The 66,930-nt window shown below is 49.5% G+C and overlaps 1 protein-coding gene across 1 annotated transcript; it reads right to left on the bottom strand.

The window, feature by feature from the left end:
* Positions 1 to 24,719: 24,719 nt before the first annotated feature.
* Positions 24,720 to 64,188, bottom strand: LOC149347830 (uncharacterized). Its single transcript, XM_089587527.1, has 14 exons — positions 64,062 to 64,188; positions 62,349 to 62,403; positions 62,057 to 62,155; positions 60,678 to 60,783; positions 58,478 to 58,663; positions 56,815 to 56,866; positions 56,545 to 56,701; positions 50,314 to 50,414; positions 49,388 to 49,484; positions 43,553 to 43,761; positions 42,301 to 42,462; positions 36,616 to 36,958; positions 29,966 to 30,043; positions 24,720 to 24,975 (listed from the first exon to the last, which is right to left on the bottom strand). Exons 2-10 carry the CDS (start codon positions 62,371 to 62,373, stop codon positions 43,751 to 43,753), a joined length of 834 nt encoding a protein of 277 aa, XP_089443653.1. The 5' UTR covers positions 62,374 to 62,403; positions 64,062 to 64,188; the 3' UTR covers positions 24,720 to 24,975; positions 29,966 to 30,043; positions 36,616 to 36,958; positions 42,301 to 42,462; positions 43,553 to 43,750.
* Between the last annotated feature and the right edge of the window lie 2,742 nt (positions 64,189 to 66,930).

Raw genomic sequence — 66,930 nt, 5'->3', positions numbered from 1 at the left:
CTCTCAGATTGTGAGGCGAGCCCGCAGCTCATATATATAGGCAACAAAATCGCCCTGCGTTTTGGCGAACAAAACAACCTATTGTATGTGTTGCCTTACGACAACATGCTAATGGCAATCAGAAAAAAAAGCTAAAAATCAAGCTTTCACATTCAAATCAAGTCTTATACGCTTTCTAAATTTAAGAATTTACAGTGCCGGTCGTCATGGTCGCCTGAAGCACAGGCGACGATACGTGCTTACACCAAGAGGTTTAAGGCCCGAATACTGGTAATCCATGACGGCGCTTCGTGCCTCCTATGGTCATTCTGTACGGCGGCAGCAGCGCTCCTACCAGCAACACGTATAAAGGTGGAAGGGTTTAGGCATAGAAGAACCAAGCGCCCCATCTTATCGGCAATGGTGGTTGCATGCACATAGAAGCGAGAAGGCTGCTGACAGCAGCGCTAAGGCCGATGAAGAAAATCCCGGCTGAGTGGGTATAATCCTTCCTGGAATGTGCTGCACGGGTCCTGCAAACACAGCGGCTGCTCTGCGAAGCTTTCTATGCTGCCACCTATTCTGCGGCAACGGTTGTATACCGGCTCGCCATATATATACAACATTTGTGACGCGACCCCGTCTCCGCCACGAACACATTACTGAAGGTCAGTAACGGATTCTTCGCCGTCGATCGGAAGCTACGAGCGCGAGGCAGCGGCATCCACGCCTAAGCCTGTAACTCTAGAACCGCCAACTGAGAGGTCCTCATCGATTGGCTGGACGCAGAAAAGCGGAGGGACAGCTGCCTGGCGCCTGTTGACCCCCTATTTCCGGTTTCCTATCTTGGCTTAAACTCCTTGCCACGCCGGCAGCAGTGCTCCTGCTAGCAAGGCGTAGAAAGGTGCACGGGTCTTCGTCATTTGTCACGAGACCTCAGCCGTTTTTTTTTTTTTGGAGGAGAGGAAACGGCGAAGTAACTGTCGCATCTCGGTGAACATCTGACACTGGTTATCTGACAGGCAAGGACAGCAAAGGTTGCCTATACGCGTCCCCGTTCGTGGAAAAAATGCGCACATATTTCTGGGACGCTCCATGAAGAAACAGACTGCCATGTTAATCAGATTAAAAAATGTAATGTCGGGTTTGATGTCCGGGAGCGACACATGCACTATGAGGTATGATTAAGTACTACGGGACACGGGAGTCCATTTCGCCTCCATCAAAATGCGGTTGCCGCAAAAAAATGAAGTTGCCTCCTCAGTGGCATACAAACGGCAGCGAAAAAAAGCACACAGAAACAAGGGTGCGTCCAAAACACGAGCAGAAGTGCTATTCAAGAAAGTGAGAAAAAGGGGTTCCTGCAGAATAAAAAGAACGGCAAGCGGTTCACGTAAAATACGTGTTCAGGGTGGACCCCTGAACATATCCCTGCGGCAAAAGAATGGAGGAGCTATAATGAAGAGAAACAAATACCTGCCTCTGATTAATATCGGGTTAATAAATGCAATCAAAGTGCCCCTCCTGTGCATTCCTTTAACAAGCACTGACAGCCGACAGCATACGGCGTCTTCGGCATTGCGCCCGAATCGAAACCCAGCCGCCGTGGCAGGAACTGAACCTGCGTCGTGCTGCTCGGCAGTCGAAAAAATTACGAGGAACTTTAGCGGCTAAATTGGTGAAAGGCGATGAGTGCTGAGTTTTGCTACGCGATTGTTAACTTCACATTCTTTTGGTGCATTAATTAACTGCCAATTAATGACGCTTAATCTTTCCCTTTAGGAGTGGAACGCGACAGCGTGTTGTAGCGCTGCCAGAGAGTCCACGGATCGCCACCACCCGTTCGGCGCGATGCGTTGCCCTTTGAACAACGGCACCGTACAGGAAGGGAGGAAGTGGAGTGAAAGAAAAAAGAGAAAGAGGGGCCGTAATAAAGAAAATGAAAATTGTATTTGAGGAAAGGAAATTACGCAGTAGCTGTCTCATATTTCGGTGGACACCCGTCAAAATTCGCGCGCACTGATGTCACCCAGGACAGCAGCTTGGGCATGTTGGTTATTCATTCTTGATGGAACAGCGCAAAACATCGGGACAAGAGACAAGCGCTGACTTACAACTGGTTTTTATTTCGAAGAAACATTGCTTCTTATACCTTCTTCACCCTCTCAAAAAGCACATGCGTCGCAACCATATCGTTCAAGCGTCCACAAAAAAACATAAGACAAAAATCACAGATATTTATAATCACATTTTTAACATGTCAAATTCTTTCTTAGTCAAAGCAACAGACGGCGTGCTGACACAATCGTCGCGCAGACTCGCTATCGAAGCTGCCTCGATTATTTCCCGGACTAACTGGTCTTTGTGATTAGCCAAAGCTTTGCATTTTTGGAAAACCGGTGCACAACTAGTTGAAGGGCAATCTCTGCAATGGATTCCCAGGTTCCTGCAAGCTTGCTCGAAATTATTTTTGTGTTCTAGCAGCCTTTCATTCATGCACCTGCCAGTCTGCCCAATGTACTGTTTACCACAAGTCACTGGCAATGAATACACAAGACCTTCGGTGCACTCCACAAAGGGGGTTCGATGCTTTATCGTGCATCCCTGCTTCTTTTTGGTCGGATCGGAGTTGACTCGTCTGCACAGACTTTTGAGTTTATTAGGAGCAGTCATCACTACATTCACGCCAGCTTTTCGACCTATGCCTTTCAGGCGATGGGAAATATTGTGAAGATACGGAATTGCTACTACCGGCCTCCTTTCTTTCTGTTTCTGTGCATCATCTTGCTGCTCGGGCCTAGCCTGCATCAGGTGCTTTTTCATCTGCTTGGCAACAGATACCAGGCCGGTAGTAGCAATTCCGTATCTTCACAATATTTCCCATCGCCTGAAAGGCATAGGTCGAAAAGCTGGCGTGAATGTAGTGATGACTGCTCCTAATAAACTCAAAAGTCTGTGCAGACGAGTCAACTCCGATCCGACCAAAAAGAAGCAGGGATGCACGATAAAGCATCGAACCCCCTTTGTGGAGTGCATCGAAGGCCTTGTGTATTCATTGCCAGTGACTTGCGGTAAACAGTACATTGGGCAGACTGGCAGGTGCATGAATGAAAGGCTGCTAGAACACAAAAATAATTTCGAGCAAGCTTGCAGGAACCTGGGAATCCATTGCAGAGATTGCCCTTCAACTAGTTGTGCACCGGTTTTCCAAAAATGCAAAGCTTTGGCTAATCACAAAGATCAGTTCGTCCGGGAAATAATCGAGGCAGCTTCGATAGCGAGTCTGCGCGACGATTGTCAGCACGCCGTCTGTTGCTTTGACTAAGAAAGAATTTGACATGTTAAAAATGTGATTATAAATATCTGTGATTTTTGTCTTAAGTTTTTTTTTTGTGGACGCTTGAACGATATGGTTGCGACGCATGTGCTTTTTCAGAGGGTGAAGAAGGTATAAGAAGCAATGTTTCTTCGAAATAAAAACCAGTTGTAAGTCAGCGCTTGTCTCTTGTCCCGATGTTTTGCGCTGTTCCATCAAGACTGATGTCACGACCATTTCGACCAACCTGAAAAGCGGAGAAATTCGCTAACACGTCTTGGTCACGACAGTATGAGCCATTAAAGGCTTTCGCCTTAATGCGCAAAACAAAAAGCCACAGTGGTGGGTTTACCTACGCCAGTGAGTCACCAGTGTGGCATAGAGTGCGGCTCAAAGGCCTTGTGCGAGGTGGACTTGCTGAGTCCCGAGGCAGTCTTCTGGAACGCTACGCTCGGGAAGATCCTGTTTCGAGACTGAAGCAAAGAGCTTAGAAGAAGCAGGCAGTTTGGTTCGTATGTAGTTGCACATCGCCCAGAAATCGGGAAGCGGCTCCAGCACGCAAATGCTAATTCATTGGGAAAGCCTCGAACGTAGGCAGTACATCGACAGAACCGACATGGAACGCTTACAGTTTGCGATGGCAGAGCAGAGAACGCTTTCACTGCCGAACGTAGAACGCTACGACCGCTGCGAAGATGCCCAGAATCCCCATTACCGGCCGAAACCCTGTCTGCTTAAAACATTACCTGGCTACCCTCGCTGCCCTCGGAGACGCCATCGCTTCTCATTTTATAAGTGGTCCACAGGCCTCACATTATTCTATGACGTGTCGATCGTCAGGAGAGGCCGTCGCTGTGGAAACCAGCTGTCGGTCGCGACGCTAACTTCAAGGAGTCCCCTACTGAGCCTTTTCCTAAAGACCTTGCCTGGGGCATGGACACCGGGCACTCTGCATCGCTTGCACTGAACCCGGAGATACGTCGTGTTCGGCGCAAAGGGCACCTCACCAGAGCCACTCACGCAACGCACGCGCTCTTCCTTCTCTCCGCTCACTGGTCTCGTGCCCCCCTGGCATCGATATCTTCATTTGTCACGAGACGTCCGATATTTTTTTTTTTCAGGAAAGGAAACGGTGCAGTAACTGTCGCATCTCGGTGGACATCTGAACAGCGCCCTAACGAAAGGGATAAACGAGGGAGTGAGAGAGAAAGGTGGAAAGGGGTGCCGTAGTGAGGGGGGGGGGTTGCTCTGGAATAATTTCGACCACCTGGGGTTCTTTAATGTGCACGGACATCGCACAGTACACGGGCCTCTAGAATTTCGCCTTCATCGAAATTCAGCCGCCGCAGCCGAGATCATACCAGCGTCTTTCGGGTCAGCAGCCGAGCGCAAAAAACCACTGAGCCACCGCGGCACGTTAAAGTAACCGGAGTGTAAAACGTTGTCAACGCCAACACCAATGAACACAATAGATGCGGACGGCCCATGGCTTCAGCGCTGCTTTTCAGGCACAACCTTGTCAATGCCTGCCCACATTTCACTCCCATTACCCCACGCCCCTATAAGCACGATTCATGCGTCCAATGACACAGGGAGCCATTATACGCAATTCCTTACCTTAAAATGACCGGAGTGTAAAACATTGTCAACGCCAACGCCAATAAACACAACGAACGCCGACGCCTATGGCTTCAGCGCCGCGTTTCTGACACAACGTTGTCAATGCACACGCATGCAGTGCACACTTGTCACGACCGCCACTTAGCTTAAAGCACGGTTGAGGTGTCCACTGTTCCGAGAGGGCAGTTATGCGCCTTCCCTCTGGTTCAGGAGTCCACCAAGATGTGGGCACCTCGCCCTCACCTCATGCTACGTATATCCTGGCATAGCAGAGGTAAGCCGCTGCTAATTTTTTAAGCATGAAATGCTTTTAGCCCCCGTTGTCGGCAGTGTGGTGACGTCACGCCGAGACCGAGAGCCATCATCCGGGCACTGAAATCCAGTCATCCGGGCACTGAATTCCAGTCATCCGGGCGCTGAATTCCAGTCATCCGGGCGCTGAATTCCAGTCATCCGGGCTCTGAAACGAGAACATCCGGGCACCGTACGAGACTTAACGAGATTTAACGAGACTCTCTAAGCCCTCCTACACGACCGCCATGCAAGCGCCGGTTGGTCTCCAAAGTAGTCACAAAAAATAACTGCTGCCAGTGCCTTCTCAATGTTTATCAAGATATCAGTCGCTGTGCGTTTGATAATGCACGGAATTATAATTTCCGATTTCTAATAACGCGTGCAAAAAGCATATAAATGCCACGATACACTTCGTTGTCATACGTGATCTCTTAGGGGCTTCGCGCATCGAAGCAAAGCCGCGCAGGCGCACAGGGGCCCGGGGGAGAAGCGCTGCGTTCAAAGGGCAAGGCTGCGTTCAAAGGGCAAGGGTGGTGGCGTTCCTCCCTTCCATTACGGTGCGGTTCGGGTGTCCACCGAGATGGCAGAGAATTACTGCGCCATTTCCTTTAATCAAAAAACCTTGCGTTCAAATGGCAAGGCATCGCGCTGAACGGGTGGTGGCGTTCCTCCCTTCCTGTAAGGTGCGGTTCGGGTGTCCACTGAGATGACATTAGGAACGTAAACATTTCATGCTTACTCTACTCTCGGTTACGGGAGAGGCAGAGTTTTTTTTTAGGGAAGGAAACTGCGGGGTAACTAGCATCTCGCAGGACATCTGAACTGCGCTGTAACGAAAGGCATAAACGAGAGATGGTTGGTTAGGGAGAGAGAAAGGAAGAAATGTGTGCCGTAGTAAGGGGGGGGGGCGCTCCTGAATAATTTCGACCACCTGGCGATGTTTAACGTGCATTAAGATCGCACAGCACATGAGCGCCTCTTGCATTTTGCCTTCACCAAAACGCGGCCTCCTCGGCTGGGTTCGAACCCTGGAATTCCGGCTCAGTAGTCGAGCCCCCTCAGCCGCCGCGGTGGCTCAGTGGTTACGGCGCTGGGCTTCATTCCCGAAAGACGCGGGTTAGATCCTGGCCGCGGCGGTCGAATTTCGATGGAGGCGAAATTCTAGAAATCCGTGTACTGCGCGATGTAGTTCCCTAGTCAGATGCGAAGCATATTGTCGCCGAGTTGCATATCGAGCACGCCGCTTGGCTAGACGTTCTTCACGCTCTTCATCAGTCTCTGTAGCACGCCGCAACTTTTGCTTCTCATTCCAACGAGCAGCCCTGTCTCCAGGAGGCATCTCTATCCCGTGTACGCCTAGCAGAGGCAGGCGCACCCCCTTGTATACCGGCGCTCCAGCATCACGTGTTCACTACAGCGCACCTAGCGGCAAAAGCAGGAAACACATTGGTCGCGACGCCTCGCGCGACGGCGCGAACTGGGGCCTAGTTTCTCCTATGTCGTTACGTCACGCATCACGTGGTCCTCCTTGGTCGCGACGCCTCGCGCGACCTCGCGCGACGGTGCGAGCTGGGCCCCCGTTTTTCATCTGCTGTGACGTCACGCATCACGTGGTATGACATGGAGGTCACGAAAGGTCAATGGTAACGACAGCGCCGCGCTCGAGGAGCTGGGTTGGGCTATTTTAGTATGCTTCGCATAAAAAATTCAGGTGGAACTTTGACTGTCTAAAGTGCGTACAGGCAAAAGGTTGGTTGGTTTATTGGGGTTTAACGTCCCAAAGCAACTCAGGCTATGAGGGACGCCGTAGTGAAGGGCTCCAGAAATTTCTACCACCTGGGGTTCTTTAACGTGCACTGACAGAGAGTCCACGGAACGGAACGCCACCACCCGTTCGGCGCGATGCCTTGCCGGTTGGAAGCACCTCTGAACGCGACGCTTTTTGAGGAAAGGAATTGGTGCAGTAATTCTTTGTCATCTCGGCGGACACCCGCACAGCATAGGATGGGAGGAAGTGGGAGTGAAGGATGAAAGAGAAAGAGGGGACGGAAAATTATGTTTGAGGAAAGGAAATTACTCAGCAGCTGTCACATATCTCGGTGAACACCCGTCATCTGTTTGTGCAAGATGGAAAAAAGTGGGAGTGGTGGGTCACTCCAGGCACTGGATGTAGCGCCGGCGGACGGACGGGAGAATTGACCATTAAGGCTTTTGCCTTAATAGCGGCGGTTTAACTTCTGTTGAACCTGGTTAGAGAGCGAAAGCTATGGCGTATCGGGCAGCTAGACGTGCCTTGGCGTCAGTAACGTTAAGTGCGTTCCGGACATTGGATAGACAGCGCTGGATTGTCGCTTGTCTGCCACAACGTCGTTAGCGCTAACACATGGAGTCCCCATATACCTCTCACCACCGCCACGTACCTGACAGGGCTATTGAGGCGTCAATTGATCAGCGGAGCCCGCTATGCGTCCTTCCTTTCCAAATAAGTCATCCGAGTCTATAACGGTGTCAACGCCAACGCCAGTAACACAACGAACCCCGACGGCCTAGGGCTTCAGTGCCGCGTTCCTGCCACAGCGTTGTGAATGCCAACGCATGCAGCGCACATGTCACTACCGCCACGTAGCTTAAAAATTCAGGGGGCACTTTGGCTCTCTAAAGTGCTGCAAGGCGAAAGCGTTTCCTGGCGCACTGTTTGTTTTCATTTATTATTTTACATATTTTGTTTTCCCTCTTTTCTTGCTTTTATTGTTTTTATTTTTATTTCTTATTTTATTTTTTGTTTATTTTCCTATTTTTGTTTTTCTTTCCTTCACTTCATTCCTTTTATTTTATTTATGATACCCATGCATTCACTAGATGCGCCTTTATTCATGCTCGAACCTCAAGCCTTCGTGGCGGAGTGGTAGTCTCTCCGCTTAAAATGCCAAAGGCTCTGGTTCGATTCCCACCCTCGGCGCAGTTTCTTTTTAAGCAGTGACGCCGAAAGGCGGACAAATCTGCCGACACGGCTGCCGACATCGCTGCCGACGCGTCTGTCGCACCGCTGCCGACAGCGTCTGCTAACGACAGTGTGAGGCATTAAAGGCTTTCGCCTTAAAAGGCGATTGAGGTCACTGCTCTCCGAGGGGGCCAGTTATGCTCTTTTCCTTTCCTTTCGAAGCTGCCGTTCGTCATCGGTTTCGGCGCAGCCTCGGAGCGGCTGAACGTCGAGTAGTCGGAACGTGTAACAGGAAGTAGTAAAGATTTTGCTTGAAAAAAATTCCCGTGTCCGGATTAACGTCCCGAAGTAACACAACACACCCTCGTTGAGGTACACCGCACTGGTGGGTTTCAGAATAATTAGACTACCCGGTGCTCATAAGCGCTAAGAACGCTCAGCACACGGCCTCCATTACGTCTCCATCGAAATGCGTTCGAGGATTTTTCCAGTCGCCTCATCGGTGCCATCGAAATGCCAACGAAAAAAAGGCAATACGGGAACGCGGGTGTGTCTAAAACGCATGCTGAAGTAGCAAGCTAGATGGAGTTCCTGTAGAATAAAAAGAAAACCAAGCGGTTCGCAAAAAAAATCTCTGCCTCTCCCGTAACCGAGAGTAGAGTAAGCATGAAATGTTTACGGGCCTAATGTCATCTCGGTGGACACCCGAACCGCACCGTACAGGAAGGGAGGAACGCCACCACCCGTTCAGCGCGATGCCTTGTCATTTGAACGCAAGGTTTTTTGAGGAAAGGAAATGGCGCAGTAATTCTATGCCATCTCGGTGGACACCCGAACCGCACCGTAAAGGAAGGGAGGAACGCCACCACCCGTTCGGCACGATGCCTTGCCCTTTGAACGCAGCGCTTCTCCCCCGTATCACGTACGACAACGAAGTGCAACATGCAATTTATGTGGTTTTTGCACGCGTTATTAGAAATCGGAAATTATAATTCCGTGCGTTATCAAACCCACAGCTCCACTGATATCTTGATAAACATTGAGAAGGCACTGGCAGCAGTTATTTTTTGTCTCGTTTGGAGACCAACCAGCGCTTGCATGCCGGTCGCGTAGGAGGGCTTACGGAGTCTCGTTAAATCTCGCTAAGCCTCGTACGGTGCCCGGATGTTCTCGTTTCAGAGCCCGGATGACTGGAATTCAGTGCCCGGATGAGTGGATTTCAGTGCCCGGATGACTGGATTTCAGTGCCCGGATGACTGGAATTCAGTGCCCGGATGACTGGATTTCAGTGCCCGGATATCTGGATTTCAGTGCCCGGATGACTGGATTTCAGTGCCCGGATGATGGCTCTCGGTCTCGGCGTGACGTCACCACACTGCCGACAACGGGGGCTAAAAGCATTTCATGCTTAATATACGCGCTCAGGGTGTACGCCTGAACTAATCTGCGTGGAAGTGAAATTGAGGAGCGAGTGAAGAGAACCAGGAAGAGACACGGTTGCGGATTAATTTCGGGTAAATAAATGAATTAAATAGGCCCACCGGGGAACGACCACTGACAGCGTACAGCATGCGGCGTCTTTTGTATTCCACCTCAGTCGAAACGCGGCCGCCATAGCAGGAGTTATACCTGCGTCGTCGTGCTCAACAGTCGAACACGCAAACATAGCCTCTGCGGTGGGTTTACTTCAGCCAGTGAGTCACCTCTGTGGCTCGAAGGCCTTGTGCGAGGTAGACTTGGTGGGTCACGAGCCAGTCTTCTAGGACGCTACGCTCGAGACGAAGCCATTTCGAAGCTCACGTAAAGAGCTTGGAAGATGCAGGGAGTTAGGGTCGTATGAAGTTACATATCGCCTAGAAACCGGGAAGCGGCTCCAGCACGCACAGGCTAATTCATTGGGAAAGCCTCGAATGTAGATAGATAGTCCTTCGACAAAACCGACAGGGAACGCTTGCAGCTTCCGATGGCAGAGCAGAGAACGCTTCGACTGCCGAACGTAGAACGCGCCGAGCGCTGCGAAGATGCTCAGAATGCCCATTACCGGCCGAAACGTTGTCTGGTTTAAAAATTACCTCTCTACCCTCGCTCTCCTCGGAGACGCCATCGCTTCGCATTTATAAGTGCACCACATGCCTCACCTTATGCTATGACGTGTCGATCGCCCGGAGAGGCCGCCGCTGTGGAAAACAGCTGTCGTTCGCGATTGCTCCAAGAAAATTACAGAAGGACACCAAACCGCCGCCGATAACTTCAACGAGCCCCCTATTGAGCCTTTTCATGAATACTTTGTCCGGGGCATGGACACCGGACACTCTGCATCACTTGCACTAAACCCGGAGACACGTCGTGTTCGGCACAAAAGGCACATCAACAGAGCCACTCGCGTACACGGACGCGCTTTCCCTACTCTCCGCTCAATGGTCTCGTGCTTCCCCTGGCGTCGATATCTTCATTTGTCATGAGACCTCTCATTTTTATGCGAAGCATACTAAAGTAGCCCAACCCAGCTCCTCGAGCGCGGCGGAGTCGTTACCACTGACCTTTCGTGACCTCCATGTCATACCACGTGATGCGTGACGTCACAGCAGATGAAAAACGGGGGCCAAACTCGCGCCGTCGCGCGAGGCGTCGTGACCAAGGATGACCACGTGGTGCGTGACGTCACAACAGATGATGATGATGATGAAAACGTTTATTAAAGCCACAATGCCTTAGTTGAAGGGAAGGCTGATCGGGTCCCTAGTCCGGGACGCCGTTGGTGAAAGCCGCTGCCCGTGCTCTGGCGACGAGGGCTCGTTGTTCCTCGAGGTCCGAGCTGGACAGGGTCGCCTCCCAGCCCTCCCGCGTTGGCTGATTTATGACCTCAATGCTGTCATTTTGCTGACAAGCCCATACCATGTGGTCCAAGTTTGCCTTCTGGCCACAAAATTTGCACTGTGCTGAAAAGGACTCGGGCTCAATGGAGTGAAGCGTAGCTGGGTTATTGAAAGACAAAGTTTGTAGCCTGCGAAGGTGACATTCCTCTGATTTACTGAGACTCTTAGCGGGCCTCGGGAGTGGCTGCCTTTCAAGGCGCAAATGTTGCAATATTTCTGAATATGTCGTTAGCGGAGAGGGGGAGCCAGAATCAGGAAGGGAGGACGTAGAAGGATGCCGGGGAAGAAAAGCTCGGGCCGAAGCGTGTGCGTGCTCGTTTCCTTCAACTCCCTGGTGACCTGGTACCCATATTAATTCCTTCCGTTCAGATGAAGTCCTACACTGACTAAGAATTTTGCAGGCTAGCGGCGTGATTCTGCCACGCATATAGTTTCTATAAGCCGCCTGGGAATCTGTAACTATGTATTTAGATTCGGAGTGCGTTGCAGCTAGGGCTATCGCTACTTCCTCCATAGCCTGTGTGTCCCCGTTACGAACTGAAAGCCCGTCCACGACTTGCATTTGGTGCACCACGGAGATTGTTGATATTCCTTGTACAGGACCCGCAGCGTCCACGAAGAAGGCTCCTTCTTTTGTTGAATAGCACTCGTTCATCTTCTTGCTCCTCGCCACTCGTCTAGCATGATGATGCTCCGGGTGCATGTTTTTGGGAAGCGGAAGCGTAAGGAATTTGCTCTTCCACTCTTTAGGTATATCTTGTCTCCCAGCCACTTGCTGCGGAAAGCTAATGTTTAAATCTTCTAAGACCCTGCAGCCGGTCGTAGTTGTGGCCAGTCGCACTACCTAGCTTGTAAGATGGGCGCTAATCAATCAACTCATCAGCCGTGTTGTGTACCCCTACTTTTAGTAGACGCTCCGTAGAAGCTTTCATGGGTAGGCCGAGTGCCTTCTTATAAGCCGTTCGAATGATAACGTCCAGTTGGTTTAGATCGGTCTTCCTCAAACGAAGGTACGGGGCCACGTACACTATCCTGCAGATGACAAAGGCCTGTATTAGTCTAAGGGTATCCTGTTCTTGCATGGCGTTTTTCTTGCTTGTGATCCGAGATATCATACGGATGACTTCTTCGCACACCGTTCGGAGCTTGGTGATCACTGCTGCGTTCACACCCTTGTTGTTAATGAGCAGCCCCAAAATCCGTATTGTTTCCACCTCGGGAATAGGTGTATCATGGACCGAGATTTCCAGCGATGCAGTATCCCCCTTCCCTCGCAGGACGAGGAGCTCCGACTTGTCCGGGGAACAGCGCAGTCCGCATTCTTCAGCATACTTTTCAACCGTACTGGCAGCCTCTTGGAGGACCTCCTCCATCTGTCCCATGTTTCCCTCCGTTGTCCATATGGTTATGAGAAACGGGGGCCCAGCTCGCGCCGTCGCGCGAGGCGTCGCGACCAAGGAGGACCACGTGATGCGTGACGTAACGACATAGGAGAAACGGGGCCCCAGCTCGCGCCGTCGCGCGAGGCGTCGCGACCAATGTGTTTCCTGCTTCTGCCGCTAGGTGCGCTGTAGTGAACACGTGATGCTGGAGCGGCGGTATACAAGGGGGTGCGCCTGCCTCTGCTAGGCGTACACGGGATAGAGATGCCTCCTGGAGACAGGGCTGCTCGTTTGAATGAGAAGCAAAAGTTGCGGCGTGCTACAGAGACCGATGAAGAGCGTGAAGAACGTCCAGCCAAGCGGCGTGCTCGATATGCAACTCGGCGACAATATGCTTCGAATCTGACTAGGCTTAACCGAAGCTAAGCCTCAGCCATTTTTATTTAGGAAAGGAAACGGCGCAGTAACTGTCGCATCTCGGTGGAGATCTGAACTGCGCCCTAACGAAAGGGATAAACGAGGGAGTGACAAAGGAAGAAAAAGGCGCCGTAGTAAGTTGGAAGGGGGGGGGGGGCGCTCTGGAATAAGTTAGACCACCTGGGGTTCTTTAACGTGCACTGACTTCGCACAGTACACGGGCCTTTAGAATTTCGCCTTCATCGAAATTCAGCCGCCGCGGCCGGGATCGAACCCGCGTCTTTCGGGTCAGCAGCCGTCCACCATAACCACTGAGCCACCCCGGCGGGTTAAAGTAACCGGAGTGTAAAACGTTGTCAACGCCAACACCAATGAACACAATGAACGCCGACGGCCCATGGCTTCAGCGCTACTTTTCTGGCACAACCTTGTCAATGTCTGCAGCCCATATTTCACTCTCATTACCCCACGCCCCTATAAGCTCGATTCATGCATCCATTGACACAGGGAGCCATTATGCGTAATTCCTTACCTTAAAATGATCGGAGTGTAAGACGTCAACGCCAACGCCAATGAACACAACGAACGCCTATGGCTTCGGAGCCGGGTGTCTGGCACAACGTTATCAATGCGAACGCACGCAGCGCACACCTGTCACTACCGCCACTTAGCTTAAAGCATGGTTGAGGTGTCCACTGTTCAGAGAGGTCAGTTATGCGCCTTCCCTCTGGTTCAGGAGTCCACCGAGATGTGGACACCTCGCCCTCACCTCATGCTAATTATATCCTTGCATAGCAGAGCTAAGCCACTGCTAATTGTTTTGAGGGAAGGAAACTACGTGGTAACTAGCATCTCGGTGGACATCTGAACTGCGCCGTAACGAAAGGCATAAACAAGAGAGTGAGAGAGAAAGGAAGAAAGTTGTGCCTTAGTGACGGGGGGAGAGGGTTGTGGTCCGGAATAATTTCGACCACCTGGGGTTCTTTAACGTGCATTTATGTCGCACAGCACGTGAGCGCCTCTTGCATTTCGCCTTCACCAAAACGCAGCCACCGCGGCCGGGTTCGAACCATGTAACTCCGGCTGAGTAGTCGAGCGCCCTCAGCCGCCGCGGTGCCTCATTGGTTATGGCGCTGGGCTTCATTCCCGAAATACGCGGGTTATATCCCGGCCGCATGGGTCGAATTTCGGTGGAGGTGAAATTCTAGAAGGCCGTGTACTGCGCGATGTAGTCCCACGATAAAGAACCCCAGATGGTCGAATTCTCCGCAGCCCTTCACTACGGCGTCCCTCATAGCCTGAGGCACATTGCGGGGTAAAACCCTGCCATAAACGATACGGGAAGGAGGCCATGGACACGTGGTACATACGTACGACGTACTGATGCGAGTGACAGAGGGAAACAATTCAGGTCGCATTTTGACTGTCTAAAGCGTGTAGAGGCGAAAGGTTGGTTGCTTTTTTGGGGTTTAACGCGCAAAAGCAACTCAGGCTATGAGGGACGCTGTTGCGAAGGACTCCGGAAATATTGACCACCTGGAGTTAACGTGCACTGATATTGCACAGTACAGGGGCCTCTAGAATTTTGCCTCCATCAAAATTAGGCCTCCGCGGCCGGGATCGATAGGTTTTTCGCACCCCTTTGACTGCCTCCTTGGCACTGGTGACGTCACCTCTGGATGACATCAGAAAACATGTGTAATTTCTAAGTAATGGCAATTACTATTTAAAGGCTAATTGTTGTTTAATGATAAAATATGAATTAACTGCTAGTTAATTACTTAAGCTTCGCCTTTTGGAGTCGAACGCGCCAAGGTGTTGTAGCGCTGCCAGGGAGTCCACCGAACGGAACGACACCACCGGTTCGGCGCGATGCCTTGCCGGTTGGAAGCACCCCTAAACGCAATACTTTTTGAGGAAAGGAATTGGCGTAATAATTCTCGGTTGACACCCGCACCGCATAGGAAGGGAGGCAGTGGGCGTGAAAGATGAAACAGGGGACGGAAAATTGTATTTGAGGAAAAGAAATTACGCAGTAGCTGTCTCGCATATATCGGTGAATACCCGTCATCTGTTTGTACAGGGTGGGAGGAAGTGGGAGTGATGAGTCACCCCAGGCGCTGGATGTAACGCCGGCGGACGGACGGGAGAATTAACCATTAAAGGCTTTCGCCCTAATAGCTGCGGTTTAACTAATGTTGAACCCGGTTAGAGAGCGAAAGCTATGACGTATCCGGCAGTTAGACGCGCCTTGGCGTCAGTAACGTTAATTGCGTTCCGGACACTGGATAGAAAGCGCGCCCACCCTGCCACCCTGGCAGGTGGAAGTCAATAGCTCATAGCGAGTTTACTCACTGAATGAACGCTGCGGCCTATTCCTGCAATGCCACTTGTCTGCCACAGCGTCGTCAGTGCTAACGCATGGAGCCCACATCTACCTCTCACCACCGCCATGTACTTGAAAACGCTATTGCGGCGTCTATTGATCCAGGAAGCCAGCGATGCGTCCTTTCTTTCCAAAAAAGTCATGCGAGTCTATAATGTCAACGCCGACGCCAATAACACAACGAACGCCGATGGGCTAAGGCTTCGGTGCCGCGTTCCTGCCACAACGTTGTGAATGCCAACGCATGCGGCACACATCTCTCACTACCGCCACGTAGCTTAAAGCGCGACTGAGGTCACCACTCTACCAGGGGGCCAGTTTTGCTCCTTTCCTTTCGAAGCTCCCGTTCATCGGTTTCCGCGCAGCCTCGGAGCGGTTGAAGGTCTACTCGTCGGAGCGTGGAACAGGACGTAGTAAAGCTTACGTTTTAAAAAAACTGCCGTGTCCGGATTAACGTCCCGAAGGAACGCAACACACCCTCTTAGAGGTACACCGAACTGGAGGGTTTCGAAATAGACTACCCGGGGCTCATAAGCGCTAGGAACGCTCAGCACACGGGCGTCCATTTCGCCTCCATCGAAATGCGTTGGAGGATTTTTCCAGTCGCCTCCTCGGTGCCATCGAAATGTCAACGAAAAAAAAGGCAATACAGAAACGCGGGTGTGTGCACAACGCATGCTGAAGTAGCAAGCCAGATGGAGTTCCTGCAGAATAAAAAGAAAAGCAAGCCGTTCGCAAAAATATACGCGTTCAGGGTGGACGCCTGAACTAATCTGCGTGGAAATGAAATTGAGGAGTGAATGGAGAGAACCAGGAAGAACGGTTGCTGATTAATTTCGGGTTAATAAATGCATTTAACTAGGCCCACCGGGGAACGACCCCTCACAGCGTACAGCATACGGCGTCTTTTGTATTCCACCTCAGATGAATCGCGGCCGCCATGGCAGGGGTTTGTACCTGCGCCGTTCTGATCAACAGTCGAACACGCAAACGCAGCCACGGCAGTGGGTGTACTTCAGCCAGTGAGTCACCTCTGTGGCTCGAAGGCCTTGTGCGAGGTAGACTTGGTGTGTCACGAGCCAGTCTTCCAGGAGGCTACGCTGGGGACGAACCCGTTTCGGAAGAGCTTGGAAGACGCTGGCAGTTAGGTTCGTATGTACTTACATATCGCCTAGAAATCGAGAACCGGCTCGCACACGGAAAGGCTCGTTCATTGGCAAATACTCGAATGTAGATAGTCCATCGACAAAACTGACAGGGAACGATTGTAATTTGCGATTGTAATTGCCGAACGCAGTAGAACACTGTGACCGCTGCGAAAATGCCCAGAAGTCCCATTACCGGCTGAAAATTCCTGTTAGACTTCGCGTCAGAAACCTTAACTGGCCAAACAATTGCCCGACTACCATCCCTGCCCTCGGAGACGCACTATCCCTCCCTGTCCTCGGAGACGCAATGGCGTTGTAATGTATAAGTGGACTACATGCCTCACCTTATGCTATGATGTGTTGATCGCCCGGAGAGGCCGCCGCTGTGGAAACCAGCTGTCGGTCGCGATTGTTCCAGTAAAATGCCAGAGGGCCTCCAAAGCGCCGACGATAACTTCAAGGAGACCCCTACAGAGCTTTCTCATGAAGATCTATCTGGGGCATGGACACCCGGCACTCTGCGTCTCTTGCACTGATGCGGGAGACACGTCGTGTTTGGCGCAAGGTCACGTCACCAGAGCCACTCACGCTCATGCACGCGCTCTCCCTTCTCTCCGCTCACTGGTCTCGTGCTGCCCCTGGCGTCGATATCTTTGTCGTTAGCGTTGTTGTGTTGTTGTTGTTGTGACTGAGAGAAGGATGAAAAGGAAATTGCACGAGCCTGGGGTGGTATTCTCCCGGTGTCGCCTTTTCCGACATGTCGCATTCGCTCTTCGCTGATTGGCTCGAGCCGCGGTGACGGCGGCGTGACGACACGGACCCGCCTTCCTGCTACGTCATCGTGACGTCGCCCCAATTTACTACGCTTAGCCGAACAACGGAATGCGCTGAAGCGATTCGAGCGGGCGACGGGCTACCGTTAGCGTACGAACGCAATCGGCAGTTGCGGCTTTTGCGCCCTTGGCGTGAAAACATGGCGACGTCCTTTCAAGCGAGAGCCGCCCGCTTCAGCCAATTCAGCAGTCCTTGCGATTCCGGTCGGCATGTTTACCGGCAACTACTGGTGTTGTTACTTTTCGCTATGACTTACCTTGCTTCGACGATAAAGTTTAAGCTGCAATTCAGCCTAGTTTTTTAGATACGCTCTCGATTCTGGAGCGCGCAAGCCTAATGGGACCTCCAGCTACACTGCTACCGTCTGCAACTGCCCGAAACGCAGCCGAAACCTAGCACAACCGTCCGGAACGAAAGAAAAATAGATTTGGAGCTTTTTCGCGGTGTTTTATAGACTTAAATGAAGTAAAGCGAGTTTATATAAAATTTGCAAATGTTTTTTTGAACATTAGACGGCATGTGATGGCAAATATTCTTGCTATAAAAGATACGAAACTACTGCTACTAGTGGATCAGCAGTGGTAAATTGTCGCTTCTCGGAGTGAATGAATGCACCGCAGACGAAAGTGCCGGCGGCTTTTTCCGTTTCTTCGAGCATCTGTAAGCACTTCTTTAGGCCCCGTCCATATGCGACATGTCGCAAAAGGCGACACCGGCAGAATACCACCCCTGGGAATGACGCGCGTCGCAGCAACAACGGCGTCCCCGGAGCGGACGCTGCTCAAAAAAACAGATAAGCGGCCGAAGCCGCGGTCGCCGAAGCGTGGACAGATACTTTTGTCGTTAGTCACGAGACCTCTGCTATATATAACGCCAACAACACAATGAACGCCGATGGCCTATGGCTTCAGTGCTGCCTTCCTGCCACAACGCTGTCAATGCCAGCGCATGCAGCGGACATCTGTGACTACCCCCACGTTACTCAAAGAGCGACTGAGGTGCCCACTGTTCCAGGGGGCCAGTCATGCTCATTTTTTTTCCTTTCGAAGCTCCCGTTCATCGCTTTCGGCGCCGTTTTGGAGCGGCTGAAGGTCAAGGAGTCGGCGAAACGCATAACATGGCTCTGTAAAGCTTTTGCTTTAACAATATGCCGTCGTTTACGTTACTTTCTAATGCGAAATTTGCGCGCAGCACATTTGCTGTTTCAGCTTTTCGATATATTGAGGCAAAGAATTCGAGCAACACAGACAGCTTGTTACTTTTCACACATATTCATTCCTCACGGAACACTCCGCTAACAGTTATTTATGGTCATGAAGGAAGCTTTGTGGTCGGAGAAACACATAAATATATGCGCTCGACTTGCTGCACCAATGCTTGATTCTCAAAGAGAAGGTCTATGCAAGTATTTCGCGAGGTTGTCACAGCCTTGGGAGGCGTTACGATCGAGAGGAACGGGATGCTCTCCCACGTGAGTGTTAAGGAATTCCTATTTGTCTTCTGATCTACACAAGCCCCCACCCACCCTGCCACCCTGGAAGGGGGCCCTGGTTGATCGCGAGAGTTCGCTCACCGTTGTCAGCGCTAACGCATAGAGCCCATATCTCTCTCTCAACACCCCACGTAATCGCGATTCAGGCCTCCACTGTCCCAGGGAGCCAGTTATGTGCAGTCCCTTTCCTTAAAATGATCGGAGTGTAAAACGCTGTAGACGCCAATGAACACAACGAAAGCCCAAGGCCTGTAGCGTCATCGCCGAGTTCCTGGCACAATGTTGTCAATGCCAACGCATGCAGCGCACATCTGTCACTACCGCCACGTACCTTAAAGAGCGACTGAGGTGCCCACTGCTCCAGAGGGTAAGTGATGCTCGTTACCTTTCCTTTCGAAGCGTCCATTCTTCATCGGAGCGGCTTAAGGTCAAGGAGTCGGCGAAACGTGTATCAGGACGTAGTAAAGCTTATGGTTAAAAAAAAAATGGCAGTGTTGGGATTAACGTGCAGAAGCAACATACACTCTTTGAGGTACACCGCACTGCAGGGTTTCGGATTAATAGCACCAACCCGGGGCTCTTAAGCGCTAAAAACGCTGAGAACACGGGAGTTCGTTTCGCCTCCATCCCAATGCGTTCGAAGTTTTTCAGTCGCCTCGCAGTCGCCATATAGAAACGTGGGTGTGTCCACAATGCGTGCTGAAGTAGGAAGCGAGATGATGAAGTTCCTGCAGAACAAAAAAACAAAAAACAAGCGGTTCGCAAAAATACACGCGCTAGGGGTGGACGCCTAAACTAATCCGTGTGGAAATGTAATTGAGGAGTGAGGGAATAGAACCAGGAAGAGACGGTTTCGGATTAATTTCGGGTTAATAAATGCAATGAAGTTGGCCCACCGAGGAACGACCACTGACAGCGTACAGCATACGGAGTCTTTTGTATTCCGCTTCAATCGAAGCGCGGCCACCGTGGCAGGGACTGAACCTGCGTCGTCCTGCTCAGCAGTCGAACAAGCAAACACAGCCACCGCGGTGGGTTCACCCCCGCCAGTGAGTCAATATTTCCAAGAGGAGCACAGTTGAGGTGTCAGGGTTGCCTAAAACACTGTTCGGTGCGGGTAGTTTTGGTAACTATTAATTCTATAATTATGACAGCACTGATAGTGATACTGTGCAGTACATAAGGCTGTAGCAGTCATTACTAATGCATGCATAGCTATTCTATCATTTTCATAATGGCTTTCCTGATATGAAGCTGTCCTAGGATTGATATTCTTTGTTCTATTTGACAGATATTGTGTTTTGTTATCGCTTCCTGATTTCTTGTTTTGGTCTCCTTACAGGGAAAAAGTAGAGTGTGCGTTCTTGTCACCTAATGCTGCCACCACTGAAGAAGTGCTCCGAAAAAGTAAAACACCTGTTTTTCTTTTTTTTGTATGGATCCGTGTGTACTCTTACTCAGCAAAAAAAAATTGCATCGGCTAAGGTATTGAATAACGCAAACATCTCAGCGAAAAGCTGTTCCCGCAGCTGCGATGGCGTGACTGGGCACAGCTGGGTCAGAAGCCTCCTTCTTGCATTTGTGAGCAGCCTTGGGCTGACAGCGGTGTTCTTTCTTATGATGAAGCCTGCTGGCTTCGCCTTCTGCTTCATCTACAGCTTTGTTAAGCCGTCGGTGACGCTTTCTCCTACGAGCACGCCGAATCTTGGCTGCCAACTGCGGTTGGTCTGACGGTGGGGTGGTGTTGGTGGTAAAAAAATTTATTAAAGAGGGACAGGAGGTATGTTTGGAGCAGCCCTTAAGAGACTGATCCTTACAAACACTAGTTGGAGGTCCCTAGTACGGGACCCCAGTCGCGGTGGCCGCCGCCCGGGCGCGCCCGACGAAGGCTTGTTGAGCCTGTAAGTCGTGGCAGCCGAGCAGGGTCGCCTCCCAGTCCTCCCGGGTTGGGTTGGGCCCGCCCTCCGACCCAACCGTCCCGCATCTGCCTTGGCAAAGGTGCTGCTTGCAGCTGTTGCGCGCAGTTATGAAGTGCCGTCACTTCAAAACCGACCATATCGAGCCTGTCACGACTCTGAGGACTTATAGTAGGTTGTCGTTCCTGCCCACCGATCAGTCCCGCATATGGACGAAAGAAAGACCCTGTAGAAGAGTGCTCAGTAGTGTGGGGACCAGCAGACCGACGTCTGGAAGACGAAGAGTAAAGGCCAAACAGCTACAAGAAGGAGCCTCACGTGTAGATGCGTACGTGAGGGTTCGCATAGTGACAGGCGCTGTGCCACAGAGCTGTGTACGAAATGGTTAGGAGTGGCCGGCGAGCTGGCGACGAAGGGACTGGCCATAGGCGGAAACCCCGGCTCCTGCAGAGCGCGCCGTCCTCGCATAATGTGTCACCTAGTCTTGCGATGGTCTGCAGGGGGGAGCAAGGATGCCTGCATACTGGACGTAAGATTACGCAACTCCCATAATTTTTTCATCTCCCTCCTAGCGACCTCCTTCTCGAAGTATCTCAAGTATTCCAAGAGCCGGCCGGGTGTACCTGCCTTCTTAGCACAGAAGGAAAAATGAGTGGTGATAAACGACTGTGATCCCTAATTCAGTATGTTAAGACAGTCTTTAGGGTAAGACAGTCTTTAGGGTGCATTTGAATAAGGGACCTATCGGTTAGGGGTACAGGGATATATCTGGCATCAGTGTGCATGCGCTTAAAATTTCCGCTAGAGTAACTGCTCTGTGCACGTTCACTGGTACCCACTATTCTGCAATACACCCTATATCGCCCTCTTGTTTAATGCAACCAGAGAGAGCGGCTTTGATAGGGTAATCTTACCATTTGGAGCCAAACAGGCGCACTTAGTGCAGTTGGCTGCTTTTATGCAAAGTGTTCAGGCCAAGGGCTTTTCGTTTCGCTTGCGTTTGGAGGCATTGCGGCTTCGTTGATTGTGACGGAGCAAGGACTTACTGCACACCGCTGGATGAACTTGTACGCGAGCCACAGTGGACTGATAGAGCAGCGTTCATCAGGTGTCACAACGAGCCGTTGCGGTTTGGTTGGTTGGTTTATAGGGTTCAACATCCCAAAGACTCTCAATCTATGAGAGACGCCTTAGTGAAGGGCTGCGGAAAATTCTACCACCTGGGGTTTTTGGAATCGGATGACAATCGCTGAAGCAGAGACTGGCTGAGCATGAGGAAGCTTAATTGTTTATTCTTGTGACAAATGAAAATAGGAGCTTGTATACAGGTTAGAACACTTATACATTGTACGCCGCTTAGGGAAGGTTCCGCACAACATACTCTGGAAGAGTATTCATTAAAATTTCATTAAAATGCAGGATATCTCGGCCGAGCAACCATGAACTTCAATTAGCATTCTTCAGGGGTGCCCACAGTGTTGCGGCATCACGGTATCTACACAATTGGTGGACCCGCCTACTGTGGTTGAAAGTTGTAAGTCCATATCTGCTGCTGATCCTAAGGTCTCTGGTTTGATCTCTGTCGCAGGCACCGCATTTCCTTGGAAGCGAAGCTCAAAAAGGCGCCAGTGTGCTGTCAGCGTACGTACGTTTATGCACCGTAGGTGTCCCTATGGGTCCAAGTGGCGCTGCGGCATGCTAAACCACGGCCGCTTGATGCAAAGCGCAAAGCGAGGTGCGGCCAGCCACGTCGCGCCGCCGACAATGGGTGAGCATGTCCTGGCGGAGTTTACAGTCGCGGCCGCTGTTTTCGGTGGGGGCGCCACTGTTCGGGGACAGGTCCCGGGAGTGGACTCCCGAAGCGCTCCTTGCTACGTCGTGTTCGAGCGCGTTTGCCTCGTGTAAAACCGCGTTTGCCTTCCATATTCAATGCAAAATAAAAACCACTACTACTACTACTCACGTTCCTCATGTCTGCAGTGCTTTCTTTGGATTTTCTGCTGTGCGCGTGAGTGAGCACGATTGCCTCGCGTCTGCAGTGCTGGATTTGGACTTTTCGCGTGCGCGTGAATGAATGTTTGCCTCGTGTCTGCCGTGCACTCTTTGGGCTTTTCGTGCATGCGTGTGTGGAGGTCAGGGACGTGTATGGGGCACGATGCCGCGCATCTGCTGTGTGCCACTGTCCGTCACAAACTCCAGAAAACAGCCAACTGTCAGATATCATGAGTTTCCCTCTGAACTAGAGCGTCGAGAAGCGTGGCTGAAAATATCGCTCGCGAAGTACTGTCAGGGAAAGGAACAAGTGGGCGCAAAGCGACAGGTCTCTGGCATGTTCCTTGCATTTTACAGAGAATGACTACAAAAAGTAAGGTCAAGGAAGGTTCTTCGTCTGTGAATGGTTCCTTCCTTTCTTGTATGACAATGCAATGAAAGTGTCAAGTACTTTGTAGTTTTCTCGGGTGCAGGTGGGCTTATGAGGTTCGACAACTTCAGCTATAATTATCGTTTTTTTTTTTTTTATAAATTGCAATAACTTGTGTATATAAGTGCCAAAATTCGACGTGACACGAAGCGGAAATTTACTGCGTGTGACCAGTTGTGCGTGTCCGTCTCATTCACCGTCTACATGGGGTAGCGAGAAGTGAATAAAAATCAGGGAGCACTTTGACGATCTAAAGTGCGAAGAGGCGAAAGCCTTTAACCGCCTCTGTCGGTGCCCTCTGCTTGGCGACTGTTGAAGATCGTTTGGCGACTCTTGAACGCTTCCTGTACGGCATCGCGAGCGCGTTTCGTAGCGGGCGACATTGGAGCGCGCGCGGGCTGCATCCTTCCTCGATCAACGTTCAGAGAGCACCTGAGAGAGCTCTGGGTGATACGACCATTGTGACTTTTGACGTCAGTGCACATGCGCCATTGTTAAACCACCTGAGGATTGCGCATGGGGCACTGCGCATGCGCAGTGTGCGCGTTTAGTGGGTATCATTAACTAATCATCATTACTGTTCGTACATCTACTACTACACCATTAACTATCATTACTGACTTTTCAAGTAACTATTAATGACAGCTGCCGCGGACGCATGGACGGACGGACACGCTGGCGAGTCATGAGCCATAAAAGGCTCACGCCTTAAAAGTAGATCGAAAGCTTCAGGCGCATTAATGCAACATCCTGAGGTACAGCCGCTCGCCCGGTCGTGCATCGTATAGGCGGGCGTTATGGACAGCGTTCAGGCATACACTTCCCACCTGCTGCGGTGATTGTGACATAATCGGCGCTTTCAATGATTACTTAAAAATGCAGTCTTTAATCAAGCACTAGGAAGAGCACTGTTTACGCCCTCTAACAGTGAGCAACGGGCGTACCGACGCAGCTGTCGCGGCGTTTCCCTGCGAGCAGTTGTCCCCGAGCAGTGGCGCCGCGGCGGGCGCACGGAGAACTAGGCCCAAGACGCCGTTTCTGTGCGACGTGGCGGGCCGCACCTCGCTTTGCGCTTTGTATCTAGCGGCCGTGGCTAAACCTTACATGGCGATCACTAAAGACTGGGTGCTTCCAAGCTTTCACCATACTCCCCCAAATCAAACGTGCCCAAATCCACTCTTCCACTGCCTGCGAAAATGAGACTGCGCCCTTCCCAAAGTCAATTTTCATCTCTGTAGACTAAAAAATTGAGACCGTACAGCATGCGCAGGAGCAAAGCTAGGCGGTATAGAGTTTCGGCGATGTTCAAGAGCACATTCCAAACCGCTGCCTCGTTGACTGCACCGCAGGCTTGTTTGTGCCCTAACTATCTAGCATCCATGGTGGCAAAAGCGCGTAGAATGGGAGGAACAATGGCTTTCAGAAAGGTAGTTTGGTGGTAAGAATACTTGCCAAAAATTATCTGGTGCTGACACTGTGTGCGCTGCAGGCCCGGTATCGCAGTATCCTCCATATTTTTTATTCGAAGTGGCATTAGTGAAGACTGCCGTTGTGCAGGAAGATGGGCAATTTCAGGCTATGATCAGCCTTCAGCCCATCTAGTTAGTGTTCTCAGTAAAATAGGTCACCAGGGCTTCTTTTGGATGATGGGTTCCCGGCCGTCGTAATGTCAAAACCAAGATTCAGTACCACACGCTGTTTAGCACGCCCTTTATTATGCCATGCTTGATTGGCAGTAAGTTCAACACTGCATTGCTGTAGACACCCCTACGACTGCACATTGTGAAAGGCGGGTTTTAAATGAGAATGTGAGGCACTCCTGCGCCTTCATCGGGTTTGTGGGGTTCGTCGAGATGGGAGGACTGCTGGCGGAAGTAACTTGCTCGCACTCTTCTGCACACTGTACACCGGCTGTCGCTGTTGCACGTGCTTCTCGGCTGCTGAAGCTCGTCCTGGGCACCACGTCGTCGTCGAGGATGAAATGAGGATTATTAGAACGGGAAACACCAAAAAAAAACATTGCTGCAGCAAAAATACGCATTCCCACAAACTGCCCGTAGAAGCACTTGTACTCCACCTTATGTACGTGAGGTGTCAGGTTTCCAGCCACATGGTCTGCTTTTGAGTCACATGGCTGGGCATTTACGTCGTCCACGAAGATGAATGTATCTATACGGGGTAGGAGAACCATCATTCTCACCTTTCACAACCTTGCTAGATTCAAAGCGGTGTTAAGGGCCTGACTGCACAAAGCAGACCCCGTGGCCTGGGAACTTTTGACCCCCTTTGTACATCTATAGGGCCTCCATATAAGCAATTTATAAGTTGGGTGTTCAGAAAAGCAGCAGCTCTTTGGACATCCTAACCAGTTTTATTACCAAGATCACATAACGCGGTCATGTGTGCTGTGTACAGTAGTTGAGAAAAATGAGAAGCAAGAAATTTTATGCACAAGAATATCGGGTCGTACGTCACCGGACGTACGACCCGATAAGGGCCTGTATATCGGGGGAGCAGTTTTTCACAAAGGCCCACACGGCGGGAAGGGACCCAGAATAACACAAGGGAGCCAGGAGAGTAGGTGACTTCACGACGGCGACAGTCATGACGTCGTTTCTGATTGACTTGGGAGGCCGATAGCCGCTGGCGGGCGACAAGACGGACAGCGTCGGCGCAAGCGATGGCGTCCCGAGCGTAAGGACTCGTGGAGGCGGTGGCGGGCAGTACACTGTCTAAGGGCAGCAAAGGATCGCGGCCAAAAAGAAGGTAAAAAGGGGAGAAGCCGGCTGTATCGTGACGCTTAGAATTGTAGGCGAATCTACCAAATGGGAGGCTAATATCCCAGTCGCGGTGATGGTCGGAGACGTACATGGAAATCATGTTGGCGAGGGTACGGTTCAAACGTTCAGTGAGGCCGTTCGTCTGCGGATGGTAGGCCGTGGCGAACTGATCACGGACGGAGCAGGAGCGGGGGAGTTCGGCGACCACTTTGGAAAGAAAGCAGCGGCCGCGATCGGTGAGCAGGTGACGGTGAGCACCGTGGTGGAGTATGACGTCGTGCAGGAGAAAGTCAGCGACATCAGTTGCGCAGCTGGTTGGGATCGCTCGAGTAATAGCGTAGCGCGTGGAGTAGTCCGTCGCGACCGCGATCCATTTGTTTCCCATAGCAGACACCTGAAAAGGGCCGAGCAGGTCGAGGCCGACACGGGAAAACGGGTCTACGGGGATTGGAATCGGCTGAAGGTCTCCGGGAGGGAGAACCGAGGGCGTCTTCCGTCGTTGGCACAGCTCGCAAGCGGCCACATAACGGCGGACAGAACGGTATAGACCGGGCCAAAAGAAGCGGCGGCGCACGCTGTCGTAGGTGCGGGAGACTCCAAGATGACCGGCCGTGGGAACGTCATGAAGCTGCTCAAGGACGCTGCTGCGCAGATGTTGAGGGACAACGAGCAAGAGGTCAGCGCCATCAGGCCGCATATTGCGCCGGTAGAGGACGTTTTCATGGAGCGCAAACGGGGCGAGGGACGCATCACAGCGGTTGGCAGTGAGGCGGTCGATGAGGGAACGCAGCGAAGAATCCAAGCGCTGTTCTTGTGCAATGTTGCGGAAGGCCGAGATGGATAAGACGCAGGCGTCAGCCTCGCATTCGTTGGAGGAGGGCGCATCGACAGGGTAACGGGACAAGCAATCCGCGTCCTGGTGCAAGCGGCCGGACTTGTGGACGACACAAAATGTGTACTCTTGTAGGCGAAGAGCCCAGCGCCCCAGCCGGCCAGTAGGGTCTTTGAGCGAAGAAAGCCAGCATAAGGCGTGGTGATCCGTGATAACAGAGAAAGGGTGCCCAAACAAGTAAGGGCGGAATTTTGCAATAGGCCAAACCAGGGCGAGGCATTCCCGCTCGGTAATAGAATAGTTGCGCTCTGACACAGAAAGGAGACGGCTGGCGTACGCAGTAACGCGAAGCTTGTTGCGTTGCCGCTGAGCAAGTAGGGCACCAATGCCATGGCCGCTCGCATCGGTGCGAAGTTCCGTAGGGGCTGAAGGATCAAAGTGCGCCAACACAGCTGGAGCAGTGAGGGCACTGTTAAGGGCTCTGAAGGCGTCAGCTGGGGGGTGTCCCCAAGAGAACGGGATGTCCTTCTTGAGGAGCGTGGTAAGAAGTCGGGTTATTTCCGCAAAGTCCTTGATGAACCGGCGGAAATAGGAACATAGGCCGAAGAAGCTGCGCACATCACCGGAGGAGCGCGGAGTAGGAAATGAACGCACGGCGCGGACTTTGTCGGGGTCGGGTTGGATCCCAGCAGAATCGACCAAGTGGCCAAGGACCTTGAGCTGACGGCGGCCGAAGGTACATTTCTTCGAGTTCAGCTGAAGACCAGCGCGGCGGAAGACGGCAAGGATGGCTGAAAGGCGATGCAGGTGGCTTTGGAATGTGGACGAAAAAACAATCACGTCATCTAAGTAGCAGAGGCATGTCGTCCACTTAAAACCGCGCAGGAGGGAGTCCATCATGCGCTCGAAGGTCGCAGGGGCATTGCACAGGCCGAAAGGCATGACTTTAAATTGGTACATGCTGTCCGGGGTGACAAAGGCGGTTTTGTCCCGATCCCGTTCATCGACAGCGATCTGCCAGTACCCTGAGGGAAGATGGATGGAGGAAAAGTAACTGGCGCCGTGCAAGCAGTCGAGAGCGTCGTCAATTCGGGGCAAAGGGTAGACGTCTTTCTTTGTGACGGCATTCAGATGGCGGTAATCGACGCAGAATCGCCAGTTTTAATCTTTCTTTTTAACAAGCACGACAGGGGACGCCCAAGGACTACTCGAAGGCTCGATGATGTTGCGGGCCAGCATCTTGTTCACCTCTGCCTGAATAACACGGCGCTCTGCGAGGCAGACCCTATAGGGCCGTCTGTGAATAGGGCGGGGCTCGCCGGTGTCAATGTGGTGGGCGACAACAGAGGTTTGACCCAAGGGACGGTCACCAAAGTAAAAAATATCACTGTAGGAGGACAAGAGGCTGTGAAGAGCTGTAGAATCAGCAGAGGGGAGATCGGCCGCTATCATCCGGGAAGTAGAATCCTCACGGGAGGGCTGCGATGTAGGGACATTGGAGACGGCAGTCGTTGGGTCAGAAGGCAGGACAGAAACTGTGCAATCGGTCAATGAGGACAGATCAGCAAGTGAAATGCCGGTCGGAAGTACCTGAGGGGACAGGCTGAAGTTGAGGACAGGGAGGCAGGTGCAGTTGTTGGTGATGTGGACAATGGTGTGGGGAAAGAGGACGTTACGATTCAGAATGACAGCGGTGAGATGGCAGGCGACTTAGTCTCCATCAGGGACGGGAGGAGAAGGAGACATAGGGATGTAGACAGCACCTTGTGGCGGGAGACTAGCAAACTCGGTGGATTGAAGGCGAGGTGAGCTGGTGGAGTCGTCACTGCACAGGGGCAGATCCAATCGGAGAAGGCCTGAGGAACAGTCAATAAGAGCTGAATGGGCGGTTAAAAAGTCAAGGCCAAGGATTATATCCTGAGGGCACCTGGTCAGGACGGTGAACAGAACGGGTATACGACGGCCGGCAATGCTGACACTCGCAGTGCACATTCCAATCACGGCAGCGGGGCTGCCATCGGCGACGCGAACCGTGGACATGGCGGCAGGCGTTAAAACTTTCTTCAGACGGCGGCCCAAAGAAGAGCTCAGGACAGACACTTGGGCGCCAGTATCAATGAGGGCAAGGACCGGGACACCATCCACGAGAACATTCAGGGGATTACGTTGGGCAGCGGGGGTCAAGAGAGGATTTTCAGGCCGGGTCAATGATGCAGCGTCACCTCCGGGGGCTGCATCGGCTAGTTTTCCGAGAAGTGGCGGGAGGTCGAAGGAGAAGGGCTGCGGCGTGTGGTAGGAGAACGGGAGCGGCGGCCTAATGGGGAAGGTGAGCGGCTGGACCCACGAGCGTACGGAGCGGGCTAGTCACGGAGCGGATCGGGACGTGGTGTGAAGCGGCGCGGGCCGTAGTCGTTGCGGTGGTCGACGAAGGAGTAGGGGCGAGGTGGCGGGGACCAACGGCTGCGGCAGTGACGGCACGACCTACATGTATACAGTGTATACAGCCCGATTACACTGCATAAACAGTGCAAATAGAGTGCACGCTTACTAAGACAGACTGGTCGTTACTATTATCCAGGTTAATTCCGAAGTGTGACTGAAAAGTGAGTTAAATGATAGCGAGTGAGGCCTAAGGTCGCTTATCTGCATCGAAACACGAACACTGAAGCAGTTGTACACGCGTCAATGACTTGGTTTAATGGTATTTAACTTCACAAACAGAACCTATTACACGAATGCAGATGAAGTGGCAAACACATGCAAGACAGCTGCTGCTCCTGAACGGCCTTGATATATGCAGTGTTTAGTCCCGAAGTGACACATGGGTGAGGAGCGCTGTAATGGAGAGCTCCGGATTGATTTCGATCATCTGAGGCTCTTCAACGTGTACTTACGCCGTACTGCAAGCGGGATCGAACCCGAGACCTTGAGATAGGCAGCCGCCACCACGGTGGTTGCTGAAAGTCTAATTGGCTGAAACCACTCACTTGTCCAGAAGTTATTTGTGAACGAAATTTTTCGAAACGTGACTGGAAACATTAAGCATGCTGGACATCAATAAATTTGTTTCCAGCATCCTTTAAAAAAGTAGTGCGGCGTTCCCATTAGATAATTGCGCGTATGGAAGGACAGCATATCGGAGGACAGCGTATGGAAGGAGCTTTACTCCGATACAGGCGTATTCCTGTTTACAGTGCATAAAAAAATGCGACGATGTTCAACATTGAATATGGCACTATACATGAAAGCATGCCCAGCTGAAAGATAAGTGGCTGCTAACATGGTGTAGTAACTTACGATGGTGCATTTCAAAAGTAGCTGCAAACTCACCTTCGCATTTCAGCGGAAGGCACCGCCGGGCACCATTGGTCGAACTGAGGGCACCACGTCCAGAGGATAGCGCCGACTCTGCAAACGTGTGACAAGAAATTTGCAGGCTTCATCATACACAAGCTAATATATTATAGAGAGTTATTTTCTTTTAATGTTTACAGATTCTTATTTTAAACACTGTGGGCGATACTTCGGTGCGGTCTGTGCAGCTGGATTGTGCAGCAACAAGGCGGACACAGAGAAAGACACAGCCCAATCATTAGATGATTAAGTAGCAAATTAACTAATAACCTTTTATTGTTTGATTAAACGGTAAGATTATATCGCGAAGGTGAGCGCAGTTTTTTCATTTTCCTAAGAGGCCAATGGGGTTCAAAATGTCGAACATCATACTTATGTATTCCAAAGCTTGATGAGTTAGCCTTCCGCGTTGCATATTTATAAAACGTCCGGGCGCATAGTACTGTGGCCGATATCACAATAACAGCGTTTACGTCGCAAACTACGTAAGCGGTGTGTATATTTGTTGCATTATAAATTCAAGTCACATAATTTATAAATGTGTCTTTGTTGCATTTTAAATTCAGGTCACACCGTTATATAAATGCGCGACGCCAGAAAGACAAGTCAATGAGCTTTCAATTGCGTATATTTCGAACGTCATTGCCAATAAAGAAAAGATATTATAAACTGGGCTCTTCTTCGATGCAGACGTCCTTTGGTTTGGTTTTGTGGGGTTTAACGTCCCAAAGCGACTAACGCTATGAGAGAGGCCGTAGTGAAGGGCTCCGGAAATTTCGACCACCTGGGGTTCTTTAACGTGCACTGACATCGCACAGCACACGGGCCTCTAGAATTTCTCCTCCAAAAGAAATTCTAGCCGCCGCGGCCGGGATCGAACCCGCGTCTTCAGGGCCAGCAGCCGAGCACCACAGCCACTGAGCCACCGCGGCGGCTATGCAGACGTCCTTTAATTTTGCAATATAATCTTGATGCATACAATGGCTGCCCTGCTGTACAATGCACCTGCACAGAGCGCACTGATGTGTATCAGTTTAAAAGGAAATCTGTGAATGTTGAAAATATTTACCAGATATGTACAGAGTACTCATCATCAATGGCTGTTTCAAACGGCTTTTTGTTTCACGAGACGGTTTATCTCAGTATTTATTGACACATGTACTAATCACGTACCGTAATTACCCAATTTTAATGCCTTTTTTTCCATGAGAACAGCCCCGAAATTGCATGCGGATTGCAATCGGATACTAAAAGTTAGGCAGCGGTTCAACTCTGCCAAACAGAGTTTCATGTAGCGAAAGCGACGTAAGCAAGCGGTCTGCCGGATTGTCAGAAGAAGCTTGCCGCAATCTTCGAAGATGTAGTTCACTATACGTGCGCTCCTCAGTGCACTCTCCTTCCTCCATAGTTTAAGTCAAGCGCACAGCTCTGGTTATATACGCCCCATACCTGACGTCACAACTGTGAACTGAATCACGTGACATGGTGCTTTCTTACTACCTCTGCCGACAAATTACAAAGTGAAAGTTTAATGTCAAAGTTCAGGGTCAAAGGTCATGGTCAGTGCCCATGCGCAGATCGCCTTGAAGGCGGCAGATGGTGCCACGTGCTCGCCAGGTAGGCGCACGCCTGCCGTGTTGCGACCAATTTGCTCGTGCGCACTGGCGGCGCACGGTACCAGTGCGCACGGTAAGCGGTTCAGGCTATGCCAAAAGTATACAGTAAATCGCTTTTCCGTTTTCGCGAGCATGAGTATCGGAAAGACCGCCTCCTATGTTCTAACTACATCACATCACTATGCTTTGCAGTGGGAATATTCCCCTATTGCAGAGGGCAAACATTCCTTATATTTTGGGATTGTGTACTTCCCAACATGGGCAGAATACCTTGCCCATTAAAAGGCTGTGCAATAGGGGACAGCTTATTCTCTTTTTACTCCCAAATGTCCTTATCCGTGTTTTGGAGTGTAATGCCGGTGCTGGTCGACACCATAAAGTTAGCAACTAAATAATAATAATTTTTAATGACTACAGATTGGCACCTGGTTGAAATCAGATTTGTAGCTCGCCATTAGCAATAACCGCATTAGTTTCTTTTAATTTCGTGCTGAATTCCAAAACCGCGTGCCTGCGGCGCTCGCCCTCAGCGATGACCATCAAACTGCGTCACTCCATGACGCACATGCCACGTGACCACCTCTGCCTCTGCCTCGGCTGGTGCAGCGAGGAACGGTGATCACCGCAGTGCAGGCTGGACAGGGTGCGTCACGTGGCATACGCGCCAGGGGTTGACGCGTTTAGATGGACATCGCTGAGCGTGCGCTCTAATTGCACTAGAAATGCCAAAATTTATTGAACCACAGGGCCGAAAGTAATTGCGTTTTCTAAAAACTAATATAGCCATTGCACTAATGGCCAGCTACAAAATCTTGAATTGCAACCAAGTGCCTATCTGCAGTTAAAACTAGAGGTGTCCAGTTATGTTCATTTCCTTTCCCCAAAATGAAGAGAAAACTGGTTTTCAAGGAAAAGATAGGGTGCGGTAACTCACTTATCTGTGCATTCATTAATTTAACTAGTATAACCAGGTGCGCCTCTTTTCTGGTGTTCGCGAATACTAGCATCACTTGGCCGAGAAAAGCGTCTATCTGCCTAAAAAAAAATCACTTTTCATGAAACGCTAGGACCCATTTGCACTAAGTATGTATGACAATCTAGTTTTCGATATTTGGCTCATTTGGTCAGAGGACACCTCAAGCATGCATTTAAACTGGTACAGCCAACTAAATGATGTCAGCTAGCATTTATGCTTTTTTTTTCACTGAGTGCTTAAGGTGTCCAGTTATGCGCATTTCATTCCCTCAAAATCAAGAGAAAGCTGGTTTTCAAGGGAAGGACACGGCGCAGCAACAATTATTAATTTTACTAGTTTGGTTTGGTTTATGGGCGTTTAATGTCCGAAAGCCCCTCGGGCTATGAGGGACGCCGTAGTGAAAAGCACCAGAAATTTCGACCACCTTGGGTTCTTTAACGTCCCGCCATTTCGATCTCTTTCTACCCCCTTGCATATTTATGTAACTGATCCTGGCGTTAAATTCCTTTTTCATAGTTTTCTTTCTGGGCCTCCTAGTAGCCATTTTGTTGGGCTCAGCCGCCATTGCTAGATTTACCACTTCGCTGCTTCCTACCTGTACGCCCTGAGCCACCGTGGACCCCCTAAAAAAGCTACCGCTCGTCCTCCCAGACGCCAGCCTATCTCTTCTCGTACCCTTCCACTGAAGAGGATGCCATCTCGTCTAAAGCCTCTGCCCAAGCCTGCTCTGTGCACTTCCTTGTTTGTCTACCACCTCAAAGCCTTTCTCGAGGCTTAACGGCCTTATCTCTCGATTAAGATTCACTACGTCGTTAGCAACCTTTCCATTCCTTCCTTGTACCTCCGGCACTGTAGACACCACGATCTGCGCTTGCTCTGCTATCGCCCTTATACCGTCGACACCCTCAGCTAGTCTTCTCACTACTTGTGCGGCGTCAGCATTCAGGACATGATTTAGCCCCGCCGCTACCACTACCAAGTAACGCCTCGCAATATTCTTTCGTTTTTTTTTTTTCATTTTTTTTTCAATTTTTTCATTTTGCGCCCTCTACCGGGATGATTTCTACAAGAAGCCTTGCGTGTCTGACGTCACTGGACGCAGGGCAGTCGATAATGACTCTGTATGCTGAAGGACAAAAATTTCGAGCTGGCGTTTGGCCATTTCAGACAAATAATTCTATTTGTACTTCGTTTCTTTTTTTTTGCACCAGAGCGAAGGGACCCTAACGATTGGGATGTGATTATCAACTCAAATTGTAAAAAGCAAAAAAAAAGGACTTGGTCTTTAAGTCAAGAACAGTATGGTGCAGTTCTCTGCTATTCTGTTTTATTCTAATAATTCAGTCAAGCGACAACAGGAACATAATACAAATGGAATAGAATTATTGAAATTGGAATAAATCCTGGTCCCGATGTTCTTACGTTTGCGATGCATTGGCCGCAGTTTTCTGGTGAGAACCTTATCAGCGCACTGCGGTCACTGCATGAGCGAGGCCTCTATCTACCCTTAAAAAAAGGTCGAAAATTTCGAAACGCCGGCAACGCGAAATAAGCAGCAAGCACCACTGTGTGCTCCTCTCATTGATATGCCTACTTGGCGGGAAAGTTGCCCGAACTGCCACAGTGTAATACTGTCACGTTGTAGTGACGGCAGTCCAGCGGTCAGGAAGACACCAGAAATAGTGGCAAACGAAGCTCTTTATTTGGGCTGACTTGCACCCGCAAACCAACTGAATCACTCGGTGGCGGCGTAAGCAACAAGCGTGCTCGTCAATCGTCGAACTACGAATGCCGGCTGCTCGCGGCATCGTTCAATTTAAAGCCGGCAAGGAAACTTCGAGATAACAGGTCGAGATCATCTAGAGTAATCTGGAACCGCGTAGATGCAGCTCGGCATGGCTGTGATCAATCGAGATTAGTCCGGTCGCTTCTCGCGTCACGAACACAAATGATAACACCCCTTTCCTGCGGCCTTGCGCAAACGAACGGACACTACAATGATACGTGGCAATACGTTTCCCGTGCACTGAGAGGGGCGTTGCAGAAGTTAGCAAATCAAGCTCGGGTGCCGCTTATATCACAGCCCACCGCATCTGCGAGTCAAGTCGTATAACAAGCGGCCATATGGCGCAGGTGTAGACGCGCACTGCTGTAAAACAGCTACGAGGGGACGAAGCAGAGGAAAGGAGGTGTACCAGATGCCAAAATATTATCACAAAAGCCTCCACTACTAGAGGGGAATGTTTTACTCACAAACTTACCAATCACTCTAAACGTTTCCACAAAATATCCCGCGGTTTATACTACAGGCTTGCCGTTCGGTATCTAAGCAATGTTTTGTTCAACAAACTTGAACATATTAAAACTTACGTGGCTGCGACCCGTGACGCTGCATAAAATGCTACTTAAACGTCGCGCGGAAGCTTTTGCACACACGATACGCCAAAAAAAAAGGCAACCAACATGATGCAACATGCACTCACGCATCATGGTGCGACTACTAAAAGAAGAACATATAGACATGGACTGCGTTTTTTCTGGATATGATTGCATTCGAATGCTTCGAGGGCGATGCTAACGACTTCCGCTTGACTAAAGGTGACCTTTGGGCACTCTTACCTAAAGGAAATCAACTACTGAACAGGTGCGGGTCACCGACTTAACACCCAAGGAAAAATGAAGATAGAACACGAAATCGACACAAAAAGCGCGGCAGCCTTGCTTCCAGTCACCCGCGCTTTGCGGTATATTCGCACTTTGGTAGCTGGCTTGGCGCGTCCAGTTAGCACTACGACTGTTGCTGCAAGGAGCCGCTGTCAGCACTCCGTCTCAGTGGAATGCGGCACCGATGTGGAAGCCAGGGTGGGCGTCGGTCTGTCAGTGTCCGAATCCCCAACACTGTTGTTAAGTTAGAACGGTTTGTGACTGGCTAACGCCGCTGACCTCGGAAATCATGAGGGCTGAGTATACGACATAACCGGAGACGGCCAATCACGGACAGGGGAGGACAGGTTTACGAACGCGGCCTCAGATTAGCCTCTGATTAGCTGATGCAAGCTGTAACTTCAGCACCGCCGACTATTTTTGGTAAGATAAGGTGCAACCCGCAGTCGCACGGCCGTGTCCCGTTCACAGCGTAAAAAGAAAAAAAAAACTGTTAAACATGCACGTCATAGATCGCAGTTTGCAGAATTTCGTTTTTTTTTTTCAAACCGAAATATTTCATGCGCATCTAGAATGTTCAGAGTACGGTTAGTAATTTAGGCATTTTCTATCAAGGTTAAGCGCCGTTAACGATGCAGCATCATCTTTGCACTCGCAACCGTGCACCAGCCTGTTACTCTTTATAGCAACAGCTGTTAATGGCTCACATAGCAGGATTTTCGCCGATACGAGCCAGAAGAAAAAAAGAAAACAGACTACCCACGCCTCTGAAGCCACGTTCACAGGAAGGTTTTGGCAGCCTTGACGGAGAACTTCTCCCTTTCAAAATATTGTGAAGAAAACCAAGCGCAACAAGCGCTCTGTCATTGGCAGTGCATGAGAAGTTAAGCCCTCCACAAGAGTCATTCAGTTTAGATTTGATGACTGAGATCCAGGTGGGGTTTAAATGAGCATAGACGCCAAACTTTGGTTGTATGTGTTCCGCTCTGTAGTGCTGCGTTGAGAGAAGCAGCTTGAGAGAAAAAATCACAAGTTATTTAGCGGCTGTAAGGCGAAACACGCGTGTTGATCCAATCGCCTTACGCATCAAAGCAAAGCAGAAAGCACGCAACCGAAGGTTTGGTTCTGTCCTCCAATGTCGAAAGCGATGCTTGTGCGCACCTGCTCCACTTTCTTAGCTTCGCCGCCGCCGATCGAAGGCAGGTGGCAAGAGCGCACACGTGCGGAGTGAAGTAAACGGCGCACTCGGCGTAAGTGCAGTGGCAGTACACTCGCCGCCCTCACTTGAAAAAGAAGCCGACCATCGCGTCAAAGCGATCGTTAGGAGGGCGTAGGCACGCGAAGGTATTAACCTCTCCAGCATCACTCACGTTAAAAAGGCGAGCAACATTGGCGTTCCCAGAGATGACCGCTTCCACTTTCGGCACCAGGTCGGGCCGCGTAAAGGATGGAAAGACTTGCAAATCCCGGGCCGACATTGCCGGCGGGAAGTGGAGCTGCATACAGGGCTTCAGCCGCAGTCTTGGCGTAGTATCGGGGAGCCTTCTCCCCCTCCGGCTGTTGCACGAAGACGTGGTACGCGTCGCCAGGTGGGCATGGCGCGGCGTACACGTCGCAGCTCTCAACGAGGCTGGGGAAGGCTGCGTCACCAGGCGACGACCGCGGCGAGCTCTTCACGACCCGGTCACCTTTGGCCAAAAGGGATTCTGCACACTGTGGAAGAACACAATGCCTGCAATTAATAGCTCACGCCAAGCAGAGGGAGGGCCGGTTGGAAACGAGGAGGCTGTTACGGGTTCAGAAACATGTTCAAAAATTTTGAAACATCTCTTAGCCCTCCGCCGCTTAATTCGAACCCTTGCTTATTTCGTAAGCTTCCAGCACGAGTAGGGTGGTACTCAGGTTGAAACAAGACAACTACGGCCAGAGCATTTTATAGTGGCTTCAGCGGCTCCTCCAAGCCTTTTCCTAACATATGGACTGGAAGTTTGTAATTGGTGAGCCTCAGTACTACGTTACCTCGCTCAATCTGCTGTCGGCACAAGCATCTATAGTTTCACCCGATGAATGTTGTTCCGAGAGGTATCATGATTTGGTATTTTAACTATAATATAGATTACTGCAAAAGCCCACCTCCCGTATACCCTTCTTCAGACTTATACACCACGCATACCCAACAACGTTGGACAGAAACATCTTTGAACTCGAAAAAGTTGATCAACGCAATTCACACATGTAAGATTTCACTATGCCAATGACTATATTCGCAGTTCTGCCGTCGGCAGACTTGCAACTTTTTGCTGGCAACGTTATTGCTATCGTCAGAAATGTAATTCAGATCAGACTGTCCCTGGTGCGGCGGTACACCTACACTCTATCACATTACCTGGGAGTGCGAAAGAAACATAGCATTCCACAATTATCAAACACCGAGTGAGGAGCAATGGGAGAGCTGTCTCTCCAGCAGCGAGCTCGAGGTCCAGAGGGCCTTGGTACAGCACGCTGTTGAAGCGGCACGACTCAGTGGAGCCCTGGACTGAGGGCCCACCCTTGCTCGAAGACTCAAGTCGCCAGCGCCCAAGCAGGACGACCAAGAAGTCTTCATCTCCGCGAATCTCTTGAAAGAGCAATAAAAGTTTTCTCTCTCTCTCTCTCCCCATTTGTCTTCGGTGGCAGTCTCAACTGCTCGATGCAAGCAATGGAAAAATTTTAAAACAAACATTTTGCTAGTCATTGAAACAATGGACCGTTAACAGTAGCTTACAATTTCCGAATCCTCGAAATTTTTGTTAAAATTGTTGGACTTTCACTGGTGCAGTGGGATATCTTCCACATCTTATAGTCTTGCACCAGCTATTTGTGTCATTATTTTACATTTTTTGTTGAAGTATACGTTCAAAGGGCTGTCTACAGAGTAAAGCTTATGTGCGTATTTCTTATTCGCTACACACTACGTTTTCTTTTTGCGCAGCTCTCAAACGTGGACAGTGGCTCCTGCGCAACTCCAATAAAGAGAAGACAGCGAAAAAGAAAATAGTGACTCCGGGTCTATAAGAACATGGACATATTATGGGCGTGTTTATAAACAAAAACATGTCTTACAGGCAGGACTACTGAAAGATTCCTCTGTTCTGCAGTGACCCTAATTAGCACGGCTCATCGCAACGGAGACGGCGACACGAAGAATCGTTACCGCAAAAAAAAGACACAACAAGGGCGGCGCAGTAAACCCCTGCGTAAGACTAAAGCGGGAAAGGGTCACCTTTTATCATAGAAATTGGTTTGCCCTTTGCCCAAGGACACAGTAATGGTGCCTGGCAGTACGTCTGTGTTCCTGTGAACCGAGCTAATAACGGAAGCCCGAACTATTGTCCTTTCACTTTCCACACCCCATTAACGCTCTGCAACGCGGGATGGCGAGGAACGGTCCGAGGTGCCCGGCGACCTCATCCGGGAGACCGGGGCCGATGCAACACTACCTCAACCCTTCCCTCATTCCCACACTCCCATCTTCCTCCTGGAGCGCTGGCTAAGGTCGACCAACGGTCTCTCCAGCTGCGAGCGGTTGTTTCCACGAAGGCAGCACACTTGGAGCACAAGTGGGCGCGCGCAATTTTCCCACAGCGTTAAGACATTGCGCTGCACGCCTGCGGCACGGAGACAGAAGACGTGGCCGTCGGAGAAGGAAAAGCTTCACAGAAAGACTGTCGCTGTTGTTACTGCCCAATGCGATGGGCTGCTTCCGATGAATCACAAAAATCGTAGACGCTAATAATGCGATAACATTAGAGGTCCTGCTCACGAAAAAATATAACGTCTGTCCGTCCGTGTCACTAAAAACCAGGTGGCACACATGTCATTTGTGGACAGGTGGCAATTGCATTGAAATTATTTAAATTAATTTCATTGCCACCTGCCACGATGAGCAGGTTGCCTCCGGGCCGTGGCAACTTGCTCATCGTGACAGGTGGCAATAAAATTAATTTAAATAAGTCCGGTGCAATATCCACATGCCCGCCGTGTCACTGCGCATCAGTTCACTGCTCGAGAGATGGACAGCGTCCCGAAGAACCATCCGCGCAGAACAATTAACCTGGGCGTCACAAGCCCCACCGGAAGCTGTGTATGAAACAACCCCCTGAAAGGGAAGTGACGCATCGCTTAAACTGCACCACTGCCGCGTACTGGTATGAAAATTCCCCGCGATCTATCAAAGAGAAGGAGTGCTTGTGCTGGAGGGATCTCGAATGCTATTGCACTGCACTCTGAAGGGAAGTTTTGGTTTGGCATCTATACCCCGTCTCACCAGATGTTTGCAGCACTACGAAAGGTAGAGCACTCTCGTCCAATCAGGATGGTGTGCACTACATTAGTGTGTTCCTACGCGCCTGTCGCCCCGCCATTTGCTGGCAGGTGGCTCCATCCATGTGAAAAATGGCGTACTAGTAGTTAGCTTGTTTTTACCTCCAGCAGATGCGCTTCATGTCTTTTTATTCGTTTATCTGTTTTTGGACCCGCGGACACCCGTTCGAAAGGGACTGACTGGCCCCACTTTTTTCTTTTTTTTGCCGCCACCTTTTTGTATCAGTTGCTCTGTTTTTACGTCACAGTTATTTTCAATGTTCCTGTCTAGCGTATATAAATCTATTTCTTCCAGCATTGCCACTACACTGTTTATGTTAGGTCGAATGCTGGCCGGGGTACCCGAATGTCGATGGTGGCGAAATGCAAAACAACCCCATGCGCTGCGCGAAAGCCAGCGCACAAGTGGTCAAAATGAATCTGGAGCACTCCAATACGGCGTCTGCCACATCTCATGAAAAATGATGTGGTTCTCATTTTCGTTACTCTCACTGCGACAGTACTGAATGGTCCTGACTTTCGCTCGCAGGTTCGCACGTTAATGGAGCTCATCTCATTGTCCTCAACACAACTCCATTCAACACTGCTGGTTGTGTCGTCCTCTAGGTTGACAACAATAGCCAGTCCTTGGTCAACAACATCGTCGATGAAGTGGTCCGGTTTCCTAACATATTTTCCTCATTGATAACACGCTGCACGTAATTCTTCCATTTCTCGGCAGTCACTTGCAGGATGCCTTGGCAAACTAGAGACTCCACGTTTTGGAGCTTAAACGTCTTGTTTTGACTGGCCACGAAACCCTTGACATCGCTCCAAACAAGCTCTGTCGGGTTCATTTGGCAGTGGTAGAGTGGCAAGCGCACAACGAGATGGCCAGCAGCTTCGGCTATGCAGTCCACACGGTATCGGTCCCCACCTGTGTTCACGTTGTTGACAAGCGTCATGAGCTCGGCCTTAATAACCACGCAACACTTTGTCCGGACAGCCAAGCATGTATATCCTTTTTGAGGCTACTCACCCGACGCACTCTATCCTGCTTCACAGAATGACATGGCACGTTGTCCATCACTGTAACGCTGCCTTCGAGAACAACATTCGGTCCGCCTTCAACGTCTGTGTTGTCCACTGGTAAAGCGTTCGCTCGCTCACTTGAGTTAGTTTTTCCGTCTGCTTGATGAGCGCATTCGTATTTGAACTGCCCCTGCTCTCGACGCGAAGCATTTCAAGAAGCCAACTGCGATCGTTTGCTTGGGAAAACAGCGCACTGTCGATGTAGGGCACAAAGGTGACACAACTGACTCAGCCGGCGCCATGTTGGAAAATGGCGACGCATCACTACCTCGTAGCAGGCCTCCGCAGAGCTGTGTACGTACGGGCTATGTCAGTACATTTCATCAGTGGTTGAAGCACTCTCTACCATCTAAATCTACCAATCCAAACTATGTTTTCTGTTGGTGTGCTTATTGTTTGATTAATAGTGCTACACTGCTCAAATATTCGAGGGACTACTTTCTGTGTTCATGGAGCCCTGATTGGACGAGAGAGCTCTACCTTCCGTACTGCTACCAACATCTTGTGAGACGAGGGGCGTCTGACATTGACTCGTGACTTTGGCGCGTGCAACGCGGCAAAGCACACCGCAATTAGGGGTCTTGAAACAAGATAAATGACAAGCATCTGACATCAAAACTAAGGACAGCCAAAACAGGACACAATCTGGAGGCAGCAAAGAACACAGCAAACAGAAGCAATAGGAGCAAAATAAATTGTTTGCAAGAAACATCCAACAAAAGTACACGCGATCAAGGTATGACTAGGCAACAAAAAATGCAAATGAAAGCGAGTCATGATAACTTAAGTTTGAGCTTCACCATCGTTCAATATTGCTTGCCTCGTTTATAGTTAGAACCTTTAGAACTGACATGATCATAGCGTCATCATGATCAATGAGTTAGACAGGCAGAGCAATACGGTAGGTGTTTAACATGCAGAAGATCAGAGTTATGTTCAACAGTCCCGCAAAGGAACAGCAGTTCATAATTGGTAGCGAGGTGCCGGAAGAGGTAAGCAAATACGGGTACTTAGGGCAAGCAGTGGCTGCTGATCCGGATCATGAGAGGGGGATAAATAGAAGAATAGGAATGGGGTGGAGCGCATTTGGCAGGTCCTCTCACATCATGGATGGCAGTTTATCAATATCCCCAAAGAGAAAAGTATATAACAGCTGTATCTTACCGGTACTCACCTACGGGGCAGTAACGTGTAGGCTAACGAAAAACGCAGCGAGCTATGTAAAGAAAAATGATAGGTGTAACGTTAAGAGACCGTAAGAGGTCAGAGTGGGTGAGGAAACAAACACGGATTAATCACATTCTAGTCGAAATCAAGAGGGGAAAATGAGCTTGGACAGGGCTGGTCCTTAGGGGTAACGGAGTGGATTCCAACGGAAGACAAGCGTAGCAGGGGGCGGCAGAAAGTTAGATGGGCGGATGAGATTAAGGAGTTTGCGAGATATACGGTGGCTGCAGCTGACAACGAACAGGGTTAATTGGGGAGACACGAGAGAGGCCTTTGCCCTTAAGTGGGCATAGCCAGGCTGATGATGATGACGATGATCATGGCCTTTAGGCAGAGTAGCTTAGGAATTGCGCTTTGGCGGAAAAGAGGAGATAGCTGAGGTACCCACCACTGACCTAGGACATCTTTTGGGAACACATTAAGCTTGAATCCGTGGCCTGCAGGCTCGCCCCTCCAGCTGTCCTGGTCTATGTTGTTGTTCTCGGCCAAGGCAGCGCGAAAGCGTTGTTTCGCGTACGGCAGTTCTTAATCCGGCCTTCCTTGCTGCCCTGCCACGCCTGGAAACAAGATGGGCACAAGTGACGCCACAACGGAGACATGTGCTACTTACAACACTGCCATTGCATGACCTTCATTACACCCCACACTGATGTGAAAATATGTTTGCGGTTCGGCAAGCTACGAGCCCTCAATCGTTTGTTCAGTTATTACTTCCTTAGTCTTCTTTATTTTACGATTACTCTTTCAGGAGTTTCATTACTCTCTTACTCTCTCAGGAGTTTCATTTTAAAAAAAACTGCTTGGACAAGCCTCTCAGCGGGTGGAAGCGAAGCCTTGCATACAGGATGTTCGAGCTAAAAATAAGTTTAAAAATAAAGAGGATTCTACGCGAATACATCCAACCGAGTGCTGTTAGTAGTCGCTGTTAGATGTCCACATTATTATTTTTTTTCAGTCAGCATATCTCATTATTAAGTGTGATTACCTAAAGTTTTAACTACTGGCTTCAGGAACAAAGTGTTAGTATGAAAGTTGTAGACAACGTTTGAAAACAAACAGCTGAAAAGTTTAGAGCAAGGTATGCTTTGCGTTGCTTTTTTTTTGCGTCCTGTAAGAAGCCGCCTGCGAAATAGAAAAACACATCACGTGACCGCATCGCTCCCATGCGCGCTCTCAAAGAAGTCTATCTTAGAAGCACTGTTCACGACGGGCGTTGGAGTTTGAGGTGGCCGCGTGAGATGCGTTGTATTTCGAAAGTGGACCCGCGTAACGCGTTGCTCTCAGACCGCAGCGGAAGCGGCGGTCATAAATGTGCATCGCGTGTCTACGGGAGGTGGAACAAAAATCTCCTTCCCCTAAAGAAGCTCTTCAGTCTTCGAAGAGATGAAAAGCTAGCTATTCAGTATTAACTAGGCTGGCTGGAAATACACTGGGCAGGCAAGGCCGAGCGACTGACTCCCCACGGTACTGTCCATTTCGCTCGTGCTGAACGCCCCGTCTTTTTAAGAGCCTCGATATCCTTCAACTGGGACCCCGTGTAACGACCAAATGGGCCGGTACCAGCCGTACGTGTTCAACGCATGTTATGAGTTAACATTATCTCTATTACAGTGATCGTTGGTGTCACAGTCGTCTTTATTTTTCTACCTTTCCACACATAGACGGCCACGAAGAGAAAGCCACCCCATGAACATGGCACACTCTTCCTCCCTGGAGGCTGTCCAAGCGTTGCCGCGCCTCCACAGTAGCTGGAAGACGCCCGCTGCCCGCCACCGGAGCCGCTCCCCGAATGTGCCGTTTTCAAGATGGTCGAACAAGAACTGGTACAGCGGGCCGGTGGAGCGGCTAGGCATCTCCTGCACGATATGAGAGAAAGAGAAAAAGAGACCTCAGCCACCAAAGTGGGAGGGGAAGCTATTTTGCCAACGCCGATTCGATGCTTAGGTGCGTATTTCGCGACTGTAAAGTAGCGAGTTGTAATGAGTTCGTACAAAGTGAATTCTGGAAGCATGACTCATGGTAAGTTTTTTCGCAAACTTTAGGGGTCTTTATATTAAAGAAGAAATGGCTTATAACGACAAACATTCAACGCTGCATTCTACACAAACTAATCCACTAACCGATACAACATTCCCCTACATGTGTTTTATGGATAAGGAAATACTGTTGTGCAAACTTCAAGAAGCCACAGAACAAAGATATTGGATTATTAAAAATTGCTGGGTTGGTTTAAGAGGTTTAACGTTCCAAAGTAACATGGGCTATTAGGGTGGAGGGCTCGAGATTAATTTCGACCACCTGGGGTTCTTTAAGGTGCACTAAAATCGCAGAAAACGCAGGGCGTCTCGTCTTTCGCCTCCATCCAAAACGCAGCTGGCGCAGCCGAGACGAAACCCGCCAGCTCGGGACAGCAGCCGAGCGCTATTACCGCTGAGCCAATGCGTCAGGAAACAATGATTAAACATAGCGAGAATTTTTAGCGCTATTTTCTACACATTCTCTCCAGACATTGTTTACTCTTGTGTGCGAGGTAGTTCAGAATAGAGTTCAGAAAGGTGGCAGCGCCATCTTCCCTCGCGAACGTTTATCTCGGCCGACAGGGTCGCCATCGGTGATCTGGCCTGAGAGCGACTCACGCCGGCGCTCTGTCACAACTGTGCGCACGGTTGACAGTTGCCGGACACGCCGTACGCACGCACAAAAAGTGCCGTACACCCGGTTGACTTCCTGCCCCAGTCATGGGCGGCTGCACACGCTTGCATAAAGACTCCGATGGGATGCTAACAACTTTTGAAGCTCTAACGGCGAGGTGCAACGCCCTGAAACGAAAGTCGCTGCAGACGAGGGCTCGTGAATAAATTCGACTGCATAAGGTCATTTATTATGTACTCACAGCACACGGCTGTTTTTGCATGTCGAAGCCAGGGAAATGCAGGATTTGATCCTGCAATCGTGAAATCAGAGGCATAACGGCGCAACCGCGGTGGGTCCAATGACCAAAGATCTCAGCACTCATGGTGTCGAAAGCGATTTAGGTTTTCGATTCTCTGGCAGTAATTCACGAGAGGACAAAAAGTTGGTTTTTTGGTTTATTGGGGTTTAACGTCCCAAAGCAACTCAGGCTATGAGGGACGCCATTGTGAAGGGCTACGGAAATTTTGACCGCCCGGGGATCTTAACGTGCTCTGACATCGCACAGTACACGGGCCTCTAGAATTTCGCCTTCATCGAAATTCGGCCGCCCCGGCCGGGATCGAACCTGCGTCTTTCGGGTCAGCAGCCGAGCGCCGTAACCACTGAGACACCGCGGCGGGGCGAAAGAGAGCACAAAAAGGCGACACGAAATAAATAGAACGTGATTTTCTATAGCTTCGCATGACCGCCCCAGTAGTGGAAGGTCACCGTTTCGAACGACATAGTCAATTTCCTTACAAGGTGCACGAAAACCCGACAAAATATTATGTAGGCGTTCAATTCAGTCAGCAGCACATGCTATACTTGGGGTCGGGTTTTCGGTTTGAACCGAAAAGAAAAAACACGATAAACGTAAGCCGCGTTTTTTTGAACTTCAGTTTTAACCGAAAAAGCTGAGCCCTCTACAGATGTGTGCCCTAGCTTGCTGGCTACTGAGTACCAGTTACAAACAGTCATAAGTGAGAAAATGAAAACGGCCTCGTTGGAATGAAGCCCAGCTTTTGTGCGTTTTGAGGCATTGCTTCGCTACTTTATACAAACGGGGGGGGGGGGGGGGGGCAGAAGTAAGACGCAGACAAAGGTGTACTATACACACCAATACACACTTGTCTATGCCGCACGTAAAAGTAACTATATTGTTAAAGATATACTCTTAGTCACCAGTTTCAGTGCATCGTCAACAATGACAAACCAAGAAAAGAAACAGGATAAAGACTGTTACGCCTTCGGCCTTAAGAGATGTGGCTATCCTTATTCCAGCGGTACTTCAATGGGGTGTTTGGTCGGCTAGTGGTCCCTAAACCAAGATTGGTCGGCTAAGTGAGACACGCCCAGAGAAGCGTGGATGAGTAGTAAAAGGAGAAAGCTGTCTTCCTCTGAGGTGCACCAGACCGAGATTGCGCTAGGAAATTATTAGGGAGGCGTCAGGACGCTGGGACTCCAACTGTGCATCCGCGCCTGTGCACGAACTGCTGCCCTTTGCCTCCTCAGAAATTCCAGGCTCACAGCATAATGACGACGAATGGTAGTTTGGAGAGAGAGAAACACGAGAGGAATTCTTGCATCTGCATGTCGCCCGTATAGAGACCGCGCACAAAAGACCACAAGTGTGTGATTCACAGTTTCTGCCTCATCGTTTGATTATCTGTTCATATTTTTTAACGCACAGCACCGAAAGACAAAGTTTCAGAGGACAAAACAAAGAGCAGTGATGTGATTGACCACCACAACACTCAAAGCAGCATTTCCGCCCTGCATCGATTGCAGCAGGCAACAGCGAGGTACGATATGGCAGTAAAACTGTATAGTACAGTTTGGCACGCAAAGCAGACAAACAAAATAAACAAAAAAAAAGAAAATGACGCGACGTACGTAGGTAATTTTTCTGTGCTTATAAGCAGCAGGCCCAAACATCCGTCTTCTTCTTTAGTTAAGGATAGAAGCTGATAAATGCGATTTTAATTACGAAATTGTGGGTTTGTTGTATCCCACACAATTAATGTTCATGGATAAAGCGCAGAGAGGCCAACGACGATAGCAGGACGACCAACACACGCGCGTTTTACTCATGAAAAACAGATGTGAATCAAAAAATATTATACAGTAACATGGAAGTTTTATTTCAGAATATTTTCTGAATTAAACAAGCGCGACTTTTTAATTTAAACTGCATTGCTACATGAAGCAAACTTCACGCACGAGCACTGTGACTTCACACTTATTTCTTTCCTTCTTTCTTTCTTTATTGTTTCCTCAGACACAGTCCAGGAGGGGGCCGAGGCTAAAGGCGACGGAGCGCCTGACAAGCGCTCCGGCCCCCTTGCATAACTTACATAAAACAAAACTAGCATTACAAAGATCGGTCAAGCAGTCGTCCTAGGATCAGTCAATGGGAAAACAAAAGGTGGCTATTTCCTGTCAGAATTACACGGCATTAGAAACAGTTTCATTTTCTATACAACAGAGTGGCGATACAAAAAAAAAATAGTAATTGAGTGGTACATCGGGAGTATACTGAATAGAGCATCAAACCAATACATGATTTACACATTAGCACTTTATACCCAGTCGACGCAACCGTGAAAGTCGTCGCCAAGTGAAGACAGTAGATCACATTACAGTTGGTAAGACATGACAAGAGGAATATAAGATAGAACAAAGGTTACACTTTTCGGAATAGTTACAGTAATGAGAATTTAGTACCGCTGTTTACAAGAAACTTCTTACAGTATTTCTTAAAAAATTGTGCACCTTTATTAAAGTCTATCTGCATCATATCTGTTATGTTCAAAGCATTCGTTATTTGAAAAGATAATGCTTTAGATAGTTTTACTCATTTGCATCCCTTAGGCCAGACAAACTTATGCTTGTCTCTTGCTTCTCTCTTATCCCGCATTTTCGCGCAGTATAACCTACGCATTAGACACGTGCATTCAAGCAAGCTTCGAAGTATGCTGGTGAAAGACAAGGACCCCCTGCCAGATAACCGCTTTCCCGGCGTTGTCTATCGAATCCCGTACAGTGACTGTAACCAAGTTTACATAGGCGAAACAGGAAAATTCCCCAGAGGAATGAAAGAGCATCAGCGCGATGTCGAAAACCACAAAGTGGCTTCCCACCACATAGTACATGGGCCTCTAAAATTTCGATGGAGGCGATATTCTAGAGGGTCCGTATTCTGTGCGATGTCAGTGCACAATAAAGAACCCCAGGGGCTGTATTACGGAAGTGTAAAAAATTGTCAAAAGTTATTGACAGTGACGTCAAAATGACGAAACGATGTGACGTCGACGCCTGACGCAAAATTGACGCAACGAGGAATCAGCCAATTACAGCAGAGCGGCGCCCCGAAGCATTTGTCTGCACGACGAGGGACCGTGTGCTAAATTTTTGCTAAAATAGTAAAGAAATGAACAGCGATAAAAATAATTATCGTTTCATTATGCCAAAAAGTTATGTTTAAAACAGAAAAATATCAAGAAAAACAAGAAGCGCAAGAAGTTAGGCTATTAAATTTGGTTTGGTTTATTGGGGTTTAACGTCCCAAAGCAACTCAAGCTATGAGAAACGCCGTAGTGAAGGGCTCCGGAAGTTTCGACCACCTGGGGTTCTAGTGGGTAACTTTTGCTTCCGCGGGGGTGCGCTGACGGCGGTAAAACATCAACGAGCTGCTTTGCACGAAAACAGCAGTTTCACGCCTTGATACTGTATTCTTACGCGGCGTTGAAAATCAAGGTACTGTGCGGTTGATCTAAGTGCGGAAAAATCGATGAAGCCAACTTGTTAAGGTCTGTGTTGTTCGGCTCTTACGATCGATGGCAAATGTTGAAGGCGTGAAGCATTGCAGTGTGTGATGTGTGGTCGTCTGCTTCTTTTTCCTCGACAGGGAAACATAAGGCTACCACGAAGTGCGATTTGCAGGGAAAATAAAGTTCTTTGCCAGCATAAGCATGTTTTATTTGTATGTAGTTGAGGCACAGAGGTGACGTCGGCTGCCGAAGCTTGCGTGAAAGCCGCCGGTCGCAAATAACCGCAGTGCACTCAGCACCCGCCGCTGCACCGACAGCGCACTCGCACGCACACGTCCTAGCTCATCGCCGAGTTCGTCGCACAGCCACACCGCAGTCTGCTTCTCCAGTCGAAAAAGGCGTCGAAACAGCTCGTCCGGCAAGACAAACGCGTCTTTGTGCGCCCTCCTTCGCCGTTGCTGGCGTCGCCGTAGCCGCCTGAGTCTTAGAGCCGCATACGCCGCCGCTGCGGCGTATGTGTATAATATTATAAAGCGTATAATATCAACGTCACGCATGTCCCCGCAGTGGCTGAATGGTTATGGCGCTCGGCTGTGGATTTTAAAGACGCGGCTTCGATCCCGGCCGCGGCGGTCGCATTTCGATGCAGGCGAAATGTTAGGTGCCCGGGTGCTGTGTGATGTCAGTGCACGTTAAAGAACCCCAGGTGGTACACATTATCTGGAGACCTCCACTGCGGTGTTCCTCATAGTCCCGAGTTGATTTGAAACTTTAAACCACATAAATCCAAACCAATCAACAACAAGAGATGTTGCGCAGGTGACTACTCGGAGAGCTGCAAAGTTTTCGCACAGCATGGCGCAACCATCGGCACTGGCCTCACGTCGTTTGTTCATTGTAGAATATAACTTCCCACCAAAATCTCTAGTTCCGCCTTCGCTATTCTCAGCACCGGCAAAGACCTACTAGAATACGCCAATAATTTTCTACTCGTCTGAGAGTCGCCTTTAACACTTCGCTCCCAATAAAAATGGCTTACCTCCGCACAGCTGTTGGCTCCGGTTACTCTTCCTTGGCTGCAAACGGTGCAGACGCGATGCAGGTGTGTCACACGACTGTATCCGACAGCGGCTGATCTGCGGAAAAAGGTTCAGCAACAGCCACAATTCAGAAGCGCCGCGCATCACCGGTCGCGTCCGCGTCAAGGCGCGTTCCCACTTGGGGCGGCGACAGTGAGCGGAATCGACAGCCACGGCGGAGATTCCGTCAAAATGACCGGCGGGAAGCCCTATCGGTGCAGGACAGATTTTTTCAGCCGGAAGAACAATTCCGCCCATTTTCATCGGCCAATAGGACGGCGAGGAAGAAGTTGCATTCCCGCGGGGACAAAATCTGTCATCCTATACCCTATTAATACTCCTTTACCTCTAAAACTCTTAATCATTCAAACAGTTCACCACCTGTGTATTGGCCACTCCCCCGTAGTGGGTATGTGCCATTCTACTTGAGGCCAACCAACCAACCAACCAACCAACAAACATGGCGGTGCCCTTACAAGCCGGACCCCTCGCTTCGGACTGAATTCTGTTGTTACTGCCTTTTTCAGTGCGTTCACTGGCCATAAATGGGGCACCAGCCTTTCGGTTCGTCTCGCCTCACCGATAGCAGTAAGTACGAGTGATAACGTTGCCTTTTTTTGATTTAATGAGAATATTATTCCGCTACCCGCCTGGCGGCTGAGGTCGTGAAGCAACAATGAAACTTCACTGGTCCTTAGTCTGCCGAGCATCCCTACCCTCGTCGTTTCGCCGCCATCGAAATTCGGCCTCCGCAGCCGGCTTCGAACCCGGGTCTTTCGGGTCAGCAGCTGAGCGCCGTAACCTCTGAGCAACCGCGGCGGGGCCGTTTACAAAGGTCATGGTTCATGTGGGTTTAACGTGGCATATTTCGCCGCTGTGCACTCGCCGTCAGGATTCTCGATGCATCTCCGGTCTCCCCGAGTTGCACCGTCTCGCTTCCGAATGACGGAGGTGGAAAGGTACCGCATCCAAAGGAAAGCCGCAGTGCTGGAAAGACAACCGAAGCGCCAGCTTTAAGCCTAAAGCAACGCGTTTAAAAGGCGCAGAGATAGGCTGAGAATCCACTATAAAAAGGTCTCTTCCTCAAACTCTCAACCTACGGTGGCACGAGCATTTCAAAAATTACCATCTTTACAATTGAACGTCGGTAACGTCAGCCGGGCTGTTGACGACCGGCTAAACTGAGTGTTTCCTGTAAGCATGCCAGGAGAGAGATTGCACCACCTTGGCTGAAACTTAAGTTCATTGTGCAAAAGTTTTAATGCGCTAGCTTAAGTTTAGGAGGCCCAGTTTCCTCTGCGAGTTTAACGTCCCATAGCGACTCAGGCTATGAAGTACACTGTAGTGAAGGGCTCCGGAAATTTCGACCACCTGGGGTTCTTTAACGCGCACTGACATCGCACAGCACATGGGCCTCTACAATGCCGCATTCATTGAAATTGCCTCAGTCTCAAAGCAGTGAGCAGATCGACCCCATAGAGCACATTTCGATTCAGCAACAGAAAAGAAAGCAAGAATTGCGCATTGTCACGAGAAAAAAAAACTCTACGTGTTGAGCCATAACCACGAGAAATGGGGCTGCTGAGCTTATCTCAGAACGCCATGCCGCTGGAAATCTCGCAGAGCCCCGCTTAGCCACGCACATCTTACCTCTTCGTGCGACTTCGGTGGACAGAAGTATAGAAGTATCTAACATTTGTGCATCATCATTCCGGAAACTGTGTTTTCTTAGATATAAATTAAAACGAGCCCCTTCCGCAAGTAAGCTCCTAGCTTATACATCAATAATTAGACCGAAATTAGAATATGCCTGTACAGTGCGGGATCCTTTCACTAAAACTAGCATCCAAGCGTTAGAAATGATTCAGCGGAAAGCAGTTCGTTTTATTTTTTCCAAATTCCGTACTACCGACTCTCCTGCAACTTTAATGAATGTTAATGACATACAGACACTGGAAACTAGAAGAAAGCTTTTGGAAGTAAAAATTCTCTTTTTGTTGAAAAATAATAAGTTATCAATGAGCCCGGACCCTTACATAAAACCACTAGCAACGCGATTAAAAAGAAATCGTCAGGCCCAGTCCTTAACACATTGTCGTTCCAGAACCAACTTGTATAAATATTCTTATTTTCCCCGAACTATAACTGAGTGGAATCAGCTTCATTTGACTGCACTGTTAAGCACTCAGAGCATTGTCAGTTTTTTATAACAACTTTCGTATGCTATACTTCCAGTTCTGCCGAGACATTGTGTTCAATTTGCCTGTTTTTTTTTGTTCGAATCATGCATGGGTTGTCTTTGTTTTGTTTATCTTTTAGATTGTGTTCTAAATGTTACTTTGCCTCGTAACTCATTGTATTGCCCCTCCTGCTTGGGCCTACTAAGGCTGGCAGTATTGATTAAATAAAAATAAATATTATATTCATCTCCTCCATTCTCAGCAACGATCACCTACCCAGGCGCGCAGTAACCCTGGAATGGCTTCTTTCCAGTAGCTCTCGAGATGCGACTCAGGGATTCCATACGCCCTGTCCCAACGCTGGCTGACCTGCGCAACACGGACCATTTGAAAAATTTTGTCTTGCGCAGGTCAGCTGGCCATTCCAGTGTTACTGTGTGCCTGGGAAAGGAGCGTACACTTAAACAAAAAGAAAGCTTGAAAAAGCCAGTAATCGATGAAGAAAGAGCAGCCGTAACTAAGAATCTCCGGAGCAACTGAGGAGCGACCCAATTAGAAAAGTGAGGACTCACGTAATTAGGGCAAATACGCTGCGCGAGCATGTCTGTCGCTAATCGAGATGGAATTTAGCAACATCGGATGAGCAGATATAAAGTGTTTAGGTGCGGCCAATGGCGCCAATAGCCCTTTGCGCTCTGAGCGTTGTTGACGCACTTGTGACGTCCCTCGAACCATATAGCTTCGTACTCTACACTTCAACGAAGGGCTCAAAATGATGCAGATCATTCTTGCAGTGAAGGCGAAATCCTTGTATCCACAGAGTGCACCACAAATGCATATCGAAGAAAATAGTGCAATTATGTTGAAAGGGGACTGCGCTTCAAAAGCGACTCAAGCAAGAGGTCACGGCTATTCTTTCCATTATGGACAATGCATGAGGTTCCGATAGCAATCCATTATCTTCGCTCGCATTGTGTACCAATTGTAGAGTGTTCCACATACGTGCCCGCGCTTTAAGATCCTTTGACGTTGAGGTCAAGTACACTGGACAAGCTTTGGTGCCTGTACATTAAAAAATAGCCGAGGCCGTGACACGTGTCCAAACGGAATGACATGTCAAGCCGAAAGGTGGAATGCAGCAAGTTTATGTTATGAATTTGGCGCTGTACCGTAGAAATTTGCATGTAAATGCTTAATTATCGCTGTCCATTTCCGAGTCAAATGCCTTTTCTTTAGCAGAATTAGCTTACTTTAATTTTTTTTAAGGAGTTTCACTCTCAAAGCGACTGAGGCTATGAGGGACGCCGTCCTGGATGGCTCGATAATTTCGACCTCCTGCAGTTAGTGCCACGTGGGGACACAACACTAAACGCCGTCTTTTCTTCATGGTGAGGCTTCTAGTGCTACCGCGTTTGAAAAAAAAGGAAACACACAAGCTCGGTTTACATGAATCCCACAGGACTGGGTGAAGTCAGCGTTGCGTAAGGTTTGGTTTATTGGGGTTTAACGTTCCAAAGCAACTCAGGCTATGAGGGACGCGTTTCCTGATTCACCCCGCTTGGAGCCTACATGAACTCGGTTCAAGCGCGTTAATACAGCGGCTCTTAGCGTCAATGTTTATAGAAAGGAGAGTCAAGCAAGTTAACCTCCTGCAGGCAAGCGACTCGCTCTGCCGCTTATATTACTCAACCCAGCAGCAATTACATGGACCCGACAACTGGGTTTTTACCCATCGAGCAAACTCGCCTCGACTCTATCGAGTTTATGTAAACAGGCTTACAGTCGCTTAGGAGAGGACACACGAGATACACAGACCGAGATTCTGACCATGGTCCGCTGTAGAGTACTGTATCGAGCATGGATTCCCAGTGATGCCCTGCACACATTAAGGAACGTGTCGCAGTTTGGCACCTTTACTTCTTTCGTCATAAAGTCGTTTTTCAGCTTTTCAGACCCCATGGCCTGCGACAACTCAGCTCTCTCATATCGCTACGGTGGGGACTCAGGCAATAGCGTTGATAAGCACTCCGGACGCTATGGTGGTGGTGGCTACTCCTGCCAGTCGTAGTTTTACACTCCCAGTGTGGAAGCTTGGTCCCATAGTAGGGGGGGGGGGGGGGGGGGGAGTGCAATTTGTAATCCCCGCAGCTCGCTTCGCCCTGCTTTACTCTAGCATTTGCTTCTTGAATATGTTCTTCCATGTATTAACTGCTTCTCAATAGGTCCGTTGATGCCAGAGCCAACAGCCAGGCACGTTGGTTTATCGCTAGATCATTATTTCCCAAAGCCATGAGGGAAATCCCACTCTGCATCATTTTCTCGCATTTCGTTTCCCTTTAGCACGATTTGTGCATTCCTGATTACGATTTGTTTATTTCTTACGGTTGTGCACATTCCTGTCTTTTTCATCTTGGCTCCAGGTTAGGTAAAATAAGTAACGAATGAAGTGTAAACTTCATTGTGGGTTTTAGAAGTGATATAAGGGCTGTGAGGGGCCGCGCAGTAGAGGGCTCCAGGATGTTCTGGACAACCTGGGGTTGTTTTACGTACGCCGACATCGCACAGTACGTGGTCGCGTAAGAGATCGCAAAAACACAGGAGGACCACCAGAGTGGCTTGGACAGAAAGTCAGAAGGCTTTAAAGTCGCCATTCCTGACGCGATCACACAAACACTAAGAGTCGACCCGATTCCAGGGAACGTCGACCCGGAACACAACAGGGGAAGAAGAGTGGCCAGGGAGATGATATGGGAGATGATATGATATATACACAGCCACGGAGATGATATGGGGACAGGGTTCATTGACGCCGCGGAATACGCAGAACGCTCGCGATTCGTGGTTGCGGTCGTCAATTCGTGTGTAAAAACGTGCTTAACGGCAAGTGTAGCGTGTGACCGTGCTGAAGAGACGGAAGAAGCGGCGGTGGCACTCGCCCTCACGGATCCGACGTGCACCATGGTTCTCTGCGACTCGCGTCAGACGGTCAGAAACTTCGCCAAAGGATGGGTCTCACAGAAAGCGGCCCGAGACCTGAGCGATCGACAAGTCCAGCAGGAGGTAGAATTTCAAACCAGAATTCAGTGGTTCCCGGCACACACGGGAGAAGCATCGAAGACGCATCGCAACCGAAACGAGGCGGCACACGCCAAGGCGCGCGAGCTCGCGAACCGCGCCGGCGACCGTCGTCCGTGGAATAGCACCAAAGACTGCGTGACCAGCTACAACGAAATTACCAAGGACCTCTGCCTGGCCCGCCGAACCTTCCCTCCGCCCAGCGATAAGGTGGACAGGGCGCACGCGGTGGCCCTCAGACAGCTGCAGACGCTCACGTACCCAACCCGAAACTATACACAGGCTGTACCTCGGTACATACCCGACAAATATATGCAAGGTCTGCCATGGCAATATAACCACTTTAACTCACATGCTCTGGCACTGTAACAAAAACCTGCATGCATAGTAATAATTCTGCAACCCTCTCGCCGCGGTTGGCCGCTGCCCTGCGCAGACCCCAGCCACGGTGACGAACTCTGCGCCGTCCAGCAGGCCAGCAAGGCGACGGCGAGGCAACGCCTCGATGTCCCCACGTGGGAGACCTAAGGCCCCGTCGAAGAAAGCTCTGCAAGACTATACAGTTGTTACCAACTAACAAACAAACCTGGGTTCTTTTAAGTGCGCCGACATCGCACAGTACGCGTACGTGGGAGAGATCGCAAAAACCCATGAGAACCACCAGAGTGGTTAGGTTAGGTTAGATTAAGGTTAGGTTCGGTACGTTTCGTATTTATGTGTGGTTATGGTGCTTGGCTGCTGACCCGAAAGACGCGGGTCCGATCCCGGGCGTGCAGGTCGAATTTCGATGGAGGCATGATTCTACAGAACCATGTACTTTGTGATGTCAGTGCATGTCACAGAACCCCAGCTGAGAGAAATTATCCGGAGCAATCCACTACAGTGTTCCTCATTGCCTCGGTCGCTTTCGGACGTTAAACCCCCATGAACAAAACCGAACCAAACCAAACCAAAGGCTGCATTTAGGCTTTAGGCTTTGAAGAGGCATCATATTACCAGTCCAGATGGTTATCAAATCCTAGGACGAGTAAAACGAAATGCAGAACCACATCTAACCCGCACTCATCACGAGGCAGAGTCCATGAGTTAAAGAAGGTAGCCCTGGCGTGTGACAACAGTTGGAAACTTGGAGGTGCCCTGGCAATTTAACGTGTTACAGAAATATGTCCTATTGTGAAAGCGATCCTTCACAACAAAAGCTGAAAAACATTTCAGGGGACACTTACGCTCCGCAATAAGGCTATGATGCGATAGCGTAGTGTGTTAGTTCCCATATACGCAAAAGGTCATTCTCTACATTCATAGGTGCCTGAGAGCCCTTGCAGCTCTCCTGGCGCATTGGTGCAGTAGTTAAGCCCTTCGATGGCAGGTGCTACCTGCGGTGGGCCTTGTACGGCCCAGGTTGCTCTTCCCGAGCGACCAATCGTTAATTTATCTGCCACCTGCCACGGTGGGCAGGTTGTGATGACACTGCAAGGTAACGCCACCTAGGTGGCCAACCTGCCTCCAATGTTGCTCTCTCGGCACCACGTGACATTGATGCCCGTGATTTTTCGCTGACAACGCCGACGCCAGATTTTCTGCGTAATGGGGCCTTTAACGCTATCGCGTTAAAAACGTGGAGCTTTTGAAGCCTCAACCTTTGACCTTTGGCCTTAAACTCTGACCCTTGAACTTTTGACCTTGATCTTGCATGCCGTTGCATTTGAGCCACTGTTGCCTCAAGTCCTTTCGCACGTGATACTCTTCTTAAGTACGTTAAAACACTAGCACTTTTTTCTCTTTTCGCTTGCTATGTCACAGCGACCGGTACAAAGTATGCGCCATTTTGGAGGGTAGTTCCTCTTCCAGGTGTCACATACCATTTCTTCCCTTCCCCGCTGCAGAGAAGAGGCTGAGTGCGGGCGGCTTGGTTGCTACACTCACGCGACGAACGCACTTCATACGCGGTGGTCGGAGGCCTTGGCCGCTCCTTCCGCAAGGCTGCCATGGGCACTGCCTGGACGCCGCTTCTTTCCACTTCATAAAAGAGACAGAAGGAGAACGGGGACAATGTGCTGTACGGCCTTTCCGTCATCTGCTGCCGCGCTAAAAGCCAGCGGCTCTCGATTTCTCTGAAATCATCCACATACCTGCTTTGGTGAGGGATCAATGTGCGAGCCTGACGGGAGACAGGGCAGCTGCCTGCAAGTTGACATACGAGACGGCGGTCAGCGATGATATAAACAAATCGAAGGGAATCCATTCGTTGCAGTGATAAAGGCATTTCCTTTGCATTATTTTTTAGGAGAGCATGGATTTTTACCTCGACTTTGCTTTCAAACAGCCACATCTTTTTGGTTGGCGACTGTATTCTCTTCCTATTGCCGCTTTATATAGCAGCTACTTCCGGTGTAACGTCCCAGCTTCTGTGTCAGCTTTGAAACTTTAGAGTGTGCGAGGTAACAGGGTAGCAGGCACTCAAAGTGAATTGCAAATGCTTTGCGTGCTGGTAACTATTGTTATGAAAAACAGTGGAGTAAAAATTCTTTCCCAGCCAACTGTTCAAACGCGGATTTTCGCTGGAAAACATCTTGCCATGCAATCTAACAAATATAGTACACACCTAGTGGAAACGAATATTTTTTTGCGGAAAGAAAAAACCGTAAATTGCGGAGCTCAAGTCTCGAAGCGACAAATGGGCTGTGTGGGAACACCACAGTGGAGGACTGCGGAATAATTTAGGCCACCTTCGGTTCGTCAATGTGCGCTAGCGCCTTTCACGTTTCGCCGTCATCGAAACTCCGTGACCGAGATTAGGGTTTTGAACGTAAGCTCCTTAAACACATTATTGTCCTGAGAAAAAAAAACAGCGCAGGAACAGGGACACAAGAAAACAAGACGACGGGACAGGCGCTCAGGATGTACCAACTCGGTCAACTCGCCGTTTTATATTATTGTCCGTTCTCCCAAAAACGAAGTTTTCCTCTAGGTGGTGGTGTTAAAGCCACAGTGCCCCCCGGTCATGTGGCTTTCATTGTTTCGAAACAGGCGCAGCCGAAAAGTCACTGCGCCACCGCGGGGCACAAGATCTGTGCACACGATTTCATGTTTGTCTTGCTCAAGTCCTATACAGTGAATAATTGGCTGTGGAATGTGGCGATAATTTCATCGAAAACAAAATAAATGGCTTGGAACGAATATATGTCAGAGCTCCTTTCTAAAGAACACTGGGGCCGAATAAGATGTTTATGGTTTATGTGTTATTGGGGTACTCGGGATATGAGGGACGCCATAGTGGGGGCTTTTCGACCCCGGAGCTCGTTAACGCGTACTGAGATTGCGCAGTACAAACACCGAAATGCGACCGCGGCGGCCGGGATCGAACCGGCGTCTTTCAGGTGAGCAGCCGAGCACCATACCAGAGTAAGCCTAAAAAATTAAATATCGTAGCCACCTTTCTGCACCCGCGTAACCAAATCGTTTAATGCAGTTGTTTAACACACCATGGCTTATGTAACATCCAATCGGCACAAAAAAAACCCAATACAGCCGGTTAGGTTCCTTTTTAAAGATTTTTATACTGCTTTCTGGACCCCATTCATCCCCACAGGTCCCCTATAGAGGTTGCCAATACAGGTATCCATACAGGTTACCCATACAGGCATGGAGTATAAATATATTGATACAGGTTATCCTCCCAGGTGATAGAAATTTCCGAGTCCCTTCACTATGGCGTCCCTTATAGCCCGAGTGACTTTAGGATGCCAAACCCCATAAAACCATGAAACTATCCTCTCAGCAAATACCTCTCACCTCGCCACTGCACTGGAAACGTGGACGGCACAACCATCACCAGGGAGGCGTCCACACGCGATGCAAGTGTGCCACACGAAGCATGTCTGTGGAGAGGTGCTGGCCAGGTCGACGTGCGGTGTAGCCATTCGGGCAGTGGAAACAAGGCTCCAGTGCCATGCCACTGACCAGCGGCAAGCTTCTCTGCTGTGGCAGAACAAGAGGAATGTTACCCAGAGTTCAGCTGAAAGAAGCGACACAGGCTTCCTAAATCATCTGTAAAGACTTGAAAATTAACATTTGGTATGTTTTAGTGATCCTGACTCCTGGTGATGCTGTCATTTGATACTTTTTTGGCGATTCTAGAGTTGGGAGGCCTGTGCAGGAGAGTGAACCAGGAAAGTGGAAAGAAAGCGTGTCAGAAGAAACAACGAAATAATTCTGTCAACTGTTGCTGTGGTGTAGTCTACAAGGTCCCACTGTCATGCTGCCGTTTTTACATCGGAGAGACCGGACGGTGCGTAAATGAACGACTAGGCGAACATCCGAAAGATATTGCAAACCAGTCACGCCGAAATAACATTGTCATTGATACCGCAGGTTGCGAAGACTGAGGTATTTCTGAACCACACCACTATCATCGCGAAGTAGAGAGAAACCTTGCACCTGATATCGGAGGCTTTTCACACTCACGAATTTGTTAACTCATGTGTAAGCCAGCCATCGGTGGTTGTATTCGCACACGAGCTCGCCTTACTTAATCTGGGATGCGTTGATAGCTGCCGTATGTATGTCACATCTTGTTTGTCCCGCATTTGCTTCCCGTCTGAGCTTTGACTTGACCTGCTGCTTTATATTGCCCCCCCGCCTCACTTTTTTCACAATAAACCATTTGGTTGTTAGTTCAGCGCATGTGCTTGTCTCTTCTTCTTCCGACCCGGCCGTGAACGCTGTTTCGTCGTGCCATTAAATTAAAATAGAGAATAAATTAAGTAAAATTGAAACAAATGAGAATCATGATCTCCACTTGTTTGTGAAGGGGCGCCAAGAAAGGATCAGATAAAGAGAAACTTAAGCGTCTAATTTTTATTCGTGTTTACACCGGTCCTGATTGTGACTCAGCTGATTAGTTACCGCGAGACTACATATTGTGTGTGCACCTTCGAATGAACTTCACTGGTTATTAAGAGCCTGTGTCTGCCATCCCCGTTGACCTGTGTTCGCGATGTTCCTTTCTGCTGTGCTAAACAAACTAGCCCTTCGCAGTACCTGGTTACCCTGCTTTACTCATTTGCGCATTTGCGTCTTGAGCGCGCACACCCGGAAAACCTTGACAAAAGCATTTTTAAACAGGAAAGAGGTGATAAACATAATGTTTCCTTATTTCGAAAGATATCGCTGTAAAAATATGTCTGCAGACCTACCGTCAGCTGGTTGCATTTCCGCTAATAATGTTTTTGCTATCATCAAAAATTCGCCCCACTGGATTTTTTGGCGGCCTTAAATACTCCCTTGGCTTAAATACTCGATGCATTGGAAAAACCACATCGGAAGTATGAACCATCATCAATATTCCGACAACAGCACCTCACAATATTCCAATATTCAAATTTGTTTTCTATGAAAGCTGCAGATGTGGTCAAGGCGTTCCGCTACTGAGTACAATGCCGCTGACTCAAAAAGAAATTGTTGTCATACTTGTCACACTCAGAGTTTGTCTATTTTGAATAGACGTTACGCATAAGCGAAGGGTCGGAAGTCAATGAGGAATCCAGCAGTGCTGTGCTCGAAAGATCACCCGCAGTGGGATTTTTTTACCTCCTTTTAGCACGTTAAAAGATTGTATTGCTGTTGTCTCATTTCGTGCGCAGAGGTTTATTCTTGTGATTTATAGGCACCTTGGCTGCAGGGCATGTAAATCAATCAGTATTTTTATTTCAGCCACGAATAAGGAAGTGGAGAAAAAGCAATAGAACACAACCACAGAACCTTCTCTTGTAATTCGCACTCCCTTTTCCAGATTACAATACACATTTATGACTTCAATGTGTTGGTTACTATAAAAGAGTACACCGAAAATCCCAATGCATGGCCGTTTTTGCATCTCAAAGTCCGGTTTCCGTTACAATGTTCGAACACGCAACCTCGTGCTTATGGACTTAGCACTGCTATCACCGACATGCCACGCCAGCAGTCCCTTCGCTCGACAATGACATCTTACCGCGTAGTGAAAAGAAGGTTGCGGCGTTGGACTGGCTCCGCGATTCTCCACTCGCGACGCGACGAAGGAATTTCATGCGACCCGGTGTGTTTGGACGCCTGCCGGCCTGCGCATGGAGAATGTTACGTCAGCCTACAACATGATTCAGTTCTAAATTAAGGCTTCAAAGAGCCATCGGGAGGCATTTTGTGCGCAAAGTTATCAAATGCCATCACAAGAAAATGCCCAGTTGTATCGTGATCAATCAAGCTCTCTACACTTCCACATAATCTGCGATCAAGTGCGGATCAGCTGTTTGCTCATGATTTGTATTTAGGAGGAATTTTTAGATGCGGCTTCGCGTCTACATTTTTTGGTTGGTTGGTTTATGGGTTTTAACGTCACAAAGCAACACAGGCTATGAGGGACGCCGTAGTGATGGGTTTGGAAAATTTCGAGCACCTGGGGTTCATTAACGTGCCATGACATCGTACAGTACATGAGACTGCACAGTACATGGGCAGCTTAGAACTCAGTTCTAGTGCAGGGAGAAATGAGGAAAGAGAGCCTAATCTGGCATCACTGAGTGAGAATACCAACGCATCACATGTAATTGGTAATAACTTGTGCCGTATACGCAGTATATAATCGTGCAAATAAGGTAATAACAGACGCTGGTACTCAGCACAAGATGCTAAAAGTGCTCTTAAATCTTCCTGCTCAGCCGTTTTAAAATTTCACTTTCAGTGAGACGCTGCGATGGAAATAGCGAGCTAACAGTCAACAGCCGAACTCCTGTACTAACCACTACAGCTTAGTACCGATTCCTGATGGAACGCCCCCATGGCTCAATGGATCTCGCGTTCGGCTTGTGAGCCCAAGGTCGAGAGAGACAGGTACAATTTCATATTGCATAATTATTTAGAGTTTTATAGACCCCTAGATCCTTAGAAAATCCCCCACTCTTATCTCATACATCAGTGTGCCGAGCTGCGAGAGTGCATCAGAAGGGCAGGAGGTTACCCAAGTGTCAACGGCACACCTGATTGGACATCGTTCAGAAAACTTTATTCCCCAGCAGGGGATCTAGGGAATACTAAATGTATTTAACGGGCTGATGCTCTGTTACTCTGCTGCCGAGTCACTCCTATAAAAATGTAAAATAAATATACTGAACAGTTTTGTTCGTAACGAAGTCCGACACCATCATTCCGAGCCGGTAACCGCGGGCCTGAACAATACAGGCAGCCTAGGGGCACCTCAACTAAGTCGCCTGCGTTCAGTGCACTTCTGGGCGCCCCAGTGTGGAGTCCCGGAATGGCACACATAACTTTCTCATTTGTTTACTTCGTGGTTTCAGGATACGTGGGGAGGTATCAGAGAGGCTGAGTTGTGCCAACCTTCCTGGCCTGCCCAGAGGCTCCGGAGCTGCGGCCAGGATGGTCCGACTTCCTGGCCGCCTCCGACGTGGTGCCACATCCAATGCCCCGATAGCTCCGCTGCAAAGGCGAAGTGCACATCGAGGTAATTAGCAGCTGGGATTGATGACAAAAACAGATTTACTAACTTTATCCACTGTTGCCAGAAAAAAAAGCAACGACAATTACAGATGTCACCTCTATGGAGGCGCAAACTACTGCTTAGCTCTGCTTAGCCGCGAAGCGGACAGTAAAACCGGTCTTAGGAATGCACCTGTGCTCTCGGCAAGCTGCACCATTTCATGCACCTCCGAAGGAGCGCCAGGGGCCTGCAAGTGCAAGCGAAGTGAGAGTTGGAGTGTGAAGCATCATGCTTACAAACCTTGCGCTTTTAGCAGCAAACGTACGCCAGCGACAATGCCAATCCGTCGGTAAAATCGCATATAAAGTGCACGAGGATATTGAAACTTACTGGGAGCATCAGTGCGAACGTGATAAGCAATGACATCATGTTCAAACATCAATAACAACCATATCTGCCCTGCTGATCTCCCCCAAAGCATCGCACTTATCAAGAATGCAGTATGGGCTCATTGGCATCATTTCAAGACATGACAAAAATTGAGCGGAGTCCGTCTTTTCCACAATACCACATTGCGCATGCGCTCCTCCTATTCTCCAGCTCCACTGGTTGAATAGAAAACCACCAGCTCCTACTGCGCATTCCCAGTTATATCTAGTGACAGGCTCATGCGACAGATGGTGGTAGCTGCCAAGCACGCACGCATCTTCCATTTCGCACACGCAGCTAGCTCCTTGTAGAACCAGACCACACCTGCGTCTGTCAAGGGTGTTGTTATCAACAAGTAGCTGATGAATTTTCGCCACTGAGCCACTTATTAGAAATTGAGGCGAAAGATTCCACTTCCTAACCTAACCCAACCCAACCCAACGTAACCCAACCCAACCCAACCTAGCACAACCTAACCTAACCTGACCTGACCTGACCTGACCTGACCTAACCTAACCTAACCTAACCTAACCTAACCTAACCTAACCTAACCTAACCTGAACCTAACCTTACCTAACCTAACCTAACCCAACCTAACCTAACCTAACCTAACCTAAACAGCTGTGAAAACAGTCAGTTATTGGAAACTGAGGCGATAGATGCCACTTGTCTATTTGGGAGGTGAAAAGAATGCAGCGAGATACAGCGTCCAAGTAAAGGTACGTGGTACAGAAGCATATTTAAACTCTTACTGATGATTACTGCCCACTTCTGATTCGAAACAATTTTCGCAAGAGCAATATGCAATTTCCAGCCTGTAGTGGAACTGTAAGATAACCAAATCTCTCGGAAGAAAAGGAAGCACATTGCAACATACGAGCGAACGGATTCCAAATTTGGCCCGCCCTTGAGCCTAAGTGGGCTGAAAATGCGCCGAAAGCACATAATCCCTCGAGAAATTCTCAAGTAAAAATTTTTCGGCGCTGTAGAGTGATATCAATCCACTCGCCCCTTTGGTGCTCGCAAAGGCTGCTTTTCCAAACCACTGCACATCATCATCATCATCAGCCTCAATATGCTTACTGCAGGAAAAAGGCCCCTCCCATATCTCTCCAATTAACAATGTCCTGTGCCAGCTGCGGCCATGCCGTCCCCAGAAACTTAATCTCATCTGCCTACCTTAACTTTGAGCCGCCCCCTAGTAAAAAGACAAATGAGTTCACAGTTGGTAGTGAGGAGCTGCAATTGACAAGGGATTAAGTCTACTTAGGGCAGGTAGTTGCCGCAGATCTGAATCACAAGGGTGAAATAACTACGAAACGGGTTACGAGGGACAACAGTAAACTGCGACGCCGCGAAACCCAGAAACGGGAGCCAAGGAGCTGCACTCTGAAACAGTGATGGGGAAAAAGTGGGTCCACTGAAGCTTCGAATGGCATTGGTAGGTCACGTGCGCAACAAAGGTGGCAGTCCTACCTGCAAGGAATGGCTTCCTCTTCCCCGCCCGGCCCACGCTGTCAGGGCGACGCAGGTGGGCTCGTCGGCGTCGTGGCTGACACCCACACGACGAATGCATCCCCGGCGCTCAGCGGGGTTTCTCCAGTTTTATGAGTCGCCCCGGGCTTCTGCGGCGAGGAATTTGCGAGCCTGACGGGAGACAGTAGCGGGCACCCTGCAGTTTGACACAGAACAGGTGCGACAGTGTCCCTCTCTTGCCATGGTCAACGTCCTGCATTTTGATACGTTGCTATCACCCTAGCCCAGTGAGCCATCCAGTGAGGTGTGTTTCGTTACATTCGCACATAAGAAGACATTAAGCATTGAGTCCTCGGAAAGAGGTGCAGCCGCCCATGATTCCTGGGAGGAGCCGCCAAGGCGCAACGCAAGCAGAATGACCGTCTCTAGGGCACAGCGGTCCGAAAGCTATGCATAGCTTTCCCAAAAAAAAGCCCAACCCTAATTACAAAACGATGGCTGTACTCGAGCTGTTGATTGCATGTGCCAAGGCGTTGATACGATATTGAACAGATAAAAAGGAGATGCAAGACAATGAACGATACACAGTTTGTGACAACCCTGCCGAATACAGTTAATGTGTGCATGTTCAACAATTTTATGCCCTTGCTTCGTAAAAGGTTGTCTACAGAAGGAATTATTCATGGTCAGTGGGGCAAAATACATACAACTTTTGTCAAAAGTTTGCTTCCGAGCTACACCGTGTGGCTTGTATTGCATCCCCAGCGTTGGACCACGCCTGAAGGTAAGAAAAATTCTGGTTCTCGCCACTCCGATGGGTACGAATCCCACGAATGCTACAGGAGCCCCCACTACACAGCTTAGAAGGCAAACCCCTCAGCTATAAACTTGTGACAAAGCCTGTAGTTTCATGGTTCCATTGTTTATTGCGTTGCATTAGTAAGTCTTCCCAGTTTTGCGATCTTTACTCTCCTGTTTAGACAAAAAAAAAGGCAGTGATTCCAAACATAGTGCTACGCATCTCACACTCTATGCTTTTATTATGTGATAGCATAGAAATCCCGTTGGAGGGAAAACCAGGTGCGCACAGTCGTCACACCCTGCCAGCAAAAGTCTGTTTGCATGTTATATGTTGTGCGAGATTCAAGGCCATCAGACTAGAGGTCGACAATTACAGACTCCGTATTAATTTCACCCCACATGGTCTTCATAATGCACTAACATATAGCGGAGCCCATGGGCGCTTTTGCATTTCTGCCCCATCGAAATGCAGCCGCCGAGTCCGGTATTCGATCGCACTACTTTGGCCTGGATCGAAAGTGTACGAATGACCATACGTATATGGCCACCAACGTGGCACTGCGCCAAGCTGGTATGCTAGATTAGGGGCAAGTTTCAGTGAACTAGCCTGGATTCTTATTTGAAGATATAGTTGCGAGCTTACCCTTCCATTTCAGCCAGGAGGCACCGCTGGATACCACTCAGCCGGTAGCCTGAGGGTCCTCAGAGAAGTACCACAATAGAAGGAGAGCTCTTGCTCTCCAAGGAGGGGAAGGAGAGTTTGCACATATGCAAGATTACTGATCACTGTCCGTGTCTAATTAAAATTACTTTTCCCACTTTTTCTTTGAGCAAACCCTGTCTCTGCACTCCACAGTATACACTGGAAGCAACCAACTACCGGGAATTCCGTACAAATATGCACACACACACAAAAACACACACACACGACCACATTTCGCCGCAGGCGTTCAATAGTGATTTGCTTGCTAGCAGGTTTGCACGCATGGTCAGGCACCAGTGATTCTGATAGAATGCGAAGGTAAATTAACGTCCGCTCTTCCAGCAGTCTCCCTCACCTTCGGCGGCGCTTCTCCGTCTCCTGCCCCATCCACTCGGTCGGGACGAGGGGCATGCTGGCGTTGAGGACGTCGCAGACACCCACACGACGAGTGACTCATCACGTGGCTGAGGCTCCTTGTGTTCTTTAGACTGAAAAAATGCATACACCGGAGAGCTTTAGCACAGCGCATACTTCCAATACTCACACCTGTTGGCGGCCGTGCCACGCATGCGCACCTGGGCCCGAGAGGCTCGAGGTTCATCCTCATGTGTAGTGCGTGTGCCGGTCGGCCCCATTGTGCAAGACCAATGGGGTTGACGACGAACAAGAGCGACGACAAAGGAAATCAAGCCGTTCTGTCAGCGATCGCACCGGTGGGGCCATCTCGTTTGTTGACCGTGCAGATTGCTTGAAGACTCCACCGAAGAGTTGAAATGTAGTGGGGTTTTGGCCAAACTACGTTTATTATGATCATCGATAAAGCAGTTGAAAAAGCGTCTTCAAACCTTTCGCAAAACAACCGGACTCCCCTCCATAGCAAATCTCCTCGGCCGAAAAACGAGATGGCGCCACCGGTGCGATCGCTGACAGAGAGGTTTAATTTCCTTCGTCGTCGCCGCAGACGGTGTGAATATATGACTTCTGATCGAATCAGGTAAGTAACCCAGACCAACGTGGTATAAAAGAATTTTGCCGCCCAAATGCCATTTCTGTGCGAAATTTTCGCTCGAACAATGTGCCCGTTTATAGTCCGTTACAACGTAAGTGTGCAGTGAAGCTCCGCCCACATTAAGCCTTCATGCACATAATTCCTCCATGAAGAAAAAGTGGTCGGTTCCATAAATGTTTCTTGTTACATAAGCAAGAAGCTTATCGCAAGAAAAAAATGATGAGCTCTAGACTTTTGATATGTGGATTCTCTGATATGGCCTGTACCTAGCCCTTCTGATTCCGATTCTGTCTGTGACATTATAGTCAAACATTAAAAAAATGATTTCGTTTGGCGTTGCAATTGGCAAGCGCAGT

This window comes from Amblyomma mixtum, chromosome 4 (assembly GCF_055824585.1).
Source record: "Amblyomma mixtum isolate Tamu chromosome 4, ASM5582458v1, whole genome shotgun sequence".
NCBI classification, from domain to species: Eukaryota; Metazoa; Arthropoda; class Arachnida; order Ixodida; family Ixodidae; genus Amblyomma; species Amblyomma mixtum.
This window is presented reverse-complemented; position numbering and strand designations above follow the sequence as displayed.

What these genes read in the sequence shown, in the direction of transcription:
- LOC149347830 (XM_089587527.1), bottom strand. Translation starts at nt 62,373, where the DNA reads ATGGTGCAGCTTGCCGAGAGCACAG. An exon ending in AACCTTCTTTTCACTACGCG is followed by an intron (nt 58,664 to 60,677) that starts GTAAGATGTCAT and finishes GTTCTGCCACAG; the next exon opens with CAGAGAAGCTTGCCGCTGGT. An exon ending in GTTTCCAGTGCAGTGGCGAG is followed by an intron (nt 56,867 to 58,477) that starts GTGAGAGGTATT and finishes GTCAACTTGCAG; the next exon opens with GCAGCTGCCCTGTCTCCCGT.